Below are 68,982 nucleotides of genomic sequence, written 5' to 3' on the forward strand. Positions count from 1 at the left end.
CAAGAACAGTGACCCGTGCTCTCTCGCATTCGCTTGAACTTCGACTTTCGCAATGCCTAAAGAAGATCCAACCAGCCCATCGCGCCTCTGGACCCCGCCTTCGGAGCGACGACGTGGAGTTCGCCCACTTCGCCAAGCCGCCGCCTCGCCGCAACCAGAGGCACAGCAACAGCAAGTGCTTCGTCTACGCCCTCGCCCCGATCGTCATCCTCCGCGCCGCCTTCCTCGGGTTCGCCCTCCCCGTCCGCGTCAAGAGCGCCGAGCTCAGGCTTCGCCGCGTCGACGTCAAGTCCCTCGACTACTTCACCGCGGCCTCCTTCTCAGCTCCCTCGACCGCGTTGCCGGTTGGGAGGCCGTCCTCCGGAACACCAACGTCGGAGGGTTCGAGTTCTCGAACGGCACGGCTGTGAGCGTGATCTACGGAGGGGCAGCGCTGGGCGGGGGAAGATCGAAGGAGGGAGAGTGGGAGCGAGGGAGAGGCCGAGAGCGACGGTGAAGATGGAGGTGAGGTCGAGCGAGCTTGCGGCAGACGTCGACGGGAGCAGGAGCCTTGCCAGCGACATCGGCTCAAAATAGCACAAGCACGAGCGCCGGAGAGAGAGGGAACCTGAAAATTTACGGAAGAAAGTAGAGGGTCTGTCGTCCTTTTGCTGCAGCTACAGGAGCGAAAAAATTTCAAAATGGCGCCTCACGTCCTGCTCGGTCAATCCGGATTGTGGGCCCCGCGAAGACACGTGTCGCCTTCTTACTGCCTTCTTGTTTGCCACGCTGGAGCACCAGACGTACCTAATATTTTCTAGTTCATTTCCCCCCATCTGTCCGTCACTTTCCCTCCCCTCAAAATAGGTACCCATAGACCCCCACTTTTTTAATTACTTTTGAGTTTGTCAGAAACCCTAGCTCCTTTACTCCTCCTCCTCCCTCCTCGCCGCTCGCCGCACGACCTCCTTCCTCGCCGCTAGCCGCTCCTCGCCGCACGACCGCCTTCCTCTCCTCTTCCTCTCACCTTTGGTCCTTTCTCCCTCGCAGCTGCAGCCTCGTCGGATCCATCGCAGCATCACAGGGTCGGCCCTCGCCTCAGTCTATGCTCGGCCGTCTCTCGCCGTCGCTCACGGTCTGCTCCCTCCCGGACACGCTTGTCGAAACGTGTCGGGCAAAGGTTGACCACGTGTCGGAAAACCCGACACACGTTGACCGCGTGTCCGACCATGTCCGAGTTTGTCCGTGCTTCATAGAATAGAACCAATTATGACTTCATCATGAAAGCTCGAGAAAAAAGCTTTGCGCTATCTTGGGAGTTAGATCACCGATCACATTTCTAGGTGGCTATAAAATGATCTGAGTAAGTGTCGTTAAAAAACTTCGTACCATCTTTTTTATATTTGAGAGAAATATCCGCATTTTCTTGTTTTTCCATATTGATATTTCCTCACTCTTCCTTGCAGGAACTTTTCCCCGTCCTCTCCTCGCTGATAGTACTCAAATGGACAACTACCGCCTAGATAAAGTTCATAAATTTGAGGAGTTTGTTGATCAACGTCTGAAACCAGATCTTGTTCGTGCCATATCCGAGCGGTATCCACTCTATTCTACTTAGCAGTTTCTTCTTTGATTAGTGCGGGGGAAAACAGTATATGTCAAGTTGTCATATATCATCTGGAAGTTGGAATTGAACCCCTGCATAGCTCTTTAGATTCCTGAGATTGATTTTGGCTTAATTTTGTTAGATTTATCTGGGTTATGGTTTATGAGTAAATTGTCTAGAGGGGCTCTTCTAACACAAAATGGTGGTATATTATCAAGTTGAAGCGTGCCATGCACTAGTAAGTTGAACAGTGGATCGGTGCAATTATTTAGCTAATGCGTGGCTGACTTGGCCCTTGTTTTTATACAGGGATAAGGTTTTCGAACAACAGAAGACTTTGTATCCTTTTTTAAGCTAATAGATTCCTTATCCTTATACGGAATGATTTGTTTACTTATTATCTGGAATAATCCATTGTCATACACACTTGATTTACTTACAATTTTGATTATCTCCTTTCTTTTAGTAGTGTTTCAGGAGCATTCACCAGTTTGAATTTGCAACTTTATGCTTTGATAGTCCTTTGATTTTCTTGACATTGTATTACTTTTAGCTCAGATTTACGAAAGAATATTGAGAATCTTCAGAAGAATAGTGTAACTAGTCTTAGGACATTGGTCAACCTTGGTTCTGAGGCATACATGCAGGCGGAGGTGTAAGTCCTCTCTCTCTTTCTCTGATTATTCCCTGGAACCTTTGAATATTCTACCTCGCAATACTGGTAGGAGACAAGTCTTGGGCTAGTCCATCTTGTCTTGCTTTTTAGTGAAGTTACTGCTTGACGAGCAGCGACATATTCATACTCGATATGCTTGTTCTTTTCTGGTTATGTTAATGATGGTAAGTTATGTGAATAAAGGGTGCTTGTGCAAGCTGTGCTGAGGCTTGAATTATGTTAAAATTAGTACCAGGACACTAAACTTGTTTAGCTTTAGTTCTCATGTAATTGTATTTGGAGTGGGTGAAAAAGGCATGAAACTGAGTACTTGTTATGTGAAAATAGGCGGTGTAGAGTCTGTTCTTCTGATGCTGGTTTCATTTTTCTGGTTTGTGGTGGCTTTTGAGGTTTAATTCAGTAATGCCACACATTTGCAGGCCAGATATGCAACGCATGTTTGTAGATGTTGGACTAGGATTTCATGTGGAGTTTACATGGTCTGAAGCTTTGAATTACATATCCCTAAGGGAAGAGAAGTTAGCCAGGTTTGCACTTAAACTACTTTGATTTCAAAGTCTGCCACTCTGGAGATAGGGACTTCTCTTTCTTATCTCCTTTTTCTTACACAGTTAATTTTGTCTCATCTTGCAGGCAAATAGAAGAGTACACCCATCATATTGCATCAATTAAGGCACAGATAAAGATGGTATATATTACGAGAAAATATGTTTATGCTTTTGCATCTTTGCTTAACAGATTGAATATGCTTGTACATCATTTCTAGTTGAAATTTGGTACCTTTAGAGTAAATAAATGTGGACAATACACAATACTAGGAGTACTCTTTTGTCTTGGCTAGACAATGCTAGGGGTTCCTCGTCTCTGCAAACTTCCTTTCCTTTTCCTTTTGCCAAAGAAGATGAAAATGGCACTTGTCTTATTGTCTTAGGCTATGCAGAGCTTATAATCCTTACACTATACTCCCCTGCTTGGGGAACACCCATCTCCAAACTAATGCGTTGCAATGATGACTCGATTTGTTTGTTTCTTGATATAAAAAGTTTAGACTTGTCCATACATAATGTCAAGATTGACACTCACTAGATTGATTGGAACATAAATCTTTTGGAATCCTCATGATTGTCATTTCATTTGGTGGGAGTAAAATAGCTAGATGGTTATTGTGTAGGTATGCGAGGGAATCAGGGAGTTGCTTCAACTTCCTACTGAAGCGACCCTACAGGAGCCCATATTCTGATGCCAAATTAAAATTGTCTAGGTAAGACTCTTATTCTCTATGAATATCTTCAATCTAATGAGAGGAAGATGACAAAATAGGCAGCTAACACATTCTGCTAACTTTTTACATCGAAGATATTATGTTTCTGGGCTTGGGTTTTCCTGTCAAATGGTCTTAACTTCAGTTTTCCTTTACAGCTAGGTACAAAGAACGTGCATGGTTAAGAAATGGCGCCACAAATAATTTACTAGAGATGAATTTCCATGCAACATGTAAATCAAGATTGTAGAGCAGCAATACCTCGTGCTTCTACCCTCTAAATTTAAATTCCAGTGTGTAGGATTGTTGGGGCCATCAGCATATTCGTTCTCTGGCCTTTTTACAGCCCGACTACCTTCACCACTATAAAGAGCGTCCGAGTGAACTTGGAATCTGCCTCACAATTCTATGAGGCATCAATTTAAAGTTTTGGCATTCTTTTATTGTTCTTGGTCACGTCTTTGAATACATTGAGTAGCTATGAGGATCTGATAAATACTACGTTTGTAGCTTTAATTAGTGTAAACTTGTAGCAAGACATTCCCATAGACCACTGGTTGGACTTTCGTGTGGGCCAGAAAGGTTCTGGGCTTTGTGCAGAAGCTGGGCCTTGGGATATTTTTGTGAGCGAATCCGATAAAGCCAGGATGGGACACTGGTGCAGTACACCCCCCTCACACATTCCACGTTGCGTATTATTTGATGTTGCTTTGTACAGACAAATACTGGTGAAAACAGTGGAAATCCATGAATGGCTGGGATGAAAAAAAAACAAGAGGGGTTGGAATGGCATTGTAATGCTGTTGATATGAGGGGTCGTCACTTTGGGGGTTCCATCACCACACAAGGAATCTCACTTGTTTTTCCTTGCTGGTTTTTCCTTGCCGGGGAGAGAGAGAGAGACGCACACACAAACAGACAGACAGATAGAGTGAGATTCCATCCCTGGCGAGGCTGGCTGCCGGCCCGTCGGCCGGTCGCCGGAGGCTGGTGACCGGCCGAAAAAAGAAAAAAGAAAAAATAAAAAAAGAAAAAAGAAAGGAAAAACTGAAAAATAAAATAAAAATGTTTAAAAAATTAAAAGAAACAAAAAGGAATAAAATTTACTAAATGTGTTTTATTCATTTTTTATTCCTGAAACAAACGTTACCAAACGCGCGTTTTTTGTTCAAAAATTGTTTTTCGGAGCAGAAATACTTTTTTTTTATTTCTGTTTCTTGAAAAAAAAAAAATGTAAACGTTACCATTCGCATCCTAACTTTTCAAATGGTGGTTGTTAAAATCAAGTAAAATTCAACTAACCAGACACTGTAAATGGCATTTCTCATTAGAAAAGAGAAATACATATGTAGATATACTCATTAATACTCATTATATTACACACCGATAACATTGGAAACGACCCAATTCGTTTTATGTTGATCGAGCTCCAAAAATAGTACTCAAGTTGCCCTACTCTTGATGTTGTGTCATATGCTCGAGCAGATTTTACCCTCCTAAAAGGATGATTCTCCTAGAATTAATTTCAAAGCACCATCTTTGAACAAAAGTTCTACATTTGAGAAATTTCAAGATGGTGATGAGAGGAGATAAAGAAATAGTTTTCTTGAGAATTAGCTATAGATTAACACCTGATTCAATAATTTACTTCCTACTCTCTTTTATTTTCACATATCTTGATAGTGTCTTTCGCAATCCTTCAATCTAGCTTGTACACTCCAAAGAATTATTTAGGTTTTCACGTTTCTGAGCAAAGAAAATTATCCAAAAAATCTTAAACTTATTATACTTTTGCTAATTCAATCTTAAACTTTTCAATTTTGCCATTTAAGTCATAATTTTTTTTTTTATCTTATGCCAATTTAATCAATCTGACCAATTTTAGCTAGAATCTGATGATGTGAATGTCGGCTATCCTATATGGCATGGCCGTTTCTATCTATGAGTTATAATTAGGCTTAAGTTCAAGATAAGTGAAAGTTACCAAAACAATTATAAATTTATTGTACTTGTGTCAATTTAGTTTAAAAAATTTTAATTGTACCAATTCAGTTATAACCTTTTGACGATTTACTAATGCAATTATTTCAGCTAATTTTGATTGAAAAACACTGATGTGACGGTCTAGTCAATATTAGTTATCCTATGATGTGTGGCCGACACTAACGTAAATAATTTTTTAAAATTTTTATAATTTTGTTATTTATTTATTTTTTTTTTGCTGGTGCCCCACACCCATGGGTAGCAAGAGTCATCGAGAAGAAAAAAAATTGAAAAAAGCTAAAAATTACAAAAATTGTCTACATCAATGTTGATTGTGTCAAGTAGGATACCCAACATTCATATTAGCGATATCCAACCAAAATTGACCAGATAGACTATACTGACAACTAAAGGTTAAAAATTCAGTTTGCTAAATTAAAAGGTTTATGACTCAATTTGCGTTAATATCATATCTTTACAATTTTTTTTGGTAATTTTTCTCTCAAGAGAATACTCATGTTTTGTGTAATTAAGTCAGTCCTATTATGCTCTCGTGAATATCAGTGTATTTGTTTAGATAGTTACTACTCATCAATGCGAACTTACTAGTACTAGGTAAATACATATAGTAAAAACTTATTTTTTTTATTGAGAAACATATTGTAACGGGATACTTAGCAAAAGAGCAATATTGCGTTAAAACGTGACATGATAAATCGTCGGTAGATACTCAAAAATACGTGATTCATATTCAAGTGATAGATATATAGTACGGTTACCATTATAAATCATTCGATAATCCAATCTTTATAACACTTTGTTGCAGCATTCTTAATATAAAAAAAGTTGATACCAATGCAATGATCATCTCTCATTATGAAGTTCTCAACTGTGTCTTCTAGCCTTGAGACCGACTGCTTGCCAAAGCCACTCCACCCATTTCTTCGTCGACTATTATTCTCTCAGGAAGTCAAGAGGACTTTTCACAGTGCAATCACTTTCCCTCCCAAACGTTCCGTCATTTTCTTGGAAGAAGATTCGTTTCTCCTTCCTCTTGAGCCCAACATCCTCTTGAACCAGATTTTGCCAGCGGCTCACGTACAAAATTGCATAAGCTTGCTCTCATGTAGAGAATATCCTGCTGGCTTTCTCTGCATGTGGCTTTCTCTGCATGGGGCCTGGTCTTCTTTCAGCAGGTTGACCAGTGGCTCGTCCGTTGTTCACGGCAGAAAAAGTAAAGCAACGATCTTTTCCGTGGTGTTGCTATGATGGCCGATGGGTCCTTCGAGAGTTGGGTTATTCCGTTGTCCAAGGTGTAAAAATTTGTCGCCTGATCTCTCCTCTTGTGTACCGGTGTGGTGCTTATGGTGCGTTCCTTAGAGGTAATTTATTTCTTGGTCAGTTCATTACAGAGAAATTTAGTTTTTTTTTTTCTTATGTTGTGTTTGGAAATCAAAGTAGTTGATGTATGAGACTCTTAGGAAGCAGAGGGATTCGTATGTTTGTGCCGTGTAACGGTTTGGATTTTCAATGACAGAGAGAAGAAAGAAAGACAGGAGTAAAGTAGCAGTGACTAAACTGGCAACACCCCTCTTTTAATTGAACTGGTAAGAAAGATCCTTGAAGTTATATATACACAATAGCAGCAGGGGCTTTTTTTTATTGAGGTAATTTGAATGGGTTTTCCTTTGCGCAGTGAAGAAGAAGAATGCACTGCCGGCTAATTCGGTATTCACTTCCTCGGATACGGTTAATGTTAGTGATTCTGATATGAAGAGGGAAGGGGTGTGCCGGATGCTGTCCAGGGCAGAAATGAAACAGTAGTTTCTGCAAAAAGTGATCTTGATGTAAACAGTAATTCTTCATCAAGGACACAGGAGGAGGATTTCTGCATGGACAAAGGGATGGAACTGAAGGTGGATCGATCAGAGGCTGTTGTGGAGGCTGGTTACGGTCTTGAAAGTGGAGGACCCTTGAAGATCGATTTGAGCAGGCCAAAATCTATAAACTCAAGCATGGAAGGAGGTCTCAGAGAGAATCCAGCTAATTCGACCCAATATTCTGGCCGGCCGAGTTTGAGGGTTGATGCTGACCAGTGGGACAAGATTGGAGAATGGTTTGAAGGGTTTGCTGGGAACTCCAGCAATGTCGTTGGAACGAGTAGGATTCCCTCACATGCATATGTTGATGACGGCTCGTCAAGTCATCAACCTTGTTCCTACTTTGAGCATAGCAAGCCGGTGAAGAGTAATGTCCACATAAATGGGCTTAATAGAGGGGAGATCTTGGACTTGGATGCTGAGCTCCTGAGAAAGTGGGATGATTTGAAATATCACTTCAGCAGAATTAACGATGTATCCAAGAGAACTGGTGAGACGGTTTTTCTTGATAGGGAGGGTATATCCGAGCCTTTTGATGATAAATTCAAGTATGTCCCTGGTGGAGTCTTGACCCCAGGAAAGCCTATGCTGTTGCACCCTCATTGGATTCATCATCGTCAACAACATTCTATTCCTTCTATTGGTAGCATCGGTCGAGATACACATGACATATGTCCACCTCCTATTTCTAGGAGCGCGGCAATGTTGAGGCCTCACCATCAATTTGAAGAACAATCTTATCGAGGTCACTTGAATAAGTACATGGATTTGAATCGAGATTTCTCTGCAACGGATTCACAAGATTCCTCCCTTGACTGCACCTTGTGCACCTGTTCTCACTGCCGTCACAAACATGAGCAAACTCCTCAATTGGTCCAACCAGCTCCTTTTGGCAGTGAAGGGAGTGTAGAGTACCCTGCGAATTCCATCTCCTATTACCATCGTGATCCCATCCAAATTTGGCCTCGTGGTCATATGGGTGTTCATATTCCCCCTATGAGTTCTCGTTATCCACGGCCCCAAAGAAGATGGCCAACCGAGAGTATTGGTTCAGACACAGATACCGCCGGTTCTCAGCAGAAGATAATTGTGATTTCCAATAGAAGTAAGAAGCATTACCATCCAATATCAGGTGGCGCTCCATTTATAACGTGTTGCAAATGCTCTGAGTTGCTGATACTACCTTCCAATATAAGTGTGGAGAGGCGTAAAAAACCAAATCTGCAATGTGGGTCCTGCTCGACTGAACTCTTGGTTGAAGTTCTGGGCAAAAGGCTTTTCACTTCTAATGCAAGACAGTCATCTTACCTTGACAAGAACGGTTCTAATGAGGTAGTGAAAGAGAAAATAGCTAGTTTGCAACGCTGCTTGGGCATGAAAGGGATAGACTCCTTGGGTGAAGGTAGTGCCATAGACGTTTGCTCTCCTGGTCATGGCAATTCCAGTTTCCACGAGAAATGTGAAGCAAATGAAGAGTCAGGTGACCGGCAAGTGAATATGCAGAAGTACAAGCAGGGCAGTAGTCTAGCTCCATCTTCCCATTATTCTGAGGAAGAAGAAGTTCCAAATGAGGTAAAGCTCGGGAGAGACTTATCCTTTTCTGCAGAGAATCCATCACTACATGAAGAGTGTCCCACACTTCAATGCTTAACATTCACCAAGAATCTCGATAATTCTAGTTCTAAAATATCTGAGGATCAATCTGCAGAAGAAAGTGAAATTAAAGATATACGTCAGGATTTTTCGGTCCAAATAAGTTTCCCAAGACAAAAATCAGTGCAGGATACAGCCACAGAAACTGAGATTGAGTCCTCGTTTAATGACTACCTTAATGCATCTCAAGATTCTTCGGATGCAAGTAAAGAAGCAGATCAATTGAAGACGAAGAAAAGGGACAAGTTTTTCTTTGTGAGCCTCATTAAGGGCATTAGAGATTTCTCAAGATCTAATGAGATTGTGGAGATTGAAAAGCCTACTGTCATCATTAATGGGCACCCTATACCCAACCACCTTGTCAAAAATGCTGAAAAACTTGCTGGGCCTATACTTCCAGGGAATTATTGGTAAGTTGCATGTCGATCTTCATTAACATCGCGTATCTTATCTGGCGAGTAAAGTAGTGAGTGTATGTTACGTGTATCTCTCTAGGTCTTCAGATTGGATGAACAAGTGTTCATTGGTTTGCAATCTATGATTTTGCATGAGGAAAATTTTAATCTACAGGATGCTTGGTGGTGTTGTGGTTTATCTATAGTGGAGATCAGCTAATGCAATATACGATAATAATACTTTGGTATCGAGTATAGCTTGTTGTGGTCTCGTTGACTTATAGAGTCTAAACAAGAGCATCGAGGATATCATCAAGGACAATCCATCATTCTGTGCAGTTGGTCCTCTTTTGCTTGAATGTGGTTAACTGACACTTGATAAGAGGTCGTGTTTCCTTTCCCTTTCGCCAGGTATGATTTCCAAGGTGGGTTTTGGGGTGTGATGGGCGGACCTTGTCTCGGGATAGTTCTGGTGAGACCTATTCTTCCTTGGCTTAGCAATATTTTTTGAACTCGATGCACTAATCAAAGCACGGGAAAAGACAAACTATACTTGTCATTGGCCATATACCATGTTCTCTCATCTGACTTCTAACTATATTTCCCCAGCCATTCATTGAAGAGTTCAATTATCCCATGCTGGCGAACTGCACTGCTGGAAACACGAGAGTCTTTGTGAACGGGAGAGAGCTACATCAGAAAGATCTGGAACTACTTGCCAGCAGAGGACTGCCGACGGTGCCAAATAGGTTCTACAAAATCGAGATTTCAGGAAGAGTATGGGATGAGAAGTCTGGCAAAAAGCTATATAGGCTTGGAAATCTTGCGTCAAAGTAAGTCTTGCAAATGCATATCAGTTTAATGGGCATCTTCTAATAATGAAATCATATTCTTTAGAAAATGGAAATAATTCACTTACAGCACTTTTTAGAACTTATTATTCACTATGCTTTGGAATTGTCTTGGACTCTTGATTAGTGTTGGTTACGAATTCAGTTACCTTAACTAGAAGGGGCCAAAGAAAAAGCCTTTGGCCTGGAGTAGATGTCGCCAAGAAAACTGCAGTCTGCAGTACATCTGTTTACATCTACGTTACTTATCCAACAATACGAAAAAAAAGATAAACATATTACATGTCATTTTTGGTCCTTCTTCAGCAATTGATGCTGCTTATTTTCTTCTTCCATGCTCCTTTTGATTCTCTTTAGATTATCATCCGCTGAAGGGATTAGAGTAATTTAAGGAAATAGATTTAACTTCGTTCTCAACTAAAAGGGTGTGCTAGATACCATTAACTAGTGAATTACCGAGAATCAACAAGAACCATGGTGCTAAACATCCGTTCAGTGTAAACCAACCAGGTGTATTGACCATCTTTCCATGGTCCCTCGAGAAACTATTCTCTGGTTGGTGTGAATTCGATGGTGATCCCGCACGATATCATTTCTTGAAAGCTCCTTATTTGATTGGTTTATAGCTTTTCCCTGAATGGTTCTTTCTCACCAGAGGCCCTCTACTTTTGACCTCTTGGCAGGGTGCAGAAGGCAAAGCATGGATTTGGCATGCGTGATTACAGGCAATGAAAATTCTCTGGATAGTAAATACACCCTGGTGCTTCATGTATATAGATAGGATGCTTTTCTTTTCCCTTTTTTCTCAGGTGAAAGTCAATTATTGTTATAATTATTAGGTGATTGGATCTACCCAAATCGTGCAAATTCATGAGCTCACTAGCTTTGTAAGCTTTTCCCAATTTAAATTCAATGCTACCTGTTGGTATTGTCGATGGATTGCCAAATTTCGAGTACCTCCAGATCGAGAAGCTTCTTTTATCTATGTATTTCGATGTAGTTAGATAGATTTGCACTTTTATTTTTTATTTAGTCTAAATCTCGTGATGGATGCATCTTGACTTTTTATTTAATTAAAAATATCACACAAAATTTTCACAATATACAGATGTTAATACGCAGATTCACATGCAATTTTTTCAAGATTTTCTAAAATTTAAAAAATATTTTAAAATTTTGACGAAAAGTAAAGAAAGAACAAAGAAAGAAAACTCCTGCTTTCAATCGAAAATATATAGGTGTCCGTCTTCTCCTTTTGAAATTCTCTCCCTATTTAAATGATTTTCCTCGAAGATAACTATAACATGTTGATTATAGACAATCTCTATAAAGTCATTTTATATATCATCCGTCGTAATTTGACCCTTGATTACTTCGTCAAGCACAAATTATTGTTTATTCTTTTCAATTAATGATAGATCTGTACAATAATCTTTTGATCTTTTAAATAGTAAGTTAGAGAAATTTATTCAGTTTAACTGAGGCACGAATTAAACAACAAAACACTATATGAAAGATTCTCATTTAATTAAAAGATTTCACAAGTCTAAAGCATATCTAACGAGGCTTAACAAGTGTCTTACGGGCATTATTTAATATCTTTATTATGTTAGGACACTTGTTCATGATAAATTACGGAAATTATGTTTTTTTTTTTTCGTTTCATTAAACATATGTTGTGAAAAACTCAGTGAGATATGGTGTTTTCAACATCAATTTTCTTTATAGGAAATTGCTTTATGGTAATAGTCTTGGGACATCAGTGAGAAGAGAAAAACTCAATCTTCGCACAAAAAGATATTATTAGAAATGAAATGATCTGTCGATAAATAGGACACTTGTTAATGATAAACTCAAATTACTTTATTTCCATTCATTAAACATTTGTTGTGATTATATATGAGATTAGTACATTGGAAGTTCTAAACTTGTCATGAAAGTACAATTTAGTCTTAAAATTTTCAAAAAGTGCAATGAAGTCCTAAAACTTATTACACAAATTCAATAAAATCCTAAAACTTGACAAATTGGCCAAATCAAGTCATCTCATTAATAATACTTTTTGTAAATTTTAGAATTCAATTGTACTTTCATAAGAAATTTTGGGACTTGATTGTATTTATTGAAGGTTTTAGGACTTTGTATTTTCACGGTAAATTTTAAAACTTAAATGTACTTTTTAAAAATTTAAGAACCCAATTGCATTTTCGTATTAAGTTTTAGCACTTCTAATATTTTTATTCATACACACATGTATATACATGGTGTTTTGAAAATGGATTTTCTTTTTAGGAAATTACTTCACGGTAAAAGCCTTGGGACACCGGTTAGAAGAGAAAAACTCCACCTTTGTACGAAAGATACTGTAAGAAATGAAAGTGATCCGTCGACAGACCTGCGTAGCCGAGCGTTACAGTAACCTAGGATCCTGTCGGTCGGTCGCTGGCTCACGTTAAACCTTTCTGGCTTAGGCCGAATGATTCAGCAATCACAGCTGGATTCGCGGGGAGTAATTACTGCTTTGTGCGATCTTGGGTTTTTCTCGAGTTAAGCTGGCTCTTTCCCCATGTGGAGCCCCATCCATCTAAGTACTTAGCCTCGGAAGTAAATGATGTTTTTCTTTATCTCTGCTCGCGAGAGGGGCGGCCAAGAACTCAGACCCCATCCCGGGAGCTAGCAGAAGCGGCGAGAAGGGAAGATGAAGGCGAACTGGAGACTGCCGTCGCGTGGCAAGCACGGTCATCTGGCGGTGAAGCTGGCGGTGTCGATTCTCTTGGTGGGTCTCGCGTTTCGGCTCCTCTACTCGAGATCCGAGGAGCTGCCGCCCGGTGTGGGGAACCCAGTTGCCGAAAGATCGGAGGTGGCACGGCCGGCCGAATCAGATGACGTCTCGCCTCAGTTCGACTCGACGGGCGCGGAGGATGAAAATGCTGGCGACGGTAGCGTTTCTTGCTGCTTTCCTTTTGTGTTCTTTGTCGGTCTGTATCGGTTCTCTTTTCTTGGTTGTGTAATTCCTGAGGAGGAGTTGCTGAATTGAGAGAAGGGAAGGAGGATATAACTTAGAAAGTTGCTTCAATTATCCTCAGGTAATTACAGTGGCTGCGTCGGTCGCGAATATTTTAATTTGTAATGATGAAATGCTTAGTGTCGCGGGCAGTGAAATCTACTTTCTTTTGATTGGTCTTCATTTAGCTGCTTTTTGAAGGGCAATCCTGTCTTGGTCTCATGAAAAGTTCACATTTTTAACTGATTTGGTGTTTCCCCGTGGATCTCGACATTTGTTTCAGATGAATGTGATCTTTTCTCTGGGGATTGGATTCCAGATCGGTCTGGTCCGGTTTATACCAATCAGAGTTGCCCCTTGATCGAGAGTCACCAAAACTGTATGGGGAATGGGAGGCCGGATAATGGGTATATGTACTGGAGGTGGAAACCGAGAAACTGCGAATTGCCACAATTCAATGGGCGGAGGTTTCTCGAGTTAATGAGGAACAAGGCATGGGCGTTGATTGGCGATTCAATTTCTCGTAACCATGTGCAGTCTTTGCTATGCATGCTCTCAACTGTAAGTTTTGGCATTCTTACTCGAAAGTTAGATGTCAGGTTTGCTGCCTGCAGAGATTTTGAAGGGGAGTTGTTTTGATTCTCTAAGGTGCCTTTTTCAGGGAATGAAATTGTTAATCATCTTATTTGTATTATGCTGGTTTCTGGGTTTAATGTTGTGCAGATGTCATCTAAAATTGCGGTGGTTGTGCTTGATTATCAAGTATGATTTTTCATTGATTGGTGGTTGTCTGGTCATTGTCTGTCCAGTTATAGGTCCTGTTATAGGAACTGTGCAACTGCAGTATTTTATGCAAGGGTGTATTCAGTTTTTCTTTCCCTCCTCCTCTCTCTAAACAAAACCATTTATACTTTAACTAGCCCAGGAACTCCAGGATATTGCTTTTCTGGCTTGTGACTTTACCTCTTCCGACAACTGAAGCTAGATAAAGCCGGTTAATAAGCAATAGGCACTAAGGTTGATGTGCCCTCTGCATCATTCAATCATGGTATTTCTGATTCTGTTAAACAGGACTCTGACTAGTGTTAATGGGTCGAAGTTTGTTGGCGTGATGATAAACCAAGATCCTTTAGGACGGACTTTGCGATATTATTCCTGTGCATGAGAGGGTGATTTTGCCTATGAAAGAAAGGTCGATGGAAAAGAGATTGTAGTGTAGATGTTTGTCTCTTTTTATGAGGATGTCATCTACAGATGAGAAAACAGAATGTCCTTGATCATCTACAGACATTCTAGTCTTTTGCTTAAAGAAAAATTGTAGTTGATTTATGTGTCCAAGGATGGAAGCTGAATTAGCATATTGAGGCTTTAAAAATTTGATCCCTTCCTTTTGTTTTTATTCAAAATTAATCTGGTAGGATGATTTCATCTTGGAATGACCTCTCGGTTTCTTTAAATTGCAACTACATACAATTGAAGGTTTTAGTTGGACGGGCAGGCGGAACAGATGAGCAAAGGGTAGTACCTGTTTGTCCTCAGAATGTGCCATAAGTAGATGTTTCTGAATAGATTAGGGATTTGCAGATTATCAGTATCATTCTTTGCTTGTCCTTGGTCCTTGATCCATAACTGCATAATGTGAATGAGTGTGGTAACACCCAAAAGCAGAGACAGGCAAGCTTATTGTGTGTGCTGTCTTTGTGTGCGAGATTATCTTTTGAGATATTTCATCTTGATGTGGGGTGTGTATCGGTGAAAGTTTGCTGTTCTCTGACTTTCGTTCACTATTATGTTATGCTGTTTGAAATTTGTGGACCCATATTGTTGTTTATTATTAAGCTCAGTGAATACATTTTTCAGGTAGAACAACCAATACACGTCTTCCATGATGAAGAATACAAATCGAGAGGGTGGCGCTTCCCCTCCTACAACTTCAACATCTCAGTCATCTGGACTCCGTTCCTCGTAAAAGCAGCAATTTTCGAGGACTTCAATGGCGTCTCCACATCGCCTGTTGAGCTTCATCTGGACAAACTTGATACAAACTGGACTAGTTTGTATCCAAACTTGGATTACATGATAATATCAACGGGGAAGTGGTTTCTCAAGACCGCAATATACTATGAGAATGGTCGAGCCGTGGGCTGCCATAACTGTAAGAAAGAAGACATTTCCGAGAAGGGATTCGAGTTTGCCTACAGGAGGACCCTGCATAACGTGGTGAACTTCATAGCAAAATCTAAGCACAAAGGTCTGATATTTTTTCGCACATCCACACCAGATCATTTTGAGAATGGGGAGTGGCATAATGGTGGGACCTGTCGAAGAACGGCTCCTGTCAAAGAAGGTGAGATCGAATTGAAGGACCTGAACCGAATTCTCCGTGACATCGAACTCAGCGAGTATGAGAAGGCATCAGCCATAGCTGCTAAAAATGGCGTGAATCTAAAGCTTCTCGACTTCACTAAACTCTTGCTGACGAGGCCCGATGGGCATCCGGGTCCTTACCGGGAGTTTCAACCATTTGCGAAGGACCAGAACGCCAAAGTCCAGAACGACTGCTTGCACTGGTGCTTGCCGGGGCCTATCGACAGTTGGAACGATGTAATAATGGAAATTGTGGCGAGCGCGAGTTGAATCAGAGTAGCAAAACCTGAGATTGAATAGATAAAATTGGTGAGGTTGTAAACGCATGCAACAGGGCGATGCACGCTCCTCAGCAGGAGTTTGCAGTCCGTGTATGTATTGCAATGGTTGTGAATATGCTTACTTCCTTCTTCAGCTCTCCCATTTTGCTCAGGTATTACACAGACCATATGGCCAGTCAAGGTATTAATTAGTCTGAATGTACAAAAGAGAGCATCTTCTCTGAAGTTAAACGGAAACGATGTCGTATTGGCAAAAGGAATGGAATGGAGTTGTATTGTGTTGCGAAAGCAAGCGATCAAACAATAATATATAGATAGAAAAAGAAAATAAATCGGACATCGGATTTACGTAATTCAGTTGTAAAGACCTACGTTCACAGGGAGAGTAGTGACGAATTTCACTATAGATCAAGCGATATAAGGAGATTACATACTCGAATCACTCAAATAATCTCTCAGTGTTTCCCAAGCCCTAATTACACCTAATAACGCATGCAGTGTTTAGCCTCAAAATTCTTCAAGAAATAATTTCTCAATCTCATAAAAGAATTACACGCAAATCTTATCACAAGATTTAATTGACTTAAACACTGAATCTTCTTGAATGTAATTCACGGATAAGAACGATAAAGAAAATCCATCCCAAGCACTCGACGACAAGACAACGTTTTAAGACCAATTCTTCATGATCAACCTCCATCCACGAACAAGCCTTGAGAATTGATATATAATCCACCCCTAGAGAAGTCCACGTGCGAGGGAAACCGAATCGGGTAGGATCGGTTAACCCAATCAAAAGTTGGACTTTCATTTGCAGTTATCTTGTCGATTTTAACCAAAATATATTTCTGTATATTTTAAACAAAATTCAAGCCCAAGTCAAAGTCGGGCTTTCCTATTTTAGCAGCCAAACTCTCCAACGCAGATTCGAAATTTTGGGAAGTTGATCTTTGGATGCTCTTTGCTTAATTTCGAACGTCTACAAAATATCCAATTCAGAATATTCGAAATTTCTCATCGGGCTCAAACTCGAGATATATTCTAACAACTCCACCTTGGCTCGATGTTTGAGCCAAGTTGCAATCGCTTCGCAAAAAATCAAACTCTACCGCTACTTTCTCATAGCCCCGATGTGCTTAATCGCCACAGATATTATCCAAGTCCAAGCTTCACTTGAACTTCGCCATAATTGAGGACCTCATCAGAATACCAACTCCACATACACCTTTAACTGCTCCGCAGGGATTTTCCGACACAACCTCCTTGACCGCAGATAAAGCAAACCCATTGTTGCATTCATATTTGTCAGGAAATCGAATACATACCTTGTTAGTTCAAGCAATTACGCAACCATTGGCTCTATAGGCTCTATCTTGCTACAAGTACCATCAGTGTCAATTACTTTACTAGTACTCATACTCGTTACCTCAGGAGTTTCTGGTTGCAATTTCACCTAAAGCTGAACATCGTTCAAATCCGTTTGAATATTGCTATAATCACTCTTAGCCAGAAGTACTTGAGACTCGTCAAACGGAACTTCTCTGCTGATAATAGGTGACTTTAACTCCGGGCACCACAATCGATAACCCCTCTCATCTCGTGCATAGCCTAAGAATATGTACTTTCTTACCTTTTCGTCGTCGAGCTTACCATCATTCGCTCAAATATAACATGGGCAACCAAATATTCTAAGAATAGAATAATCAGCAACATTACTTGACCACATTTCTTCGGAAGTCCCATATCCAATCGTAGTCGATGGGGATCTATTCATTAGGTAGCACGCCATACTTAGCACATCCGCTATGAATCTCCTAACCATATCAGCACTAGAGAGCATTTTATGAGTCGTCTCCAGCAACATTTTGCTCATCAATTCCACAACATATTGTGGTTTATCAGTATTAGTGCAATGTTTTACTATACCTTCATTCGTGCAGAATTCATTTAATAGTTTCGAGCAAAACTTCATGCTACCGTCAGTCCGCACATGCTTGATCATCTTACTAGTCTTCTTTTCGATTAAAGCTATCAACTACTTGATCCTGACAATAACATCAAACTTGTGCCTAAGCACAAATACCCACCTAAGCACAAATACCCACGTCTTCATTGAGTAGTCATCAATAACTGTTGGCATATATCTAGCACTCTTCCTTGAAGGAAACCGTGACAACCTACAAACATTCAAGTGGATTAACTCTGTAATTTCCATGGTTTTTTTTTACAGTCGTAGTGAATTGTACTTTCCGCCATTAATTTAAATCATAGCACATGCATACATTTAGTTCGTTAGGAACATAACCACATAGCAGATTTCTTTCAATTAAAACTTTTAGGCTTCTCTAGTTAATGTGCCCCAAACGCATATGCCACAATTTAAACTCTTAAACAGATGCATCTGACATCTCCGCAGTAAAATTTGTCACTATCTCACCTTGAAAGCTCATACATGCCATTGTGTTTTATTCCTTTCATTATTATTGAAGTACCTCGAATAATTTTCAGAATTCCACATTCTGAAATATATCGATACCCAGCTGAATCCATGGCACTTAAGGAAATTAAGTTCTTCTTCAATTCTTGAACGTGCCTCACTCCAGTCAATGTCTTCATGATATCATCATGCATTCTGATTTTAACATTTGCATTTAGTGTTGTTCCCTAACTATACTTTACTACCATTTATGCACTAATAAGTAGTAAAATGATTTCTATTTAGTGTAACATGAAAAGAACAACCATAATCTATAATCCATCCATTAAACAATAAATAATTAGTGATAGACAAGACATAATTAGCATTATCCGCTACAACTGCAATATTATATGTAGAATCAACTTTAATTCCCTTACCTTTATAATTCTTCAACTTAAGGCAATTTCTTTTAAGACGCCCCCTCTTGCCACAGCTCCAATAGATAACATCATCAGTCCTAGATTGACTACGTATGTTCATATAAGTACTATTACTCACACGTGTTTTAGATCTTCCTCTATTTTCACCTACTAAAGTAGCATATACAAATTCACCGGATTCTCTTTTATGGATGTCCTTGCTTAGAATCAAATCTCGAACCCCATCAAATGTCAAACTTGTTGATGCATAGGAATTACTAATGGTAGTAACAATAGTATTCCAACTATCAGGCAATGAGGATAATAGAATCAAAGCACATACCTCATCTTCAAAGTCTATCTCCACTGAACTCAATTGACTAACAATCATATTGAATTCATTGATATGATATGTAACTGACGCACCTTCGCTCATTTTCAAATTAAACAGACGTTGTATCAAATAGACTTTGTTGATCGTAGAGAGCTTCTCATACATATCTAATAGGGCTCAGCAGTGGTCTTCTCTTTCACGATGTTAAACGTGACGTTACGAGCCAATATCAGCTGAATTATACCCATAGCTTGTCTATCTAGCAAATCCCAATCAACTTGCTTCATCGATTCTGGTTTCTCCCCATATAAGAGCAAGTGCACTTTCATCTAGTAAACATAATCTTCAATCTGTATCTTCTAGAAATCAAAATCATTTCCATCAAATCTGTCAATTCTTACTTTTACTCCTTTTGTCGCCATTGATTCGCTTCAACTTGGCTCTGATACCAATTATTGCAAAAACAAGCGATCAAACAATAATATATAGACAAGAAGAAAATAAACCGGACATCAGATTTACGTGATTCAGTCGTAAAGACCTACATTCATGGGGAGAGCAACGACGAATTTCATTATAGATCAAGTGATATAGGGAGATTACACACTTAAGTCACTCAAATACTCTCTTGGTGTTTCCCAAACCCCAATTACACTCAATAATGCACACAATGTTTAGTCTCGAAATTACTCAAGAAATAATTTCTTAATCTCACGAAGGAATTACACGCAAATTTTATCACAATATTTAATTGGCTCGAACACTAAATATTTTTGGATGTAATTCATGGATAAGAATGACAAAGAAAATCCCTCCCAAGCACTCGACGATGAGACGACGCTTCAAGACCAATTCTTCATGATCAACCTCCACCCATGAGAACAAGCCTTGGGAATTGATATATAATCCACCACTAGAGAAGTCCATGCGTGAGGGAAATCGAATCAGCTAGGATTTGGTCAACCCAAGCAAAAGTTGGACTTTCCTTTGCAATTATCTTGCCGATTTTAACCAAAATATATCTCTATATATTTTAAACAAAATCCAAGTCCAAGTCAAAGTTGGACTTTCCTATTTTAGCGGCTAAACTCGCCAACGCAGATTTGAAATTTTGGGAAGTTGATCTTCGGATGTTCTTTGCTTGATTTTGAACGTCCGCAAATATGAAACGACACGACCAACTTCCTACCTTGATAAGAGGTTATAGGAAAATATAATATATCTATTATCTTGACAGTTACAATTGCATTGACTTTATTACCAATTACTCAACTTTACTGATTTCATTGAATACATCATCTTGATAGGTACATCAATCCAATCACCTTGATAGTTACATGTTGGTGTTTATGACCTTGTTAACTAGTGAAGGTTCTTGTTAAAAACTTGCTATGTTTACAATCAGGGACATTACTGGCAAGTTGTTGATTCCCTTCAAATTGCCCATTGTTTTGTCTAATGGTGAGTTTTGTTTTGATTAAAGTCCGATGTTATCGACTAAGTTTGTTGCTTGTCGATGATAATTGAAATTTGGCCACTTTTTGGATGTCACCAATATATGAAATTAATTCCCCCTTTTAACTGCACTCATTAGAGTTCTTTTTAAAGCCGAAGCTCAGAAGGAAAATTGTTCTCTGTTTTCTTGAAAGAAAAAAATTAACTTATTGGCAAAAATAACAGTTTTCAGCATAAATAGAAATTTGACCAGGTGTTCAGTGGTGGCGTCTTCCAAAGTAAAAAATTTCACTTTCACTTGACAATTAGACTACGCTTCCATTCAAATCAAAAGTTTTAAAGACATTCAACTTTTATTTTTATCTTGCATACTTATAAAAAGTAAAAAATAATATTCTCATTCAGATTTCTCTCATTTCGCAAAAAATGAATAATTTAAAAAGCATTTTTCTAAAATCAATGACTTGTATCGTTCCAAATAATTAGTTAAATGATACACAAATTTACTTAAACAAAAATCTCCACTGAATTTCACTTTTCGAGATATAAAAAGTCAAACCCTATTTTTTTCCTTTCTTTCCCACGTCTAATGGGCGATCCGATCAGACTAAAGGCATAAAATCAAAGATAACATACAGTCATTATTATGTAAAGGTTTCTTTATATCATATCGCTGTTGCATTACCCTATCAAATACTTTTGAAAATAAAATAAAATAAAAATAAAACAGCTTTCGTCCCACCATCATAATTATTATTATCACCATCATTATTGTTATATGTGCACACGTTCCTAATAGATCGAGACTCCATCTCCCTCAGTCTCGATGAGTCTCGATCCATTTCTCCCTCTTTTTAAAAAAAAATAAAATATCGCAGAGCACAAATTCAAATTCCTCTCGCTCTCTCGCACCGACCGCACGCTAGAACCCCCACGTCACGCGCGTCCAGCTCTGCTGCTCCTTGCTTATAACTTCTCCCTCGCTCCTCCTCCTCGACGGACTCGATCCTTCGTACCAGAAGTTCACCCAATGGCGAGCCCTCCTGCGCCCCGCCGCGACGCTGACGCCGGAGCCGCCTTCGTCCTCGAGTCCAAAGGTAAAAACCCACCGCTCCACTGCGGCGGCCGTCGAATGCAACGCAGGCCAAGTGTTCGTTCGTCCGTCCGTCCGTTTTCGTTGCCTTTTTCGGATCGAGGAGAGACTTTTTCTTCCAGCCTCGATGTTGCCTTACGTGCTGTGGTCGACAGGGAAGTGGTGGCACGCGGGGTTCCACCTGACGACGGCGATCGTGGGGCCGACGATGCTGACGCTGCCGTACGCGTTCCGGGGGCTGGGGTGGGGGCTGGGCTGCCTCTGCCTCACGGCCATGGGGGTCGTCACCTTCTACTCCTACTCCCTCATGTCGCAGGTGCTGGAGCAGTGCGAGAAGGAGGGCTGCCGCCACATCCGCTTCCGTGAGCTCGCCGCCGACGTCCTTGGTGAGTTTATCTACCTAACCTCCCCCCACACGTCATCATTGATCTGTCCGCCGCTGTTGGCGCCGGATAAGTTCGACTGGTTCGTCCGAGGCTGCCGCGAGAAGACAACAATCTCGACGCCCTAGTCTCCTTGCGTGTTTTTACCGATAATGCCGATCGCGCTTTATAGCGCAAAGTCGGTTTCTAAGATTTGGGTTTGGATTCGGTCCTTAGTAGGTAGTGGTTTTTTAGAGCGTGTTTGGTAACGATTTCGTTCCCGGGAATAGATTTTGATCAGAAATAATTCTTTTTTATTCTGTTTCCGGGAATAATTTTTAAGCATTTTAAGTTGTTTGGTAACAGTCCAAAATTTCGATTTTGAAATAAAATTGCGTTTGGTACGCGTCTTTATTAATTATGTTCCAAATCAATTTCTTTTAATTTTTAAATAATTTTTTTATTATTTTCCTTTTTGTTCTTTTTTTTTCCTTTTTATCCTATTCTTTTCTTCTTCTTCTTTGTGGTGTCGTCGGTTTGAGCCGGCGGGTGAGGCCCGAGGCTAGACGACCCGTCGGGATGGCCAGTTTTGATTCTAGACGGATGGGTCGAAAACACAAGACCTCACCTAGCTTACAAGGGGTGAGTGTCGTCGGCCCTCGTCTAGAGGCTGCGAGCTCGCCCAATTTGGTGAGGCTTGAGCCTCATCGGCGGAGGCGAGCTCAGTGGCTTGAGGCTCATCGGCCCGGCCTTGCTAGGGTTGGGTGACGGGTGAAGAAGAAGCAAAAAGAAAAAAAGAAGAAAATAAAAAAAAAAAAATTCAAAATTTTTATTTTTATTTTAGAAATGTTTTCCAAATTTTAATTTAAAAAAAAAAAAAAAATTCAAATTCAATTTTTTAAAATATATTTTTATAAGAATAATTGTTTGTAAATCAAGCATCAAATCTAAACTTTGGTAGATTCGAAAACGTTTCGGGTCGTTTCAAAGGAAAATCATTTTTTGAATTTAAGCTTTGCCATGAAAAGGTTTTGTTGACTTGGAAAACGTTCTCCGTTGACTCATTTTCTTGAGTGACCCAAACATCGAAAAATGAGGAAAACGTTTTCTGAAAATATATTTCGCGAAACAAACGCACCCTTAGATTTATTCCCGGAACAATAATCAATTTTTTTTTTTTTTATTCTTGATTTTGTTTCAAATCTAATTCCGGGAACAAAAAAAATAGAAATTTGTTCTTAGGAACAAGAATTTTACCAAACGCGATTTTGTTCTCAAATTGCTCTCGGGAACAAAAAATTATAATCGACCTTTGTTTGGATGGTTACCAAACATGGCCTTAGTCCATCAAAAGTATCTCTCCATTCAATTTTAGTTTTTATTAATTATGAGCGAATCATCACGCATTTTTTGCTTAGTTATAATTTCAAAATACTTTAAAAAAATTATAAAATTTACTATAAGATTGGCGATACAATAGTTAAGGATGCGTTTGATAACGTTTCTATTAAAAAATTGTTAAGAAACAAAAATAGAAAAATTCCCCCGAAACAAAAATAGTTTTTCTATTTTTGTTCTAGAGAACAATTTTTGAATAGAAGAAGATGTTTGTAAACTTGTTCCTAGAATAGAAAAAGAGCGAGGAACACGTTTGATAAATTTGTATAATTTTTTAATATTTTAAATATTTTTATTTTTTATTTTATTTTTTTGTTTTTCTTCCTTTTGGTGAGTCGCCAACCTCGGCCATGGCCGGCGACCAGCTGACGAGGGCCGGCGGCCTTGCCCAACCACGGCGAGGCTCGACCTCGCCAGGGGCCAACGACCCTCCAGCGAGGTCGCTAGCCCTCGACGGCCGGTCCGACCATGGCCATGGCTAATGGTTGTTGTTCCAAATTTGTCGATGACAAAAAATAGCGGCCAAAGAAACAAGAATTGTGTTCATGCACAAAAGAAAAGAACACAAACAAATAGGGCCTAATTTTCTTGTTCCTTTGTGAATGTTACAAAAAAAAAAAAAAAGAGCATAACTAGATCCAAATTTTTTAAAAAAATTAGATTTCACAGAATTTTCTTTCGATATATTGAGAATCGGGTTTTTTTTTTCTTATTTGTTTAATTTTTAGCAAGTCTTTACACCAATCAATATATGAAGATGGTATCGGGGTCTACTAAACTTTAATTTTTTTTTTTTACAAGCTGAATCTAACTCATCTTATTTAAATTGTAGGATATAAGTTCGATTCTCAAAGATTCTCGAAATTTATTTCCTCACGCATAATACATCACCATGATTACACATAAAAAATCTGGAAAATCGTGACCGTACCGTTGCTTCATATTCAGATTTCCAATATGGATTCTGTGAATCATAACCAGTGAAAATAATTATGGATGTTTCGCGGAAGGTATAAGTAGTTTCAATTGTTCGGGCATATGGAGGAAACATTCTAGTAAAATGGTCGTCGTGGACAAGAAAAGATGGGACCATTGGGCGGTGCTGGGCCGCAAATACTAAAAATGTCCGCACGGATTGTTCAGACACGTTGGCCAGCCGCTGGACTTTGGTAGTTGGCGGCTACTTTTCTTTTCTCTGTTCCTTTTGTAATTTTGGTTTATATTTCGTAATGCTTGCGTCATGTTTTCTTGGAGCTTGGTGGCCCAAGGCCCATGGCTATAATGGGTAGAGCGGCCAGGCCGTCGATTCTTCTTCTTCGGTCGACAAGAGAGGTTTTAGTAGGGTCTAATTTGATAAGTTAATTCAGTGCATCTTCTAGTCATTCGGATGATGGATCCTTTACCATATGGATAAAAATTCTCGCGGGTAAATTTCTTTTTACTTGCGAAAATAATGCTGATGCTACCGTTCTAATTGTGCAGATCTTATGGTCTTGGCTTCTGTCATTTTATAGGATCGGGATTGATGTTTTATTTTGTGATATTCATACAAATCACCATCAACACTGGGATCGGAATCGGAGCGATTCTGCTGGCCGGAGAATGCCTTCAGGTATATCTTCTGTCCACTTCAGTGTTTGATGCAGTTTTGTGACGTTTTTGCGATTTGCACTAGCCTATTAGGCATGCCCATGAAAAATTACTAAAAAAATCTTAAATTTATTACAATTGTACTGATTCAGTTTTAAATTTATTATTTTGGTTAATTGAGTTATAAAATTTTGCAATTATGTCAATTCAATCCTTCCGGCAAAATTTGACCGATTGGTGAACAATTTTTAATATTTTTTTTTCTATTTTTATTTTTATTAATTTTTAATCTTTTCTTTTTTTCTCACCTCCCTCCTTTTGGTGATTGGCTAGAGGTGAGGGGATTGACGAGGGCTTGCCTCCCCAATGGCTAGGTAGCCCTCGCTTGCAGCAACGCAGACTGAGCTCACCCTTGGTTAGGCTTGGCTAGTTCCGAAAGAAGGAGGGAGGAGAGGGAAAAAGAAAAAAGAACAAATTAAATATTGAAAAAAAATTGAAAAAATAAAATAATATGAAAAAAATTGTTTGTTGGCACCTACCAGAGATCACGTCAATGTCGCCCAATCAAATTTGGTAGGATGGACTGAATTAACACAATTGTAAAATGTTTAGGATTCAATTGGCTAAAAAAATAAGTGTATGATTGCAATATATTTAAGACTTTTTTGGTAATTTTCCTTGAACTTGACTTATAAGCTAGCTAATCATATTGGCATTTCTCATTGACTATCTTGGATTTCAAAGTTTTAACTAAAGATTTCATTAACTCTTCCCTCAGCATCGGCGAAGTATATTAGCTTGGCTTCACAATAGGAATTGGAACTCCCCGGAAGCATTCAAGAAGCCTGTGGCGGTTTAAAGTACGCATAACAAATAGGACAGGAAATGGCTTTTTAGGAAAGATAATCTAATCAAGTTAAAACTTTGAAGCGCTTTGAACTATGTCCGTAAGCAATATATCGGCGTAAATGCCGCTCTCCGTGAGTCTCCCGGAAAACAAATTAATGCAGGAACATTTCTTGATTTAGATGTATTCACTGTCTGCTGTATATATTTCCTTTCTTGTATCAACCCGGAGGCAGAAGGATTTATTTTTATACAACTTTCTTTTTTCTGTTTGGACTGTACAAGATCGTGTACTCAAGCCTTTCTCCTAATGGGTCCCTTAAACTGTACGACTTCATAGCAATGGTGACGGTGGTCATGATAGTTATCTCCCAGCTCCCGACCTTCCACTCTCTCAGGCACATTAATCTGGGTTCAATGTTTCTCAGCTTGGGATACACCTTCCCTGTAGTTGGTGCTTGTGTTCATGCAGGTATTAAATCCATGTTTTTCGTGCTTTAATTGAACTGTATACGTTTCGGCTTCTTGTTAATAAAATGTTTCTTAGCCGCTCAAAACAAAAACTAGTGACATCGATGCTTGATTGGTAATTGAATAAATGTCATCTATGGACATAGAACACCTTTTTGATATCACAAAACCTCTACTTGGACCAGTTTAACCCGTGAAAAAAACTGAAAGAAGATTGATTTCTGAGATGGGTACAAGAAGTTAATGTTGAATCATGAAACTGCATTTCTAGGCATCTTCAGCTGACGCTGCCAGTCTCATGGCTTGTTGGAGGATTCCTGTGGAGCTTTCATCTACTTGCATGCTTCCTTCGAGGTCCAATTAGAAAGTTTGTTATCGGAGCTTTTGTGGAGAGAAGAAACTAGAATTTGACTATCCAGCCTTCCCTGTAGAGAGCAGTGGCTAGTCTAATTTTCGGTTTAATGTCAAAGTTCAAACTAGAAATCAGTCTTACAGCTTTTCACATTTCCTATTTCATTTTGAACCCGTAAGAATCTGTCATTTATGTTCTTCATGTAGGTCATATTTTGTACAGGCAAGAGTTAGCTATGGCAATAATGAACTGTAACCTTCTCCACATAGAAATCATATAATCGGCAGCATTATTCCTAAAGCAGACTATTCTTTTTCCATCCTGGCCATCTAACCAACTTCTACATCTTGCAGGTTTATCAAAGAATGCCCCTCCAAGAGACTATTCCTTGGAATCTTCAGAGTCAGCAAGGATTTTTAGTGCTTTCACTTCCATATCCATTATAGCTGCCAATTTTGGGAATGGGATACTGCCTGAAATACAAGTAAACCTCAACTTCTGTTTCATCTTTTGAAATCACCGTAAGTATGCTTGCATAGAAAGTTCAAATTCTGGGCTAAGCAGCATCGAGTACTAGAAAGACATGTTGACGATTAGCAATATCTTGTAATGTAGGTTCATATCCTTAGCTGTTAGAAACTTGAACTCTGCTCTGAATTGTTGTGCTTCATCGCAGGCAACTCTGGCTCCACCTGTGACTGGAAAGATGGTTAAAGGCCTTCTCATGTGTTATACAGCGATTTTTGTCACATATTATTCTGCTGCTGTGTCTGGATACTGGGCTTTTGGCAACAAATCGAACTCAAACATACTGAAAAGCCTAATGCCAGATAACGGACCTGCTTTAGCTCCGACTTGGGTTCTAGGCCTCGGCGTGGTTTTTGTCCTCCTACACAGCTCTTTGCCATTGGCCTGGTAATCACACTAGTAGTAGTAGTAGTGTACTCATTTAATTGGAATTTCTAAACTCATCTCCAAGGGCATGGAAACAGGTCTACTCCCAAGTGGCATATGAGGTCATGGAAAGCCAATCGGCTGATGTGAAGCAAGGAATATTCTCCCTGCGCAATCTCATTCCAAGGATAATTCTTCGGACTTTGTACGTGGTGTTTTGCGGGTTCATGGCGGCCATGCTTCCCTTCTTTGGGGACATGAACGCTGTTATGGGAGCTATTGCCTTCATCCCTCTAGATTTCGTTCTTCCAATGGTTCTCTACAACATCACATTCAAGCCGACGAAATCATCCTTAACCTACTTGATCAACATCTTGATCATCATCGTCTTCACTGGTGCAGGGCTAATGGGCGCATTTTCTTCTATAAGGAAGTTAATTCTTGATGCCAACCAGTTCAAGCTCTTTAGTAGTAACGTGGTAGGTTAGGATACAGGAAAATAAACTCCGCAGTTCCTATGTACTTGCACCTAATAGTTACAGGAGAAAGTTAAAAAGTTTTTGAAGGGAAGAAAAAGGAACATTCAAGGGGGTGATTGGTTAGTCATGAATACTAGAACTGTCCTCTGCTTTGTGCCAACGATAGGAGGTGGGATATTTCTAGGCATCGTCATCTGGAAGAGTAGACAAGTTGAAAACCCAAGCTTCAATCCAACATACAAAGAGGCATTTCTTTCTGTCCTCTGCTCTCTCAAAGAAATGTGGTCTCGATAGATTCTGCAATATAAACACATGCTAACCTGCGACGGCACCTGACATCATGCACAGCACCTTTCCTTTTGACTGGTTGTTCCGTACTTCATTATAATCGGTGCAACTATACGAGCAAACGCATAGTAAGCAATCCCCCTTTCGGCCAGTTCTTCCCAGCAACGACTTATAATCATGGATCATACGTAAATGACGTCCTAAAAATGATAATTGGTGTTGGCAACATCTTTACCATCGAGAGAAAAGGCTTTGAACAACGGAAGCTAAAAGGTTTCTTGTTCCTAACTACCATTGGAAGAACGTGAGAGAATGAAAAGCATGCCGACAGCATCGGGCTGAAGAAAACAGAATGTCCTTGATCATCTACAGACATTCTAGTCTTTTGCTTAAAGAAAAATTGTAGTTGATTTATGTGTCCGAGGATGGAAGCTGAATTAGCATATTGAGGCTTTTGAAATTTGATCACTTCCTTTTGTTTTTATTCAAAATTAATCTGGTAGGATGATTTCATCTTGGAATGACCTCTCAGTTTCTTTAAATTGTGACTACATACAATTGAAGGTTTTAGTTGGACGGGCGGGCGGAACAGATGAGCAAAGGGTAGTACCTGTTTGTCCTCAGAATGTGCCATAAGTAGATGTTTCTGAATAGATTAGGGATTTGCAGATTATCAGTATCATTCTTTGCTTGTCCTTGGTTCCCGATCCATGACTGCATAATGTGAATTGAGTGTGGTAACACCCAAAAGCAGAGACAGGCAAGCTTATTGAGTGCGCTGTCTTTGTGTGCAAGATTATCTTTTGAGATATTTCATCTTGATGTGGGGTGTGTATCAGTGAAAGTTCGCTGTTCTCTGACTTTTGTTCACTATAATGTTATGCAGTTTGAAATTCGTGGACCCATTTTGTTGTTTATTATTAAGCTCAGTGAATACATTTTTCAGATAGAACAACCAATACACGTTTTCCACGATGAAGAATACAAATCGAGAGGGTGGCACTTACCCCTCCTACAACTTCAACATCTCAGTCATCTGGACTCCGTTCCTCATAAAAGCAGCGATTTTCGAGGACTTCAATGGCGTCTCCACATCGGCAGTTGAACTTCATCTGGACAAGCTTTATACAAACTGGACTAGTTTGTATCCAAACTTGGATTACATGATAATATCAACGGGGAAGTGGTTTCTCAAGACCGCAATATACTATGAGAATGGCCGAGCCGTGGGCTGCCATAACTGTAAGAAAGAAGAGATTTCCGAGAAGGGATTCGAGTTTGCCTACAGGAAGACCCTGCATAACGTGGTGAACTTCATAGCAAAATCTAAGCACAAAGGTCTGATATTTTTTCGCACATCCACACCAGATTATTTTGAGAATGGGGACTGGCATAACGGTGGGACCTGTCGAAGAACGGCTCCTGTCAAAGAAGGTGAGATCGAATTGAAGGACCTGAACCGAATTCTCCGTGATATCGAACTCAGCGAGTATGAGAAGGCATCAGCCGCCATAGCTGCTAAAAACGGCGTGAATCTAAAGCTTCTCGACTTCACTAAACTCTTGCTGACGAGGCCCGATGGGCATCCGGGTCCTTACCGGGAGTTTCAACCATTTGCGAAGGACCAGAACGCCAAAGTCCAGAACGACTGCTTGCACTGGTGCTTGCCTGGGCCTATCGACACTTGGAACGATGTGATAATGGAAATTGTGGCGAATGCGAGTTGAATCAGAGTAGCAAAACCCGAGTTTTAATAGATAGAATTGGTGAGGTTGTAAACGCATGCAACAGGGCGATGCACGCTCCTCAGAAGGAGTTTGCAGTCTGGATTTATTGCTGATGGTTTTTTTTATACGTTTGATGGACCTACTTAAGTCTGTCCGCCCATGTTGGGCCAAAACCCGGCCCGTAAATGAAGGACCCATAGAAGAGTGCAATTATTGTAAAATAAAGAATTATAAAAAAAAATGGGGATATGAGCGGTTACCTTATCTGAACAATTAAGTTATCTGATTAGATTTTTCCCCAGGATGGTTCTCTTTACGAACGGAATCAGGGCTTCGAAGAATTTCTTATAAAAGTGCGACAATGGTGTTTAATTTATGCAAATTCAAGATATGTCCGACTACGTGATATACTTTTTGATCGATGTAACATGTTTTCTGGACACGTTTTCTGCGTTTTCATTTTTCCAGTATTTGAGTATCGAATTGTTATTTTGGGAATCTGTTTCCCTACAGTTGCAATGGTTGTGAATATGCTCTACTTCCTTCTTCAGCTCTCCCATTTTGCTCAGGTAGTACACGGACCATTACTGCCCAGTCAAGGTATTAATTAGTCTGATTGTACAAAAGAGAGCATCTTCTCTGAAGTCAAACAGAAACGATGTTGTATTGGCAAAAGGAATGGAATGGAGTTGTATTCCACCATGCGGTTTATCTGATTGCACTACTTGAGATCGAGCTCCACTAGACTCAATTGGTTCGACCGAGATACTGACTACGGATCACTTCTAATGTCCCATGGTATCGATTGCGTGACGACGCCGATCTTCTGATCCGGAACCGTTTCTTGGAGAAATCCAAAAAGGGTGTTCCATCGTGGTCGTCACTGCGCGTCCTTTCCCTTCTGCACCCGGACGGACCAAGCGATGTACACCTCCACACCTGAAAGTTAGGTCTCCCCTAGCTGTCCAAGAAGGACCATTCAAAAAAGGTGAAACGGACCTTTTCCTTTATTCTCCATGGTAAGGAACAGACAGAGACACGACTTAAGAAGCAGATTAACACGATAAAAAGCGAAGAGAATCAGTTCGTGGGGGATATTATGATAAACGAGATCATGCCATAAAAAAGAGGAAGTGGGGTTCCATTGGATATGCCGTCCAAAATGCTGCGTCCTTCCTCTTCCAGAATTCCACCCGTTCCGTTTAAAAAAGGGGAATCTGCGAGGTGTCCCCACGTTCCATCCTCGTATATGTCGCGGTTAAAAATAGAAAAGCTGTCTCCCTCCATGTTAGCGCGTCCTAACCCGGCAAGGTGCGTGTCGTTTCGTGTTGGCGCATGTCGACCACCAAGCTCGTGCGTGTGAGCTTTAGGACTTTTATCATAGTCAGGACGCAATCAAACACTCCAGTCACGCCACTCCATCCTCCCGGTTTCGTGCCCGCAACAACGACAATTATTAACTCACTCTTTGCTTCCTACAATAAGCAGAATAAAATGGCGTAAAGAATTTAAAATACGGTGCTAAAATAATCGTTGTTAGCAATGTAAATCGTACAAAAAGTAAAGATAAAAGATAAGTTTACTCAAGAAAACGTCGAGTTCTATAATTGACACTTGGGGTGCTTATAACACATACCACTCGGTGGTTACCGAAATTCTAATTGAATTTAAATCCACGAGCAACTTCCTACTCTAATGAGAGGTTATAGGAAAATATAATATATATATTATCTTGACGGCTACGGTTGCATTGACTCTATTATCGATTACTCGAGTTTGCTGATTTCATTGACTATATCATCGCGATGGGTACATCAATCCAATCACCTTGATAGTTACATGTTGGTGTTCATGACCTCGCCGACTAATGAAGGCTCTTGTTAATAACGCAATTGAGGACATTATTGGCAAGTTGTTGATTCCCTTCAAATTATTCATTGTTTTGCTGACTTTTGTTTTGATTAAACTCTGTTGTTATCCATTAAGTTCGTTGCTTGTCAATGATAATTGAAACTTGGCCGCTTTTTTGGATGTCAACAATATATGAAATTAATTCCCCCTTTTAACTGCATTTTTAATGCCGAAGCTCAGAAGGAAAATTGTCTTCTGTTTTCTAGAAAGAAAAAAACTTAACTTATTGGCGAAAATAACAATTTTCAGCTTGAATAGAAATCTTGATCAGGTGTTCGGTGGTGTCGTCTTCCACAGTAAGAAAATTTCCCTTTCACTTGACAATGAAACTATGCTTCCATTCAAATCGAAAGTTTTAAAAACATTCGACCTTTATTTTTATCTTGCGTTCTTATAAAAACTAAAAGAGCAATATTCTCATTCAGATTTCTCCCATTTAAAAAATAAATAAATGATTTGAAAAGCATTTTTTCCAGAATTGGTGACTTGTATCTTTCGAAATAATTAGTCAAACGATGCGCCAATTACCTAAACAAACCAATCCACCGAATTTCACTTTTCGAGATATAAAAAGTCAAACCCTATTTTTTTTTCCTTTCTTTCCCAAGTCTAATAGCGATCCGATCAGACCGGAGGCATAAAATCAAAGATAAAATAAAGTCATTATTAATGAGAATCATTATTAATGAAAGGCTTTCTTTATATCAAATCGCTCTCTTACTACCCTATCAAATACTTTTGAAAATAAAATAAAATAAAATTAAACAGCTTTCGTCCCACCATCATAATTATTATTATCATCATCATTATTATATGTGAACACGTTCTTAATAGATCGAGACTCCATCTCCTCAGTCTCGATCCATTTCTCCTTCTTTTTAAAAAAATAAATAATTTTTTTTTAAAAATAAAGTAAAAATATCACCGAGCACAAATTCCTCTCGCTCTCTCGCACCAAACGCACGCTAGCCTCAACTCCAGCTTCCGGGGGCCTCTAAATCGCGCCGGGGGCGCACGCCGCTTAACCTGCGCACGCCCCCACGTCACGCGCATCAAGCTCTGCTGCTCCTTTGCTTATAACTTTTTCCCCCCTCCTCCTCCTCGACCGGTTCGGTCCTTCGTACCAGAAGTTCACCCAATGGCGAGCCCTCCCGCGCCCCGCCGCGACGCCGACGCCGGCGCCGCCTTCGTCCTCGAGTCCAAAGGTAAAAACCCACCGCTCCACTCCGGCGGCCGTCGAATGCAACGCCGGCGAAGTGCTGCTCGCCTGTTCGTTCGTTCGTTCGTTCGTTCGTTTTCGTTTCCTTTTTCGGATCGAGGAGAGACTTTTTCTTCAAGCCTCGATTTTGCCTTCCGTGCTGGGGTCGACAGGGGAGTGGTGGCACGCGGGGTTCCACCTGACGACGGCGATCGTGGGGCCGACGATACTGACGCTGCCGTACGCGTTCCGGGGGCTGGGGTGGGGGCTGGGCTGCCTCTGCCTCACGGCCATGGGGGTCGTCACCTTCTACTCCTACTCCCTCATGTCGCAGGTGCTGGAGCAGTGCGAGAAGGAGGGCCGCCGCCACATCCGCTTCCGCGAGCTCGCCGCCGACGTCCTAGGTGAGTTTTACCTACCTAATCTCCCCCTGCACGTCATCATCGATCCGTCCGCCGCCGTTCGCGCCGGATAAGTTCGACCGGTTCGTCCCGAGGCCGCCGCGAGAAGACGACAATCTCGACGCGTTGGTCCTCTTGCGTGTTTTCACCGATAATGCCGATCGCGCTTTACGGCGCAATCTCGGTTTTAAGATTCGTTCCTAGAGGCTTTTCAGTTTATCAAAAGTTCCTCTCCATTCATTTTATTTTATTTTTCTATTAATGAATTATGAGCGAATCATCACGCATTTTTCGCTGAAAATTTCAAAATACTTGAAAAATTTATAAAATTTACCATGTGATGAGACCTTTTTCATGATTTTTTTTTAAATTTATGCAGTATTTAAGATTGGAGATAAAGTAGTTGATCTTCTTATTCCTTTGTGAATGTTATCCTTTAAGTCCCCCCCAGGGCCCCAACAAAAAAGAGCATAACTAGATCCAAAAAATTTAAAGAAGTTAGAACTCACAGATTTTTTTTTTTTTTTTTGGATATATTGAAATCACGTTTTCTTTCTTATTCGTTTAATTTTTAGCAAGTCTTTACACCAATCAATATATGGCAATGGAATCAGGGTCTACTAAATTTTAATTTTTTTTACAAGCTGAATCTAACTCATCTTATTTAAATTATAGGATATAAGTTGGATTCTCAAAAATTCTGGGAATCTCCATGTTTATTTTTTCCTCACGTATCCCAAATCTGGAAAATCGTGACCGTACCGTTGCTCCATATTCAGATTTCTAATATAGATTCTGTGAATCATAACAAGTGAAAATAATTATTGATGTTTCGCGGATGGTGTAAGTAGGTTCTATTTTTCGGGCATATGGAGGAAACATTCTGGTAAAATGGTCGTCGTGGACAAGGAAAAATGGGACCGTTAGCAATGGGCGGTAGACAGAATCATTCGGATTTTTTTATCATTCGGTGGCTGCGCTGGCAAATGGACGACCATTGGAATGCGGGTCGGCGTTATGATCAGCCGTGAATACTAAAAACGCCCGCACGGATTGTGTACACGCGTTGGCCAGCGGCTGGACTTTGGTAGTTGGCGGCTACTTTTCTTTTCTCTGTTCCTTTTGTAATTTTGGTTTATAATTTCGTAATGCTTGCGTCATATTTTCTTGGAGCTTGGTGGCCCAAGGCCCACGGCTATAATGGGTAGAATGGCCAGTCCGTCGATTCTTCTTCTTGGGTCGACAAGAGAGATTTTAGTTGGGTCTAATTTGATAAGTTAATTCAGTGCGTCTTTCAGTCATTCGGATGATGGATCCTTTACCATATGGATAAAAATTCTCGTGGGTAAGTTTCTTTTTACTTACGAAAATGATGCAGTCGCTACCGTTCTAATGTGTGCAAATTTTATGGTCTTGGCTTATGTTGTTTTATAGGATCGGGATGGATGTTTTATTTTGTGATATTCATACAAACTGCCATCAACACCGGGATTGGAATCGGAGCTATTCTACTGGCAGGAGAATGCCTTCAGGTATGTCTTCTTTCTAATTCAGTGTGTGATGCAGTTTCATGATGCTTTTGCGATTTGCACTAGCTTCGTTAGGCATTACCTATGGAAAATTATCAAAAAAATACTAAACCTATTATAATTGTTTCAATTTAATTTTAAACTTATTTTTTGGTCAATTAAGTTCTTAATTTTTGTAATTATGTCAATTCAGTTCATCCGGTCAAATTTGGCCCGTTAGTGGATAATTTTTAATATTATTTTTTTCCAATTTTTTATTAATTTTTTAATCTTTTCTTATTTTCATTTTTCCTTTTTTTTTTCTCCTTCCCTCCTTTAGTGACTGGCTAGAGGTGAGGGGATCGATGAGGGGTTGCCTCCCCAATGGCTAGGCAGCCCTTGCCCGGCGACAGTGGGGTGAGCTCGCCCTCGGTTTGGCTTGGCGAGTCACTGAAAGAAGGAGGGAGGAGAGGGAAAAAAAAAAAGAGAGAAAAAAAATTGGAAAAAATAAAATAATATTAAAAAATTGTTTGTTGGTACCTACTAGAGATCATGTCAACATTAGTCAGTCAAATTTGGCTGAATCGATTAAATTAGTACAATTGTAAAAGGTTTAGGATTCAATTGGCTAAAAAAATAAGTTTAAAACCGAATTGACACAATTAAATATGTTTAAGATTTTTTTGGTAATTTTCCCTGGGCATGACTTATAAGCTAGCTAATTAGATCGACATTTCTCATTGACTATCTTAGATTTCGAAGTTTTAACTCAAGAATTCATTAACTCTTCCCTCGGCGTCGGCGAAGTATATTAGCTTGGCTTCACAATAGGAATTGGAACTCCCCGGAAGCATTCAAGAAGCCTGTGGCGGTTTAAAGTACGCATAACAAATAGGACAGCAAATGGTTCTTTAGGAAAGATAATCTAATCAAGTTAAAACTTTGAAGCACTTTGAACTATGTCCGTAAGCAATATATCGGCGTAAATGCCGCTCTCCGTGAGTCTCCCGGAAAACAAATTAATGCAGGAACATTTCTTGATTTAGATGTATTCACTGTCTGCTGTATTTATTTCCTTTCTTGTATCAACTCGGAGACAGAAGGATTTATTTTTATACAACTTTCTTTTTTCTGCTTGGACTGTACAAGATCGTGTACTCAAACCTTTCTCCTAATGGGTCCCTTAAACTGTACCACTTCATAGCAATGGTGACGGTGGTCATGATAGTTATCTCCCAGCTCCCGACCTTCCACTCTCTCAGGCACATTAATCTGGGTTCAATGTTTCTCAGCTTGGGATACACCTTCCTTGTAGTTGGTGCTTGTGTTCATGCAGGTATTAAATCCATGTTTTTCGCGCTTTAATTGAACTGTATACGTTTCGGCTTCTTGTTAATAAAATGTTTCTTAGCCGCTCAAAACAAAAACTAGTGACATCGATGCTTGATTGGTAATTGAATAAATGTCATCTATGGACATAGAACACCTTTTTGATATCACAAAACCTCTAACTTGAACCAGTTTAACCCGTGAAAAAAAACTGAAAGAAGATTGATTTCTGAGATGGGTACAAGAAGTTACTGTTGAATCATGAAACTGCATTTCTAGGCATCTTCAGCTGACACTGCCAGTCTCATGGCGTGTTGGAGGATTCTTGTGGAGCTTTCATTTACTTGCATGCTTCCTTCGAGGTCGAATTAGAAAGTCTGTTATCGGAGCTCTTGTGGAGAGAAGAAACTAGAACTTGACTATCCAGCCTTCTCTGTAGAGAGCAGTGGCCAGTCGAATTTTCAGTTTTATGTCAAAGACCAAACTGGAAATTAGTCTTACAGCTTTTCACATTTCCTATTTCACTCTGAACCCCTAAAAATTTGTCATTTTTGTTCTTCATGGAGGTCGAATTTTGTACTGGCAAGAGTTAGCTTTTGCAATAATGAATTCTGTAACCTTTTCGGCATAGAAATAACATAATTGGCAGCAATAATCCTAAAGCATACTATTCTTTTTCCATCGTGGCCATCTAATTGACTTCCACATCTTGCAGGTTTATCAAAGAATGCCCCTCCAAGAGACTATTCCTTGGAATCTTCAGAGTCAGCAAGGATTTTTAGTGCTTTCACTTCCATATCCATTATAGCTGCCATTTTTGGGAACGGGATACTGCCTGAAATACAAGTAAATCTCAACTTCTGTTTCATCTTTTAAAATCACCGTAAGTATGCTTGCTTAGAAAGTTCTAATTCCGGGCTAAGAATCATCGAGTACTAGAAAGACATGTTGACGATTAGTATTACCTAGCAACGTAGGTTCATATCCATCAGCTGTTAGAAACGTGAACTCTGCTCTGAACTGTTATGCTTCATTGCAGGCAACTCTAGCTCCACCTGTGACTGGGAAGATGGTTAAAGGCCTTCTCATGTGTTATACAGTGATTTTTGTCACATTCTATTCTGCTGCTGTGTCTGGATACTGGGTTTTTGGCAACAAATCGAACTCAAATATACTCAAAAGCCTAATGCCAGATAACGGACCTGCTTTAGCTCCGACTTGGGTTCTAGGCCTTGGCGTGGTTTTTGTCCTCCTACAGCTCTTCGCCATTGGCCTGGTAAACAAACTAGCAGTAGTAGTAGAGTACTCATTCGATTTGAATTTCTAAACTGATCTCCAAGGGCATGGAAACAGGTCTACTCTCAAGTGGCATACGAGATCATGGAAAGCCAATCAGCTGATGTGAAGCGAGGAATATTCTCCCGCGCAACCTCATTCCTAGGATAATTCTTCGGACTTTGTACATGGTGTTTTGCGGGTTCATGGCGGCCATGCTACCCTTCTTCGGGGACATCAACGCCATTGTGGGAGCCATTGGCTTCATTCCTCTAGATTTCGTTCTTCCGATGGTTCTCTACAACATCACATTCAAGCCAACGAAATCATCCTTAACCTACTTGATCAACATCTCGATCATCATTGTCTTCACCGGTGCAGGGCTAATGGGCACATTTTCTTCTATAAGGAAGTTAATTCTTGATGCCAACCAGTTCAAGCTCTTCAGTAGTAACGTGGTAGACTAGGGTACAGGAAAATAAACTCTGCGGTTCCGATGTACTTGCACCTAATAGTTACGCGAGAAAGAACTTTTTGAAGGGGCGAAAAAGGAACATTCAAGGGGATGATCGATTAATCATGAATACGAGAGTCGTCCTCTGCTTCGTGCCAGTGTAGACAAGTTGATATTCCAAGCTTCAATTCAGCATACAAAGAGGCATTTCTTTCTGTCCTCTGATCTCTCAAAGACATGTGGTCTTGATCGATTCTGCAATATAGACACATGCTAACCGGCGATGGTGTCTGACATCGTGCACAGCACCTTCTGGTTTGACTGGTTGTTTCGTACTTCATTAAAATCGGCACAGCTATATGAGCAAACGCATAGCGAGCAATTCCCCTTTCAGCCGGTTCTTCCTCACAGCAACTACTTATAATCATGGATCGTACAAAAATGACGTCCTAAAAATGATAATTGATGTTCGGCAACATCCTTACCAGCAAGAGAAAAGGCTTTGAACAACGTAATCTAAAAGGTTTATTGTTCCTAACTACCATTGGAAGAATGTGAGAGAATGAAAAGCATGCCGACAGCATTCAGCTGAAGAAAAGGGTTATCAAGCTCATCAAAGAAGATGGAAACGTTCAGGCATGTTTAAGACCAATATTAGCGAGACAGACGGAGATCACGTTCTTGACAGGTAATGACAAAATTTCCACTTGACTTTCGTTCTTTTCCATTCAGAATAATGAATGGACCAGCCGGCGGGGCATGGACAAGTTACTTGTCGAAATAGTTTGAAGTGCGCGCAAAGCATGCGGTATGATTCCTCCTCAATTCATGGGATTTGCGTAAGGCTGTCACCAGTCGTCCTTCCTGCGCTCTATCATTAATCATTATGGCTGTAGTTGTAGTTTCGGTGTCTGATCGGTCCTTTCATCTATACGGTTAGACAGACGCCATCAGACGCTTCCAAGAGAAAACTAATCGAGTAAAACAAATGCTTCGTTCGGACCGTCCAGTGCTCGTCGCGACCTTCATCAATAAGCCGAAGTCATATCCGAAATTCTTCCAAGTTTTATCTAGTTTATTCAGCATTTGACTTTTCCATCACTCATTCACCTAGCGATTGCTTAAGTTTCAAATTAGAAATCTGATCGTTTTCATGCAGCGGGACTTGGACAGAAAACCAAAAATGGAGAGAGGTTATAACACTAATATTTAAGCATAACGAGCTGTCTTCTGTGATACATCAAAGACACAATCACTGCGGTAGTTGCGAGTCACAACTACTGCAAAATAACTATATAAATTGCTCATAAATTTGTAATTTCATTACAAGAAGTACCGGGTAACATTAGTAACTTACGAACAAAATAACTATTTCTACTATGAATTCCTTGTAGATTAGTAATTCCATTACTATCTTTTTATTTACATCGCATAGATTTAGTTATAAGTAGAAAATTATTTACAAAGAGAGACTTAACGGAGCACTATGATATTGACGATGCAAGTCGTTAAAACCGTTTGATAATCGGTAACTTAACTAACAGGCAACTAGTTAAATGAATTACCAAAACACGATTTAGAACTCCCAGCCAATGTTACATATCTACCATCAACCAAGAGTAGATTACTTCATTTTTCTCGAACTGACAATTTGAGTATTTCGGATGCATGAATTCTGGGGACATTGCTAATTTTTGTGGCTACTCGAAATATATGTGAGAAGTATGCATGAAACACAAGCCTTTTCTCTTATGCTTCCAAAGATAAATGTGACATTTTCAACATATGCTAATTAAACTTAATCCAAGCAAGAAAGTTGATGGTTGAGCAAATTGGGATTCCCGCCCATGCATTTCAACTTCTATGCGGACTAATTCTTGAAGTGGAAATTTAAGTTTGTCGATCGGATAAATTGAAATACTGTACTAATCTTATGGGCAGGCTAGCAGATGTCACATGAACCGTACTTGGTATATGACTTACATATAAGATATTTGCTCTGAGTTGTATAGGAATCAAATATAAATCACACGTTTGATCCATACACATAAATCCCTACACCGATTAATATCTCATAGGATTGATCTTTAATAATTTTAACTCTTTAACAAAAAGTAATAATAGTGGGGAAAAATTACAAATTCACCCATAATTATATTGTATGGGTGTCAATTCAGTCCTAAAAATAAAATCTTAAACATCTTGTGAGAAATTTCAATATAGTTCTTCTAGCCACTCACTAATGGAATCTTTGATTTGGTGATCCGTGTAAAGCGTCATTTCCGAAAAAGTCAATAACGTTAGTAATTTTGGTGACAAGTGGCTGGAATAATAAAATTGGAAATTGCAAAAAGTTTAGGATTGCACTAGCAAAATTTATAAATTTAGGACTGAATTGATTTGTTTGGGATCGGATTGGTAATTACCCAATATTTTGAGTGTAAAAATGAAAAATCATAAGCAAGGCAAGGTCAAAAAGTTACGTAAGACCGGACACAACTTAGTCTTATGCCAAATTAGACGTTGAACAGCACATGGACATTTGTTAAGAGTAATCACGAAGAAAAAAGGAATTATAAAATAATCAAAAGTCTTTGTCAAGGACTTCTGGTACTTAAATGATATTTGCCTCGAAAACCGGTAGTCTTTTTTTATTTTTTTATTTTTTTGTATGATTATAATGTCCATTAATCAATAACTTCCAATTTCACAAAGTACCATGTTCATGTTGTAAAACAGCTACGTCTCAAATATGAAATTATTTGAAATTTCGTCGTGCTGGGAAACGAACCTGAACTCAATTCTTTTTTATCCTAAAAAACGGGTATCTCATTTCTAATTTTTTTTTGGTGAAATCTTTTATTTTATAAACACATGTCTTGCATTGACTGTGATCATGAAGATGATATTTCCCTCAAAGGACGAACCCATTCATCTGTACCATCCGTGTGTGTAGGGTCAACAAAATAAAAATCCACTAATTCTGGAGATTTTTAAATTTATATGAATATATATTTGTTGGGGGGTTGAATGGTCTTTCTCTACAGAGGCTTGCTTAACGAGAGCAAAAGCAAAAATCAAACGAACCTTCCGCGTTCCCATTCCATCGGATTTTATTTAATTTGACTAGTCAGCAGTAGGCTGCTGTCTTGCTTCTCGCTTGCCACGACTGTGTCATCTTCGTACCGATGAAAATGATTAGACACCCGCTTCAACCCCATAATAGCCAAAATTGCATAAATAAATCATTAATTAATTTATTATATTAAGACCATCGTGTTGAGATTAATTAGGGGTGCATGACTAAAGAGTTAAATATTTACGTGGGCACATTCGTTTCGAATGCATACGCACGGTGAAAAAAAGAATTTTATTTCTTTAGTATAAATATACAATTGAGTCATAAGACTTTTAAATGATGCAATTAAATTTTAAAACCTATCGAGTTGGTGCAATAGAGTTCTTTTATTAACTCCCTCCAACTTGACAATTGGAAAATGTTAAGATTCGGATTCAATAGCATTTTTGTGATAAATTTTATCATTTGATTGCACATTTTGAAAGTTTTAACACTTGATTATGCTTTTGTAATGAGTTTTAGGAGTTTCAATACTTTAGTCATTTTTTCTATCAATACTAAAATAGGTTTAAGGTTTTTCTATCAAGGATGGATACAATAAGTATTGCGGAAAACAAGCGATCGATTAATAAAATAAACAAAATAATAAAATAAATTAGACACTAGATTTACGTGGTTACATCCACAAAGTGAATAATAATGAATTTTACTATAAATCAAGTAATACACGGAGATTATAACCATACTTGAGTCATTCAAACAATCTTAGTGATTTCCAAGTCTCAATTACGTCTAATAATGCACATAGTGTTTAGCCACAAAATTCTTCGCAAAATAATCTCTTAATCTCACGAATAAATTCACAAATCTTACCGCAATATTTCATGACTACAAATACTAATCTTTCTTGGATATAATTTACAAATAAATTTTGCTGAACCCATTGCCAAGCACCCAGCACCTATGGACATCATGCACAAATTGTGCGTCCCATGGGGTGTAATTCACAAGTAGAAACTCCTTTTCGATGCACTTCACAAATAACATCCCCTTGTTATGTATGTGTAAGAATCATATCTAAAATAATAAATATTTTTTAAGGAAATCTTCTCAAACTAAGAAAACCATTTAATTATGAAATCTATTAAAAATGAGAAACTACTTGAATTATGAAATTATTATTTTCGAATTCAAACTTGAGACACACACACACACACACACATATATATATATATATATATATATATATTGGCTTTGGGGCGAGTCAAGTGGCATTGATTTGGGGAGAGCGTGTCAACGTCCTTCTTCGGGAACAAACCAGGACAACCTGGCAAACGGACAACCCTCTGTGGTTCCAGAGGAACGAGCGTATCATGAATTGAAGAGAAAAAAAGAAAAGAAAAGAGAAGGACAATAATATATCAATTGAAAGTAATTAAAACGGTCCTTTGTCTTTTTTTTTTTTTTTTTTCTTTTCGGCAGGGGGATGGAAAATAGACATACTAAACTGGAAAGAACATACATATAAAAAAAATCGGGTCGTGCTCAATATTCCATTATCGTAATTATAATAACGCCGTTTGTGGAAAAAAATAAATTAAATTACCAAAAAAGATGAGAAAGACAATTCTGCCTCAGCCGCCTCTCACTAAATGCACAGCGCCAACCCAAACTGCCAGGACCGACAGAGAAAGAGAAAGAGAGAGAGAGAGTGAGGGGCAGAAAAGGAAAAAAGAAAAAGGAAGAAGGAGTTAATGTGGAGGGACATGGGGTGGACGTGAGGGTTGAAAAGGCTCCTCTTCCTCCTCCTCCTCCTTCTTCTCCTCCTTCTTCTTCAGTCTTCGTCTGCTACCTCCTACGCGTCTGATCCGTCGCCAACCATCTCTCTCTCTCTCTCTCTATAAAACCTTCTGCCTCCTGTTCTGACACGCCGCCTTCAATCATACCTCTCTGTGGACGCCGAACCAGTCGACGGAAGGAGTACGGATCGATCAGGGAAGATGGAGAAATCGCTGGAATCGTCCAAGCAGAAGCGCCTCGACCGGCCGAGCTCCGCGGTGTGGGACTGCGGGAGCGCCCTCTACGACTCCTTCGAGCTCAAGTCCTTCGAGCGCCAGCTCGGCTCCGCCATCTCCGCCCGCACCCTCTCCATGCCCCACCTCCCCGACCGCCGCGCCCTCCCCGCTCCTCCTCTCCCGCAGCCGCAGCCGCAGCCGCGACCGGCGGCGGCGGCGAAGAAGCGGTCCGGGATCTCGCGGTCGATCCAGAGGCTGCTGCGGTCGGTCTTCAAGCCGAAGCCGAGCCCGACCGCGGCGTTCGGCGCCGGCGATCGGTACTCCCGCGTCGCCGGGGAGAAAGACGGGTTCTACGTCGTGTACGACAAGTCCGGCGCGCTCACCACGATCCCGGAGGCCCCGGAGGTGGAGTACCTCGGGAAGCTGTCGCCGGAGATGGATCGGTTCGTGAGGAAGACCGCGTCGGAGAGGTTCGCCCCCAGTTCCATCGGCATCTCCTGCGCCTGAAAACCGGGGGACACGAGTAGGTCTGTGCATAAAAGTCGTCAGTTGTCATTGTCAGGTTTTAGTTCTTCGCCAAATAATCGCAGATCCATATGATCATTTTGTATAGTTTTTGCTCCATACTCGCGACATGTCATGAAACCACGTCCTTTCCTCTTTTGAGGGGGAGACAAGAGGTTAGAATTTAGGAAACCTCCATTGATGATACTATAATACTGCCAATGCTTGAGATGGATTAACAACGCGTCGACATCATCGTATCGCATGATGACACGATGGGATCGTTGAACAGACGAAACGGAGGAGATCGTGCATGGCCGGCGAATGATTTTTACGCGTGGTGATCACGCACGGCGGACGGGTTCCTTAGAATTCCGTCTTCGTTTGGATAAGCCTCTGCCCGAAATTGGTTTCCGGCTGGCTCGGGGTGACGTGTCTTCCTTTTTTGTCGTACACTAAGGTTTCGAGGTTGAAAAGTCCTCGCGGAATTGACCAAACCGAAGCTTTAGGGGGTGTACGAAGCTTCAATTCAATGGAGGACGACGACGACTTTTACCTAATCAAGTCTTGTCCCCTTCCGTTCTGTTTCCCACTCGTCCGATTACTATATACATGTCGTGTTTTTTTTTTTTTCCTATGTTTTCGTTCATTCTCTATTGCAGCCTAAGTTTAGTATTTGGGGGAGTACATGATTAACTTCAGTTTAGGAAAAATCCAAACGTCGGATCTTCCGAATTAGGTGGTGGCTACTGACGCAAATGCCAAGGGAAATTTCGCAGCAATTAGACTTAAGTTTCCTGGTGAACGTACTGTTTCTTCTTTCTTTCTTTCCTCCTTTATTTTTGGGGATGAGTGACGTCCTGGTATATACATCGATACTAAACTAAGGACAGAAAGAAAAGAGGGTTGGACAGCTTTCTTGAGAGGCAAGTTTGATGAGGGACAGACATGGCAATAAGCGGTCATAGCCCTTCGTCACGTTCGTAACAACCGGCTCTTCTTTATTTCCTCTTCTTCCTTATCGTGGCACTCACTTTGATCCTCAAGCTTCAGTTTTTATTCAATTGGGTTCCAGCTGATTTCATCCTACAGTGAGGTCCTATTGACATTTGACTGATAATTGATCGGCCCAGTGGATCTAAAATTTGTCACTTGTTGATGTGGTTGTTGACTTGTACGATAACATTAGCAAATTCTTTTCAAAAAAGTAAAAAAAAAAAAAAAAACAACAACAACAGAGAGAGAGAGAGAGAGAGAGAGATCAAGAGAGGAGTGGCAACCGACCTTCGACAGCGTAGGTCTTGACGAGAGCAACCGTGGAGAGGGCCACGAACCTTCGCATTGGACTGGGGAAGTGCAAATGCCCATCGCTCGATGGCAGTGGTGCGTCGTGGCTCCACCGCTGCGTGATGATGATTACCCTCGCTGATGGTAGTGCGAGGATCAATTGCTAGCATCAAGAAGTCGGCAAGGGCCGTTGATCTTATCTTAGCAGTCGAAGGAGCACCACTCGGTGCGTTCTACTTTAAGTTGGATTATAACGTATAATGCTGACAAGACTACATTAATTTGAAAGACGATATTGGTTCAAGTTTAAAATTATGACAGGGAAGTTTAACAAAATTACAAGAATCAAATTGAATTGGTTGCCATACGATAGATTTATAAGTTTTTGAATAATTTTCCAATTTATTACTTTTTAAATAGAAAAAAGGCACCAAAAGTTCAATATGTCCATTTAATGAGACCGCATCCAAAGGGAATTTTCTATCGAAATAGCTCGCAAGCTAAGTATATTGTTTCTCTTTTTGTTACGTGATAGATGTCACTAGCAAAAAGAAAATGCAAATATCAATCATCGCAGAATTCAAATATATACATAATAACAAAACAATGAGTCATAGAAATATTCGAGATTTTCTTTTATTTAAATTCAATCAACTCAATTGAGTACATTAGTTACTTAAGCTAAAAAAGAATCAAGTTGAATTGAAATAACTTATGACTCGAACTTGAGTAGCTCATGAACAATATTTTTTATAATCGAGTTGGACTTAAAAATAATTTTTCTAAGATTCGAGTTTTTCTTATTTCATTTTCCATTTTCACTCCAGTCGGGTAATCCAGACACTACCGACATACATTTGAGCGAAAATGACTTCCATGAACATAAAGGCCATGACGTGAGAATCCAATATATTTTTTTTTCAAGAAAAATTAGGCGATAAAATGAAAAATAGGCAATACAATTTTAAGGATATATACTATGATGTTATTATTCACCAGAGAAAAACCCGACAAAAGCCCTAGACACTAGACGGAGGTTTTAGTTCAGGCGGGCTCAGCTCATATCAATCGAGGGCGACGATGGAGAAGTCGCTGCTGAAGCTGGACAAGGGCACGACCTGCACCTCGTGGAACTACTCCGGCGACCGGCTGGCCTCCGGCTCCGTCGACGGGACGCTCGCCGTCTTCGACTCGCGCCACCCGGCTTCCTCCTCCTTCGCCTGCACTTCCAGAACCAAGGTTTTCCCCCATTTTTCTTTTGTTAGTCTTTTGTTCTAGTGATTGTATTTGGACGGCGCGAGCCGTCGATTCTAGAGAAATGGTGGGGCGAAGTGAATTTGCTCGCTGGGTCGATTGGGGTCGCTTGGTGATGGCCCTGAATTTTAGCATTTCGAGCAATGCGAGGCGATTGGAAGGAAAAAAACTTGGGCTTTTTAGTTTGTGTTGACTGATAAAGGAGCAGCCGAGTCGGCAATCTAGGCTGCTTGTAGTTCTGTTGGCGACTGGAAAATGTGATGTTCAAGCTAGAGGACAATGGGTCTGTCTCAAATTGTTAGCTGAATTCGAGTTGACTCTTCCGACTTGGTCGAAAAATTAGACCAGATTCGCAGTTCACAAGTGGGCTTTCATCAGGGGATAGTGTATCCCAGAATGAATTGCTGATGATGTATAGGGAACGTGCTTTCTGTTAACAAAAGCGTGAACTTTTCCCTGTAGGTGCATGAGGGGAGTATTGTGAAGATAGTCTGGGTTCCTCCAGAATATGGCGACGCGGTGGCTTGCGTATGCGAGGATGGAACTTTCTCGTTATGGGAAGAGCTTGTTGAAGGTAAACCCTGGGCTTTGTTGTTCTCTTTAACTTACCAGCAGGGTGGAAGGAATAGCAATGTGCTCTGGTCTGTGATAGGTGAAAATTGTGTAGGCTTAAATGTATTTTTAACTTAGTTACCACTTTCGTCCTGATGGAATTCAAAAGTCTCATGTGTGGTGGTTAGATACAGTAGGATGAGACGATGATCTCGTGAAGATTACAAAAGAACCTCAATACCACTCGTCCTTATCTTGTGTAGATTCTGTACCCCTCCAGTGGAAACTTTGTGAGCGCTTTAAAAGCGGTTCAGCTAAGGTGTTGGATGTCCAATTCGGTGTTTCTCCTTCAAGTTTGAAAATGGTGAGCCATATTTCATTTTCTTTTAATTTTTTGAGTTGTTGTCTAACTTTATGGATCGCCTGAAATTTTATTGGTGTGACGTCTAGAATTAGTTATTTGGTGCATTATGCTATTACAATGGGAATTCCTATTTTTCAGTTGCAAGTTTTGACACTGTCTACCTATTCAGGTGGGTATTATATGTTTTTTTTTTGGGTGAAAAGATGGGTATTATATGTTCTACCTAAGGGAAAAATAAAAAAGAAAGGGAGAATTATGAGCAGTTGTTTGATGATTTCACAGGTTGTTGCTTCCTCGAATGGGTATGTGAAAGTCTATGAACTGATGAATCCCATGGAGCTGAAGAATTGGCAACTTCAGGTGATCACGTCATCTAATTGTGCTTAACACACGACACTTGGCAGCTCATCTGTTGGTATACTGTCGATTGTATCTACTATCAAGCGTTCTCTCAGTTGGAACCAACTTTTTTCCCCTTTTCTGGGCCATCAGATTTTTTTCCCTTGAGGTTCTTCCTTTCAATACTTGACAAGGTTTTGCCAGTTCTTATGGCGGCTTCTTCTTTTAGATATCTTGATTGCATCTCATGAGGTAATATATGAAGGTATAATAGGTCAGAAATTAGACTCAAAAGGCTATAAAGTTTCAAGGAGGATCTTTGGCCTGGGTTTTTGGATTTGGGTAATATATAAAGGTAGAATAGGTCAGAATTATTGCTAAAAAATGTGAACTGTGAAATTACATTTATTCCAGGACAGAGTGGAAATAGAAAGAGGGTTTGTTTCTGGAATACACTTAATATAGCTTATCCTTTGTGATATCACTACGTACAGTATTATCTTTTCCAGTCAAAAAGCAACTTCGTTCTTTCTTTAGTATTATTAACTTCACTCGTGTCACTGGGATTTGAACTGATGTGTGTTGAGGCTATGTTGTGTGCTGATGCATGCTCCCACTGGTGACATATGTGGTCTTCACTCTTATTAATGTTGCTTAAATTTGCATCCGTCTTTCCATAGTTCAGTGCAATCATTTAATTGATGGATGTCGGCATTTCTCTCATTTGTTGGATGTGTTTCATAGTTCAAGAACCTCAATCCTTTTTTTTTTTTTTTTTTTTTTTTTCAGGCCGAATTCCAGAATGTTATCGATCTGGTTTCCCCATCTTCGAAGGCCTTGTGCTCATCAGCATCAATTTCTTGGAATCCACTAAGAGGTGAAGGCCAGGGATCAAGCTTTATCTTGGGTTTTAGTTCAGATAGTCCGCAACTTACTTCCTCCAAGGCAGGTTTCATTCTATTCATTCAATTCCTATGTGTACCATCAAAAGGTACAGCTTGCTTTAGTAGCGTTTCCTATGGAATCCATGGTTTCACATTGTGCATGCTTGCTTTGTGACCGGCTGTGTCAGATGCTCACGGATGCATTTCTAAATATAGAACTTGTTTGTGCTCCCATTTGTCTATGTTGAGCTTCTCATCCAGCTAGATTTTGGAAAAAAATATTATTTAATTTCTAAATGTAAAATACTGTAAATATTATGTGAATGAAGATAGTTAGTATTACTGATGAACACGACGTTATTGCAATAACTGATTTTCTCCTGTAATGGTATTCCAAGGTTATCCTAGATATCCATTGCAACCGTTGGCGCGGCTGCCTCTTCTGAAATATGTGACTTCTTTGGGATTCAGTGTCCTCTGGCTGGCTCTTCCTTTTTGTCCCTTTGCTTTCCAGTTGTGATAACCCTCATCATTACAGAAGTACAGCCCTATGTTTGTCTTGGTGAAATTTTTTTTACCTACTTAATATTGATGGGATTCAGTTTATTCATACGGGAGGAATTTATCACTTGTTAATGTGTGTTGAAGTTGGCTTAGATCGTTAGGATGAAGATATTGTGCCAAAAAAATTCTTTATGTTGGTGGAAATTCATGTACATGAGTAAGAGATTTAGGATGCTGCTGTAAAATTACATATTACACTTTCCTTTCTAATTTTCAGGTGTGGGAATATGATCAGGCCCATCAAAGGTGGCTCCCAGTAGCAGAGTTGGCTTTGCCTGACGACAAGGGTGATTGGGTTTATGGTGTTGCATGGGCACCTAACATTGGAAGGTATATGTGGTTGGTTTTCTGGCGTTAGTGTTTGCCCTATGATGTTAGACAGGATGTGAGTGATTCATATTATCTTGGCAATTTTGACTGTCCTGTGGAATAATAATCTATGTAGTAGATAACTGAATATGAAGAAATTGAATTTGTTGAGATCCCGAATCAGCTACAAGGTGCCTTCTTCACTGCAAATACAATGAAATTCTTTTTCAGGCCTTATGAGGTGATAGCTGTGGCAACTGAGAAAGGAATTTCAATCTGGCATCTTAGCCTGAATGTTGAGGTGGATGGAAGGCTCTCGGTGGAAAAGGTTGCATCTCTTTCTGGTCATGAAGGCGAGGTAGACACTCCCAGTCTATTGTCTTCAGATCTATGTGTCAAGTGTGAATGGGGGGCTATGTTGTTATAATTGGTCAATGGTTAGGAGTTATTATATAAAGTAAGAATACTGCGTGGATTATCGTTAAATTGGTGAAGAAGCTGGGGTCTTGCTAAAATGATCGCATCTTGCTGAGGTGTCTAGAAGTAGGAACTACTTATTACTCGAGTGCCTCGCGTAACTTTGTTTTGCCTTAGCATTTTTGTAAGACAAGTTGGATATGGTTGTTGGAAAATCATGTGTTGATTTTTCTTGAGTAGGTGTGGCAAATGGAATGGGACATGAGCGGAATGACCTTGGCAACAACCGCGAGTGATGGCTCAGTGAAACTGTGGCAATCTAACTTGAAGGGTTCATGGCAGGAACAAGCTACATTTGTGACTACTTAACTGCACTGATCCTTTTGAGGTCTGTTTTGTTTGTCACAGTAATTGGAAATCATATCTTGTAATGAAGAAATTTTTGCAGAAAGCAAAGTTAGTTTGGCTAGCTCATTAACGAAATTTTTGGTGGCTGATCTCAATTTCTTTCGACTCCATCCAATTGAAATTTGTTAATTTTCATGAGTAGTTGATCATCTGTTCACCCAACTTGCCAGAACCAGAACTCAATCCACTCATTCTTAGTTGGGACCAAATCTGTCTTCAAGAACTACAGGAGAAAAAGATGTTGAATCATTTCTGATTTGTTCGTACGACAAGAACTAATCAGTGACTTAAACAGAAATCCAAACTTGACAGGTAATACGCAGAAAAAGATGTTGAAAGAAGTATTTAAAGAACGGATGGACATGAGCATTAAAACACGGCAGCAGAACATGAAGCATCTCACAATCCTGGCCTCTAGATATCGAGTCACGTTTCTCTTAGAAAATGGGGTCACCCGGATTTTGACAACGACGTGCATGCACCGATCCAAAATCTAATGGATAGAAAAAGGAAAGTAGACGACTCCTCGGCCCTTTTACAGAGAGTTAGAATGGGCATGCACTGTTGGACCGACTACTGACGATACGACATACTTTCTGTACTGAAAACGACAATTGGGAATTTCGAAATGGCTCTTGTCGACTCAGCAAGTCAGCATCATGTTCGTTCATCAGGACCGGGGGGATCGAACCACCTGCAATATAAGCCATTATTTATATGGTAATTAGTCATGTTCTTGGCTCCATCCGTTGAAGCGACAAGAGGGGCACTGATTAGCCCAGCCTAGATGCATGTGAATGGAATCCGTTGTCCAGTCATTTACAAAAAAGAAAATATGACTATAGCATGACCCGTTACCAATGCAGCAGATAAAAAACTTATCTTATTCTGCTAATGATTAAGCCCAACTTTAAGGGCTTATAGTAATTGCCACCTCTTCGTGTAATGATATTTAGACGTTAGTCCCACTCTTATCTAACAGTCTTGGATTTTTAGAACATTGGTTATGGTCTTGTTAAGTTTTACAGCAGGAACTCAACAAGAAGATAATTATCAAAGAAAGCTCATTCACTATACTCTCATGTAAGCTCTTGCTTGTGTATATAAAAGCGTTTGGCATATTCTATGGGCAACTCTTCAAGTTAGTTGCTAATATATCACCACCTGCATTACTTTGCAAAAGCTTGTTTTTCTTGAATTTCTCCGCCTGGGCCTCAAAAAAAGTTACTGCAGAATAATTTACTATTTTGCCTTGCAAGTACTGTCAACGTGGAAGTTCAAAATGCCAAGGACATTTTTGTTTTTGTTCCTTTTTCTATTTTCCTATTGAAGGTATGTCTCAGAACTTCTTTTAACACTGCTCTTGTTGTTATTCTGGTTGGAAGAGAGCGTTGTAGAATCTACTGGCAATACTGACATGGTGACAACTGGGACAAAATGGGGAACATGGAATGATAGAACATCTGAACGAGCCAAGAGGGCTCTTTCAAACTTGTCGACCTTTAATCTACATTAGCAAAGAGTGTCCTAAAATGCATGGCACGAATGTTACTGAACCTAGAGAGAAGCTCCATCCTGCAATAAAACAAGTTGGTTTTAATTAAGATCCTTTCAATCTAGAGAGCGATGAAACCAAGTCATCAACTTTACTATCCAATGAAGATGGGAAATCCACATGAACATGTTATATCCACTACAAGACTGGTCCAAACCTCTACAAAGTCAGTCTAAGTAAGGAAGCTTTCAAAGATGATAGTTGAGAAAATGGTTTGCATGGAGGAGAGCCGATCTGAGGAACCTGTTGTTGTGAACATTCAAAAGAAGAGTAGCTCCTGAAGTAAAATCTTCAAGTCTTGGAGTTGAAGTCGTTCCTTTTCTCCGCATACGCCTCTTCATGCCTCATGATCCAAAACCTCTCTATTTCTTCCGCTTTGCGACCCAGGACCCGACCCGCTATCAAATCCCACCTGCACTCATATGACGCATTGTCATATGTCACGACTATATCTCCTTCTCTCACAGAATAATTTGCTCATTAAAGGAAAACTCAGTCACTAGCTTTGACTTGTTCGATCACGTGAGAATAAAACTCCCCATGACACGAGATGAACCTACTCAGGATATAATACCCCCTCCCAAGGTAATTGGAGATGGTAAACTAGATTAAAGATACTTATAAGTGATTTATCAAAGGTAATTAATTCATTTGAAAAGTGATATATAATTACACTTTTTAATCTCTCATTGATATCAAGTGGAGTCGATTCGAAATGATCAACTTTATGACTGGAGTTCCTTCTCTCTTTCATATGTTCACACTGTATCACTTTCAGCCACCTATATGTAGAGTAATGCCCGAATACAAAAAGTCAATTTATCGAAACATGTTGCAATAGATTGTCCGTGGATATTTGAATGACTCATTGATTCTCATACCGCCACACAAATCAAAATTAATCAGTCTCTGTTCGTATGAAAGAATGGAAGAAGCTCATCTTTTACCAACTCCAGACAACAATTTGGAATGCTTTATGGTACATCAGTGTACCATGCGTCTTTTTTATTACATTTTGCTGATATAACAACACATCATAGAGGCAAAAAGTTAAAAATCTCATGGTATGGCGTTTTTACAGTATATAACATAACACCATGCAATTGTATGGTCCATTATTGTACAACAGAAGTGTCCACTTTGTTCACGAGTTAATTCTAACGATAAAATGGCATTGGCATAATCCCCACAAACAATCTAGACATGGGTGACAATGGGCATGAACAGAAAAGTGCAGCTAACGCATGTGTCCTTGAGCTGTAAAACGACCAAAATTGGCAAAAAATTTAATGCAAGGTCAAACTAGAGCCATGTTCAGACAATAGGTGCCTGTTTTGACCTCCATTGGCCCCACATTACTAATTAGGACCCACTCGGACCTTTTCAATAGTGAAATACTCGTAATAGATGTACTGATAGAATGATGATCTCCCAGCATAAAGACGCTGCAAATATATATATAACCGTACCAAACTGGTTATTTTCTGTAACGGAATAATTTTTTTTTCCCACTCTTGGTCCCTTTATTTAATTTAACCTTTCGATATGATGCTGTTGCGCAGCGTGCCTTTCTTGTAATTATTCCTCTGCCTTTCCTGTTCATCATCACTCTCTCTCTCTCTCTCTCTCTCTCTCTCGGGTCACCAGAAGATTCTTTTACTTGTGCATCTTTGGGTTAAAAAGTCAGAAAAAGAAGCAAAATAAAGTGTGTAGCAAGGCTAGGAAAGTGCATGCTTTCTTCAATATTCATTCCTAGAGGACCACAAGAAGGGTTACCATGGCTGAGCATGAGCCTCCTTAGAACAGTCCTTTTGGTGTCTGGAGAAGTTCCTAAACGACCTGATATGATACATGCTAATAAATAAAGAAGTACAGTTATCTTCTTCTGGAACCCCTTTCAAACCAGTGATCTTTATGATGTGATCATCTATGCACATGCGCACGCTCACGCAGACACGCACACGGGAGCTTGTGGTTGTAATTAACCATGCAAACCAGTAAAAAGATTAGCATGATATTGGGCTTGAGAATTCGATAATTACCTGTCTCCGACTAGTCTGTACATTCTGTAAATGAGATCTTCTTCTTGCTCCGTCAGTGTGATGACATCCCATTCGATGCTACTCACTTCTGCAAATTAAACCACAATACATACTGCGTTAAGAGAATGATACGGCTGATTATGATCCTTACTCTCAAAGTAAGAGAAGCCAATAAATTTGTTAAAGGAAACCCAAAATAAATTTCTGAAAAGGTGAGCATTGAATGAGCTGTTATGTTTTATATTTGTTTGTGTAGATAAATCAAGAAGAAGCAGATGAGCAGAGTTTGATGGTAGTGGAAGAAGGATACCTTCCGAGTCGGTGCTTGAAGTTGATGACTTCTTTGCTTTCTTGCGTGCGCGTTCATCCATTTCTTCTTCTCATACCAGAGAGAGAGAGAGAGAGAGAGAGAGAGAGAGAGAGAGTTTAGGTGAAGGATTTTGAATCAACTCAAGTAACTGGTTTAGAGAAGAAAGAAAAAGAAAAGGAAAAAGAGTTGACTTGACACAAGAGGGGAAGAAACTGGAAACAGAATGTGTAAGCTTCGCAGATATTACCGACTCCAAGAAACGATGAAACAGAAGACAAAAGAGAAGAAGATGGGGCTTATATGAAATGTTCGGTGCTAAAGGGGCAACTCTCGCTTGAAATGAAGGGGCTCAACAAAGAAGCAAGCCTCCACAAAGTAGTGTCCTATATGTACATGCCAGCGAGAGAGATCGAAAATAGTTCGTGCAACACATCACGATAAGAAGGCAAGAAATAAGACAAGGGAAAAAGGGGAGAAATGTGGAAAAATTTGAACAAGAAGCCCCCAAATTTGAAGACTAGTTTTTGGGGAAGGTAATGATTATCATGCAAAGTCTTGCATGGAATGGCCGGTGCAAGAGACCAGACACGCAGGATGTCGGGGGGAGAGAGAGAGAGAGTGTGTGTGTTGACTTGTAGTTATGTCATTTCACCATTTGTCACTCATGGGAAACACAACTAGCTTCACCTAGCTCTTACTCTAGTCGAGAAGTCTCTCACTCACTGACGGATAGATTCATGCATCAATTAGATGTATCGGTGCGGTTGTCCTTTGCCATGTCGATAATTTCATGGGACTTACATTTCCACGAATAACTTCCTACGTGCATCGATAAAAATGCAGACATCTTTGATATTTTTCGAGAGATTATAACAATTTATATCGTCGTGCCTCATATTATTTTGTGAGTTTAAGGCTAGTAAATTATCGCGAAGCGAGGATTGCACAAAACCCCTTTGAAGGATATAATCAAGCACCTTGCGGGTGTTGATTATGTTGCTAATGAATAGTAATTTAAGCAACGCCACACGTACCTGGTACCCAGAGATTTCACTAAAGATCTCACTTGCTTCAACACCGATTCTGGTAAGATTTTTCAGTACGTTTAGCATTCCTCTTGGTATTTTAGTAAAAGATGTCTGTATCGTTCACGTGGCAAAGTAGTACGCCGTGATGGGCAGTCCTGAGATGGTGGGCCTACCGGAAAGCGCACATTCTGCGATTGAGGATGAAACCAAGCGGCAGATTGCGCCGATCTAGGGCCCCATTTCCTTCCTCATATTCCTGTCTTTTTCATCAGGTCATTCGCCATTGCCTCCTAATCTCATGTGATCCAACAACTATGTGAGGTGTGCACTCGCGAAGGCACTTTTAGAGTCCCTGAACTTCAGTAGGTGTTCGGTTTGTAGTCCTCATTATTTTGTTTTGTGACGTTTGTGGTCTCCTCGTTTAGTTATGTCTACATGTCTTGTTGCGGCCGGACTGTTGCTCGAATTATAGGGGTGACTAGTGGTCCAAGGTGAAATCAGGTGTCGTCCGGACCCGGCCTTTTCAGTTTTGTTCCCAGCCGGTTCCTGGCGAATTGATTTGGGTCCGAGTTTACAAAACTTGAAATTGGCTAGGGAGGTTTGATCTTCATTTTGGCTTTGAACCTAGCTTGGTTGGAGCGGCTCTAGCGATTCAAGGATAGTTCCAAGGTTGGGGGCATGAACAAGTTCTAGTTTGTGGTATATCGGTTGAAGGAAAAATTGTCCAACAAATTCTAAACTTATTGCCTTTTTATCAATTTAATAATAAATCTTTTAATTGTGTCAATTGAGTCAATCCGACTAATTTCAATCGGAAATTGTTGATGTGGATACAGTTATCCTACTTGGTATGGCGGTGCCAATGTCGACATTTTTAATAATATTTTAATAATTTGTTAATTTTTTTATTACTTTTTTTGGTTTTGGAGCGAGGGCAAGCAACCCTCGCCATGGTCGTGAGGGCCCCACAACAATTGCGACACCCTCGTTGAGGGCTTGGGTGAGGGCGAGGGTGAGGGCCACCACGCCCTTGCTTGGTACTCGTGAGGGTCACCTGTCCTTACTACCAAAAAAAAAAAAAAAAAAAAAGAAAAAAATTAAAAAAAAATTAAAAAAATTAAAAAATATTCATATTAGCACCAGTCATGTTATATATGACAACCGGCGTTTATATCAACGATTTTCAACCATAATTGGCTAGATGGATTCAATTGGTAAAATATGAAATATGTTTAGGAATCAATTGGCATAATTAAAAGATTTAGGATAGAATTGAGAAAAGTATAATAAGTTTAGGATATTATGGACAATTTTCCCATCAATTGAAACCCTCTAGAAAAATAGGCCTTCTCTTGACAGAGGTTCTGGGGCCATGAACGCAGGTGATTAGCTTATTGAGTCGTATACTAGTTCACGGATCTATGGTATTTCATTTGCATGGAGAATTATATCAGAGGGAATCTTGCAGACACTTGCAAATGCACGAGAATTCGTGGACAAAATATTTCAGTTCTTCAGGTAAACATTTCTGGGTCCGAGAGAAGATGTCAGGCGGAATATCTTCCATTCCGAAACAGGCCTCAAAATCTAATTTTACTCTTTCGTGAGGTCTGAATCTCGGCCATGCACTACGCTTGTCATTCCCCAAGCATACAGAGTCCATTAGAGATCTCGCAACTTTGCAGTAACTCCGAAAAAGGACTCAATCGGGCGCGTTCTGAATTCTGATCATCCTACAATTTACACGTCGTGAATGCTTCTTTTGTCAAAGGCTATGTAGCATTGTGTTCCAAAACAAACTATTGGAAGGCTGGACAGAATCCAACCCGTTTCAGAAGAGCTCTATTTACTCTTTCTCAGGTTAATGAAAAGAGTTGTTCTGCGCACACTCCCGATTGGATTCGTGATAGTGACTCGCACGCAATTTCTGATCATCCAAAAACATATCATTTAGATGGAGATGGGCGAACTATTATCATTTGGAAATCATATTCCACCAAATACATTGGAATTTTTTCAATGGTCCGTTGAGAATAAAGCTTGGAATTTCACTTTGTGGAGACAGAATCGATGCTGTCTTGTCCCATCCTGCAAAAGCGAATCAAAGAGTAAGATAACAAAAGTGAGAGGATTCCACTCAACCCTATGCCTATAAATTGCTCTTCAAGACTGCCTGGTAGTGCCAAGCAAGCACAAAGAAAAGCCTGAGAGAACTACACAAAAGCCCTCTTGCTTCAGTTGCCATGGCCTCGGTCCAGTGCTTCAGGGATGCCGAGGAAACCTACTACCAACAGAGCAACCATGGCCATCACATGGATCTTGCAATGAACCACAGCCACACCCAGTGTTATGGCCAGAGTGAGAAACACCATCCATCGGGCCATGGCTACCTGGCTCAAGGCCATGGTCACAACAGTGGCTACCTGGCTCAAGGCCATGGTCACAACAGTGGCTACCTGGCTCAAGGCCATGGTCACAACAGTGGCTTCCTGGCTCAAGGCCATGGTCACAACAGTGGCTACCTGGCTCACGGCCATGGTCACAACAGTGGGCATGCCATGGCCAAACCCCATACTCCCTGCATGGGCCAAAACAATGGCCGTTTCCTTGGCCAACATGCCCAGACTCACTGCATTACTCAAGGTCATGGCCCAGAGCACTCTTCTTTCCATGGGAAGTCTAAGATGAAGGGCGAATACGAGAAGAAAGAGAAGATCTTAATCAGGAGGAAATCCAAGGGATACAGATCTGGTGATGACAGCTGCAGCAGCGAGAGCGAGAGCGACGACGACCACTGCTGAAAGGTGAAGATATAAAAGGTAGATTTCAAATAAATTAAGGATCAACAAATATGCTTATAAAGATTATAATCACTCTTCACGGGGTTGTGATCCGTTGAGCATTCAAATGATAATTCCATTATAGGGAACATCTGTTCATATTATCTTAACAAATGCAAAATAAAGGACAAAAGCTAGACAAAACTCCAACATATCAAATTTCGCTAAGATAAATATCCTGAAAAAGGAAAAGCTGCTTGTATCCTTACTTATGTTGTCTAATATATTAATACTCGACATCTTTTATATACCAATGCAAAGTGGATCAAATGCCTTAAAGGAAGATATCAATATTAGTTTATGAGACACTCATACTCATTGTAACAAGAACAAGGCGACCAAAATTTCTGCTCCATATGGTCTCATTGCTATCTAAGCCTCAAATGTATCAAGTTCCCACTCTAACAACTTACTTCTGTGTTTTGCAGGCTTAAGGGAAGCAGCTGCTAGACATCATATCATGAGAAAGTTCCCTGTCATCCTATCCTAAATAAATATGGATAATAAAGTGACGTGACTTATTAAAGACACTTGATGCAAATCTTGCACCTATATGGTGTCTTGTACTATGAATGCTAATGAATAACTTTGCTTCCCAAATCTCTCTTTCTTCCTCTGCTTCACGTCCCTTGATCATTTATTCAATCAGGTAAAAAAAGCAATCTCATTCAAATAATTATTGAGCCGTGATTGGCTTCGCAGGACTAAAAGCACCACCGATAAAGAAATTGACAAACAAATCCGAGGGATATTTCTACAACACTGCTAATCCATCACTATTTATTTATCGTCGTCGTGGTCATACCATTATTTTATTGTTCTACATGGATGAAATAGTCCTCATGGTGATTCCTTGAAATTACTAAACCATCTTGTGCAGGCATTTAGTCTAGTGTATTCAATGAAAGACCTTGGCACTCTTTATTATTTCTTGGGCATTGAAGTTAATATCTTCATCGTGGACTCTTTCTCTTACAAAGAAAATATGCCTTGGATCTTAAAGTCAATCATTTGCTACTCTAATATCTACCACGTAACCACCACTCAAAAATGGTGATAAGTCAAACATCAATCCATCCCATTTTTAAAGCATTGTAGGCGCTCTTCGGTACCTTACCCTCACTTGTTTGGATCTCTCACTTGAGGTCAACATAGTTTGCTAACATATATATGCCCCAACATCTGCTTTCTATCATATGGTAAGACATATTTTGTGATATGTTTGTAGTACTTCACACTTTAAGCTTCTTTGTCTTGTAATTTTGTTCATTTCTTTGGCTTTGCCAATGCAAATTGAGCTAGGTGCAAACTTACCCAACACTCTACCACTAATTATTGTACTTTTTTTTGGCTCAAATTGTAGTGCATAGTGTGCCAAGAAATAATTTACTATGGCTAGCTCCATATCTGAAGCTGACTACTGGACTCTCGCTTTAGCAGTTGTCAAACTTACTTGGATTTATACATATTGTGTGACATTGGGATCTACCAATGTCAACCTTCATTACTTTTCTTGGACAACATGTTGGCATTACATCTCACAACTAATCCAATTTTTCATGCTTGGACAAAGCACATTGAGATCGATTGTCATTTTGTTCGGGACAAGGTTGCTCTTGGAACTATTGTAACTTGCAATGTTCCATCTTCCTCACAAGTTGCTGATATTTTCGTCAAACCATTGACTTGAGATAAGTCAGTCGATTTTTATCAATCAAACTTGGTTTCTGATCCTATCCATTGACTGGTTTGAAGGGGAACACTGAAGTAACGAATCAAAAAGCACAAAATTAGAATGGTTGCAGTGCAGAATCTTCTCCAAATTAGCATGAAGATGCTGCATCAAGCAAAGTATTTATGAGTTGATCATTTGGAGATCTTTTTTGATTTATTTTTTATTCAATTTTTATGTAAATCATATTGTTATATTCTATATTTAACTTCCATCATAATTATATGTAGGGATATCTTTATTTATATTGTATAACATATCAATGAAAAGCAATGCTTCATCAACTCAATTATTTGTTTTCTTTACAAACTATAGGAAGGCCAAGTAAAACACTATTTTATCAACCAAAGAAAAAGAAAGAAAATAGTAGTAACACTTGACAAAATCCAACCCATTTCAAAAGAGCTCTAATTACTATTTCTCAGTTTCATATAAAAAGTTGTTTTGGGAACACTCCAAATTGGATTCGTGATGGTGATTTGCACGTAATTTTTGATCAAGCAAAATATCCAAGAGTTGATCATTTGGAGATCTTTTTTTGATTTTTGATTATTTAATTTTCATGTAAATCCTTACCATTTTTTTTTTAATGTGAATCAAATTGTTATCTATTTCTACCAAAATGTTGACACCTAAAATTACCCTTGGTATCACGTGTTAGCCATGAGGGAATAATAAGAGTGAAACACCCCATTTTGCTCATGAAGTTGGGGATAACCATCATTCACGAAGGGGACTTAAGTTGGGTGTTGATGGAATTCTAGACACAAGTTTAGGATTCGATGGCAAGGAAGTTATTTGCCATGTGTCAGGCTATGAGAATATTGCGTCAGATTTGGAGTTCAAGTAAAATTAGCATTGGAATCCAGGCAAGAAAAATCACTGTCTAAAGTGCGTATAAAAATAGGGAGCTGTTATTTACTTGATGAGCAAGCTGCGCGGGCATCATCGACAAGTTAGGAAGCAATTGCTTATGGATAAGGGTGCCAAGAAGAATTGGAAAATGTAGAGAATGCTAAGAGTAGCATCCAAAGAGAAGTAACTAACTAATGGCTACTTGTTCATCCTATAAATACCTCAACTAGTCCAATGAGAAGCCCCCTGAACAACACAATAACTATCTTTACTTTATCTTTACTTTTTTGCATTTAGCTGTAGTTTTTCAAGATTCCGTTATTGATTAAATTGCAGCGTGTCTCTATCTGGTCCAGCATTGTTGATTAAATTTCGATGTTATTCCACAAGCCTAGTGGCGTTGATTAAATTTTGACATCGTATTTCCTATCCAAGAGTATTGTTGTTGATTAGATTCCAGCTTTACACCTAAAACAAGCTGTGTTGTAGATTAAATTTCAGCATAATTTGAGTTCAAAGCATAGGCCATCTAGCTACTTGTATTCAAATTACATCATTGATTAGATTCTGGTGTGATTTGTGCTTAGAAGCAGTTAGCCTTTGAGCCATCCAAGTATCAATTGTTAGGGCTATATATACAAGTTGAGAATAAAATTTTCCCTTGCGTTTGACATTCTTTGTCCAAGCTCAACACAGAACTCGAGTCTCTTATAATAAAACAAGAACGTAGCATTTGGTGAAAGATCTTTCATGGGAATCAAAACCGGTGAAATATCTTTTTGGCACGCTTGGTGGGACCTTTATGTTGAGTTGAGAGAGTGTTATGCCAAGAACCTGAAGTTGAATCAACTTAAATAGTGCTACTAACGAGCAACTACTAATGACTAAGAACAATGTACGAGCTAAATCATCATTACCCCAGCTTCCTCATAATGAAACAACAAAGTAAATCCAAGAGGAAGGTGTTGATGTTTCGAGACAACGTATGGAAGATAGAAGACATGTAGATCTCCTGCCAATCATGCTCGTCACCATGAGGAGAAAAATCGAAGAGATCCAAAATGAGTTGTTGATTATATGGTCAAACAAATGACGAATATCGTTAGGCCTTTAATCATCAAAACTTATCATGAATGTGCCCAAGGACAGCATGGAGTCTTAATAGGACCAGTTCAACCTCAAATGGGGTAAGTCCCTATTTCAACTGGATACGTTCCTGTATTGTCGGCTTTTCAAGTAACATTGGGTAATGTAGGACAAGCTGTGTCGACTTGGCCCCCTTTTAGGATCTTATAAAGGGGAGAAGTTCTGTCGACTGCACAGGTTGATGGGTTTGTTAATTTGCATGTTCCTACCCCTGGTTGTGTTCGTTCCACCAATGACTCAACATAATGCATCACTCGAGAATGCTATTGGGGGTGGGTTTAACTCAACCAAATCCCACTATGGTACCTCAGACAAATGCGGCCAGTCATAATGGAGATTCTAGGAGTTGTAATGACTCTAGTTATGGGGCATGATCAATTCCAGTAGTTGAACATTCAACAAATGCCCCTAATGAGGGCTCTTAATGTTCAGTAGCAAGTTTATAATATTCGGCCCCATTCGCTTCCCGATGCTCAACATCAAATGTTGTGGCAACCTTTTCCTCCTGCTCAATGAATATCCCTAGCCCACAAATAAACCCAACACCTGTAGTTGTTGACGCTTGATTTTTAGTCAATGCATCATTAAAAGGTAAAAAATCGAAATTTAGGTTTCTGATCGCGATGGAGCCCTATCTCTCGACTAAAAAGTGTCATTTTTCATTTTTTTTCTTTTGCATTGTCGTTTTAAAGCAATTTTTAGCTCATTTTCAAGAAAATCCCGAAAAGTCAAATGGTTGACTTTCGGGTTGGCTTTTTATCAACCATTTGACCAAAAGTCAATCCCAAGTCAAAAATTGACTTTTTATCCCAAAAAAATTCACTTAAAATTCACTTAATTTTAATTTCATTTTTGTCAAATCAATTTCTTTAAAATTCAAAGATTTGACCAAAAAATCGACATTTTAGGAAAAGTCAACTAAATGATTGACTTTTAGTCAAACCTTTGATAAAAAAAAAAATGCACAAATGCATTTATTTTAATGCCAATTTGACTTATGTGTCAAAAATTTCACAAAATTCAATTAAGAACCTTGATTTCTGAATTTTTCAGTTTTAGGTTCTAAATCGACTAAAAAATAAAATTACTTTTATTCTAGTCATAATTAGGTTTAGTTCTTTCTTTGACATTTGGTTTAAGGACTATCCAAAATCTTCTTGAGCATTCAATTTTGTGATTTATTGAGTCAAAATACGAATTGTCGTTTTGAGTTTAATTATGGGACCAAAATCGATCATTTATAACTTATGAACGGACGATTATTTCTCACTCATTTCCTTAAGATAAGTCCAAATTCGAGATTGATTTTATGAAATGCACACAAGAACTCATCATTTTGAAGAATTTTATCCTCTTAGGCATTAGAAAATCAAGCAATGAAGCTTCAATGACAAAATTCGAATTGACCCATTCATGGCTATGGTTTAATTTCATGAATCTAGGTCCAATTTTAATATTAGGCTTAGATTCTTTTTTGACCTAAGTTCGAGCACTTCAATTCAAGGTCAATTTGAATATGATAAGTGACCTATCAAGTAAGGGATAGGCATGGGAATGGCTTGAAAGAAGCCAAATTACCTTGCACAGTAGTGAGGAGAATATACTTCAAAGCCCAGATATAATCGGCCCTTCAAAGACAACCATAATGGAAGATCTACTGGAGACAATGCATGAACCTAGAAATCTTGAAAGTGGTTAGACTATTGAGATTAAAAAGGTAATAATGCTCTTGTTTTCATAAGGGAAAAAAAATCAATAAATTCATGGTCAACTTCCAAGATGACTTTAAAAAAATGAAGAAAAGGAGAGATGTTCAAAGGAACCCTCTTGGGTAGGCAGGTCAAAAGTCAATAGCCTATATGAGGCCTCCTAGATATTGCGCCTAGAAGAGGGTAATGATGAAGATTATGAGAACTCAAATAAAAAAATAAAAATTCAAGATAAAGGGCCATTCATGCTTGTAAAACCTAGAAGAGACTAGATATGGTGCCACTCTCTTCAGCCTTTATTACTAGTGAAGCATGGGCAAACCCTCTACATAGAAAAGCTAGAATCATTGGAGCAAGAGCAATGCGTCTACCGTGTGTAAGATTTACGGCTATTTAGAGATAGTCCTTATTAGCTTTAAGTGTGGGACAATAAATATGTATCTCGAAGGCCAATATAATAAGAAGGTGATACGTTCCTTTTTGTCAACATGACCAGTTGCTCTACCAAACTGTTTAAGGAACTTACTGTGTGCAAGAACTCCATTTAGGATTATAAAAAAGATGTCAACTATGGGTAACTACTCAACAAAGCAACCAACCAATTGAAAGCCTACTATGGCACACATGTCTAGAAGAGTGATGGCTATGGGTCCCCAAGGAAAAAAGAAACAATTAGTCGAAGGGGATCGGAAGTTCACTACAAACTCCACCAGTCTCCAGTTTATGTCATAAGAAGACATGCTAATTGCAAGTGCCTTCTTAATCCTAACGCCTATCCAAAGGAGTAGAGTTGGTTCATCATCTTTTAGTTGGAGGTTCTATTCATGAAAATTTGCCTCGAATGAGGGAAACCCGTAAAATTGAGGAGAAGTTGAAGACTAGATATCTTGGAAAGAGTGATGTTAAAAGGCCAAAGTCTCATGTTTGGTGGGAAAGCAAGTCTTGAGTGGAGGAGGGACTTTGTTATGGTCAATGAGATTGGGACCCAACAAAAAATAGCTGGTCATACCTTCAATGGCATTTAACAAACTAAAGCGACAATCTTTTGCATGTTCCCCTATTTTTAGAGCAACTAAATTGCTGAGGTAGCTTGATTAGTCATAGTCAAAGGCTTTCTTTGGTGCCATGGAGGATTATGAAGTAGAGACTAAAGGGAAATGAGAAGGAAAATCTAGAAATAGGGCAAGAAGACGAAGTATAGAAATGGGATCCCAAAGGAGATACTAATAGAAGACGGTGCCTTGAATAAAAAGGGGAAAATAATTACCTGACATGTTAAGATAATACTGGGGATGAAAATTCGTATTGGGAAAAAGATGTTAGAAGAAATAAATGTATGATTGCCTTGGAAAACTACCCATAGACGAGGTATTTCTTTAAAAGAAATAAATTTAAAGGGGCATATGTTAACACCTAAAATTACCCTTGATATCATGTGCTGACTACAAGGGGATAATAAGAGTGAAATGCCTTGTTTTGCTCGTGAAGTTATGGATAACCAGCATTTGTGAAGGGGACTTGAGCTAGGTGTCGATAGAATTCTAGACACAAGTTTAGGAGTTGATGGTAGGAAAATTATTTGCCATGTGTCAGGTTATATGAATCTTGCGTCAGATTTGGAGTTCAAGTTCAGCATTAGAATCAAGGCAAGAGAAATTGTTGTGCATAGTGCGCATAAAATAGGGAGTTGTTATTTACTTGATAAGTAGGCTGCACGAGTGTAGTCAACAAGTTAGGAAGCAATTGCTTATGGATAAGGGTACCAAGAAGAAATGGAAAACATGGAGAATACTAAGAGTAGCTGTAACATCCTAAATTTTACCGACCCTATAAGTGTAATCGGATTGTTAAGGGCTTGTATTATTTCTAAAGCGGGCCAGAAGACAAGCCTGATGGGCCGTGAGAAAAGTGTGGGCTTAAGTAGTTAACGGGCCACAAAGATATTGAGTATGGGCTTGATCGGCCAAAGGATAGGATATGGACTTGGGCTTGGCTTGGAGCGGGCCAAGAGTCGAGTTCATTAGAATGGTAAATTAAGTCTAGTGGGCTGTAAATTGTCGTAAGATGAGCCCGGTGGGCCAGAGACGGTAATTTAGGCACGAGTGCTTTAATTTTCGATTAAGTTTATAGAATACCATTATGAGGAATTTGATTAGAAATTTTATATAAAACCTATAAGTAATTGTAATTCTATTGTCGACCACTAACTTTAGTAATTTCTCGTGATAAATTCTTATTAGTAGATTAGTGCTAAGATGTTAACACATCATTTTGATTCGTGCGAACTCATAGATTTGTATAGTTAAGAGGGAATTGAAATTTTGTGGATTCGAAATGAAACTAAGTAAAAGACATTAGAAACTAATAACCAACTAACAACACGGATTAGAAGTTAATTGTTTTCGAACACCATATGTCAACCATGAAGAATGAGGCGTGCATGGAAGCCCTAACACCTGTTTCCTTCCTTCGGTTTTTCTCCAACCTGAAGTTGTAGAGGAAACATAATGATTAATATTGCTAATGATTACTTCTCCTTGGGATTAAAAACAAAATGCTACACACACTCACAGCTTCACCTTCCTCATAATTCACGCCACTCTCTCTCTCTTCAAAAAACAGAATCGAAAGCTCTCTTTCTCTTCTCCTTTCTCTTGCGGCTTAAGTAGAAGTGAAGCCTAGTAGCTCCGGCGACTTTTGCTTCTTCTTGCGTGAGTTTGAAAGCAGATTCTTGGAGAGCATCGAACCACCAGCGAAGCCAAGTAACCGATAAGGAAATGACGAGTTCCTAAGCTAGAAATTATCCGCTGTTTTGTCGAGGGAACTTGCGGAACTTGCTGAATGGCGGAGGATTAAGTGTGATGATGCTATTTTGGGTTGAAATAGGCTAGATGATGTTGGAGAAAACTTCTTTGATATTTTGAAGTTGACAAAACTGTCCAACGGGTTGATTGAAAGAATTCATTTAGAAAGTGCCAATGGTCGAGAAGGCATGTAGGACTATTTAAGGAGATGTCTTTAGTCATTCGATAGAGTGTGTGAAAGAGAAATTCCAAAGTTTGAAACTTCCCAATCGCTTGTTATTGATAGGGCTAGTAAGAGCACCTAGGTGCAAAAAGAAGTATTGCAAGACTTAACAATTTAATTCGTCTTTTAAGGATAATAGACTGAAGATAAAACATACTATAAACATGTATATAAAGCTACGAGTTAAAATAAAGAGATTAGAGAAAGAGAATTGAGATACAAGGTTTATAGTAGTTTGGCTTAGACCAAGCCTACGTCCACTCTTTTGCACTGATAGCCCATTGGCTGGATTCCACTAAGAACCAAAAGAGATTTTACAGTCTCACGTCTTTGAATCCACAGTGTAGAGACTCTACTACACTTTCTCAAGATCCCACAAGTATTTAATCTCTTTTTTGAGTACAACTTAAGCTCAACGATTAAATCAGCAAAGAACTAAGAGTTTCAGACTTTGGAATTTTTCTTTCACGCACACGCTAGAATAATTTGAGCGTCTTCCTTATATACTCCTTCATGCCATTATAACTGTTGGTACCTTCCAAAGGAGTTCTTCCAATCTACTTGTTGGATAGAATCAATTAGGGAAATCTTGAGTTATTTAAGGAATGTGATAATGGCCCACCAATCCTGCTTGCCCATACAATCAGGATCTAGGTTTCCATAAGTAGAATCTTCTAAGCATACTTTACCATTCAATAGATCAAATTATCCGAATTGATTTCAAAAAGAACAATTGATCATGAGATGCTATCTCTAGCCGTGAGATCTTCTTCAACCGTACAAACCAAATCCTTAAAGATATACTCGCATCTGGATAAGTCTTATTCAATGGATAAATCTTTTCTTTGTTAGTCTGGAAGCTATTAGTGAGGGTAGATTTTAAATCTTGAGTCTGGAGGTCTTCAGACTTTGACGACAGAGTCCGCAAGTCTTCAGATTAGATCGACGGAAACGTTTTGTCAACTTCAAAACGAATAAAATTTTTTTCTCCAACAATCTCTCCCTTTATGGTGACAAAACTTTCCTGTAGATTTGAACACTTTTTTCTTGCAAAACAACACTTAAGCTAAACAAAATATCTTCATAAAAGATGAATAGATTGGAATATAGATAGTCACGTCTCTACAACCACAAAAAATATGTTAGTCTTGCAAATTAATCATGCAAAACAACTATCCAACCATAATCATTAACATAGCCTAAGTTATTGTAAGCATTCATCAAAAGATCAAATCAAATCAAACAACGTTCAGTCCAACATCAAAAAGTCCAACGTCAAAAAGTCCAACCAACCAAATAAAAGATGTCCAAGCCAAAGTACTAACCAAATCTGCACATACTTTCTGCCCCTTTTTGTCAGCAGCAAAAGGTGGAGAACAAATAAAAAGAGTTGTTTGAAAATAAAGATAATCAAGGCTGTTTGGGAAGGCGAACAAGCTGGAAATCTCCCATTGAATTCACTATCTTTTCAAGCTTCCCAATGGTCTCCTTCAGTTCTGGAAGTCTTCACCCTTCACATGATCTTGCAGTTAAGTCTTTAGGGCATTTGATTGATCTTGCAAAGTCGTTGAAGTGGCCATAAAAGCGTTCTTTAGATCCTGCATCTCATACCCCATATCATATTGTTGTTTCCTTACATCTAAAAGAATCTCTAGCAGTCTTGAAAAGTCTGTTATTTGAGCTGTTGCAGTACTAGGTTCAGCTGAGTTGATTCCGGGAGTTTTGAGAATTGAGGGATCTGTAGTAGATTGTCCACCATGACTATGAGTGGATGCTTCTGGATAATGAGAGGCATACGCATCCTCTGGGTCTGTTGCAGAACGACTCACATCACTAGTAAAGATAGGTGAAGAAAAACCTTGATGTCCAACAGCTCCCCCTGTTTGTTTGCCTTCAGGTGGAGTAGGAAAGATTTCTTTTTGCTCAATTTTAGCTTTAGAGTGATGCGCATCAGCAGTTCCAGTCCCTGCCATATTAGATTCACTGGACAAGGAAACGGTCAAGGTTGGCTCAAAAGAGTCTTCTTGACCTTGGTCTCTCTCTTCTTCTCTGTCTTCTTCTTCCTCTTCTCTTCTCTCTTCTTCTGTCCTCTTCTATTCTTCATCCTCCTTCTCTATCTTTTCTCTCTCTTTTTCTCCTTCGTCGGGCTCTTCTCTTGTTTCTTGAAAGTTGACAAAACTCTTTAAGTTTCGTAAGGCTGAAAGAGTCATTTCATCCTCATCCTCTTCGTCCTGCAAGATGAGAGTTTTCTTCTTCTTTACTGGAGCATCCATGGGCTCCTTGCCTTTCCTTTTGGTTGCAGTAGAGTTTTGTTTTGCTTTGACGGGAGACTTCTCCTTCATACGCTCCAACACCTTGTTAAGTTTTTTCAAACGCATTTTTGTGACCATTTTAAGTCCAATCACTATTGGAGAAATGTTTGTCAAACATAATAGAGCAGGGATGTGGATTTTAAAATGTCTAAAAAGGCGCGTGATAAGAGCAGAATAAGAGAGTTGTCCCTTATCCTTCACCATTGTTCTGTACATGTGGAACATGATGGTGTGAAGCAGAGAGAAATTGTACCTAATGTTGATGGCATGCATCAATTTTGCTTCAGACCGAGACACATCAATCTTGGATG

General features: G+C 39.5%; 10 protein-coding genes across 12 annotated transcripts; 9 read left to right on the top strand and 1 right to left on the bottom strand.

Moving 5' to 3' along the window:
• The first annotated feature begins 896 nt into the window (after nt 1-896).
• On the top strand, nt 897-4,062 carry LOC104441636 (protein UXT homolog). Its single transcript, XM_010054798.3, has 8 exons — nt 897-1,342; nt 1,446-1,575; nt 1,895-1,924; nt 2,139-2,240; nt 2,681-2,788; nt 2,895-2,949; nt 3,433-3,522; nt 3,681-4,062. Exons 2-7 carry the CDS (start codon nt 1,484-1,486, stop codon nt 3,499-3,501), a joined length of 456 nt encoding a protein of 151 aa, XP_010053100.2. The 5' UTR covers nt 897-1,342; nt 1,446-1,483; the 3' UTR covers nt 3,502-3,522; nt 3,681-4,062.
• Nucleotides 4,063-6,196: 2,134 nt separating this feature from the next.
• Nucleotides 6,197-11,234, top strand: LOC104441637. The gene is made up of 6 exons (XM_010054799.3): nt 6,197-6,887; nt 7,043-7,112; nt 7,202-9,448; nt 9,845-9,905; nt 10,043-10,266; nt 10,968-11,234. The coding sequence occupies exons 3-6, from the start codon at nt 7,398-7,400 to the stop codon at nt 11,014-11,016; spliced, it is 2,385 nt and encodes a 794-aa protein (XP_010053101.2). The 5' UTR covers nt 6,197-6,887; nt 7,043-7,112; nt 7,202-7,397; the 3' UTR covers nt 11,017-11,234.
• Nucleotides 11,235-12,709: 1,475 nt separating this feature from the next.
• LOC104441639 (protein trichome birefringence-like 23) lies at nt 12,710-16,192 on the top strand. Its single transcript, XM_010054802.3, has 3 exons — nt 12,710-13,223; nt 13,572-13,849; nt 15,149-16,192. Exons 1-3 carry the CDS (start codon nt 12,983-12,985, stop codon nt 15,923-15,925), a joined length of 1,296 nt encoding a protein of 431 aa, XP_010053104.2. The 5' UTR covers nt 12,710-12,982; the 3' UTR covers nt 15,926-16,192.
• Nucleotides 16,193-21,580: 5,388 nt separating this feature from the next.
• Nucleotides 21,581-28,305, top strand: LOC104441638 (probable GABA transporter 2). Its single transcript, XM_010054801.3, is given in 8 exon segments — nt 21,581-21,660; nt 21,812-22,042; nt 24,931-25,028; nt 26,138-26,324; nt 27,029-27,159; nt 27,352-27,567; nt 27,570-27,590; nt 27,668-28,305. Coding segments are annotated over 8 exon segments (1,341 nt in total). The 5' UTR covers nt 21,581-21,593; the 3' UTR covers nt 28,058-28,305.
• A 770-nt stretch (nt 28,306-29,075) lies between these two features.
• On the top strand, nt 29,076-30,284 carry LOC104443095 (protein trichome birefringence-like 24). The gene is given in 2 exon segments (XM_039311272.1): nt 29,076-29,339; nt 29,341-30,284. Coding segments are annotated over 2 exon segments (846 nt in total). The 5' UTR covers nt 29,076-29,216; the 3' UTR covers nt 30,064-30,284.
• A 2,645-nt stretch (nt 30,285-32,929) lies between these two features.
• LOC104441640 (probable GABA transporter 2) lies at nt 32,930-38,373 on the top strand. Its single transcript, XM_010054803.3, is given in 8 exon segments — nt 32,930-33,179; nt 33,346-33,576; nt 35,008-35,105; nt 36,231-36,417; nt 37,126-37,256; nt 37,450-37,686; nt 37,764-37,830; nt 37,833-38,373. Coding segments are annotated over 8 exon segments (1,338 nt in total). The 5' UTR covers nt 32,930-33,112; the 3' UTR covers nt 38,153-38,373.
• A 4,544-nt stretch (nt 38,374-42,917) lies between these two features.
• Nucleotides 42,918-44,297, top strand: LOC104441641. Its single transcript, XM_010054804.3, has one exon. It carries the CDS (start codon nt 43,219-43,221, stop codon nt 43,738-43,740), a length of 522 nt encoding a protein of 173 aa, XP_010053106.2. The 5' UTR covers nt 42,918-43,218; the 3' UTR covers nt 43,741-44,297.
• Nucleotides 44,298-46,023: 1,726 nt separating this feature from the next.
• Nucleotides 46,024-50,223, top strand: LOC104441642 (protein SEH1). Its single transcript, XM_010054806.2, has 8 exons — nt 46,024-46,263; nt 46,741-46,852; nt 47,094-47,194; nt 47,477-47,554; nt 48,323-48,478; nt 49,199-49,311; nt 49,522-49,648; nt 49,948-50,223. Exons 1-8 carry the CDS (start codon nt 46,105-46,107, stop codon nt 50,074-50,076), a joined length of 975 nt encoding a protein of 324 aa, XP_010053108.2. The 5' UTR covers nt 46,024-46,104; the 3' UTR covers nt 50,077-50,223.
• A 110-nt stretch (nt 50,224-50,333) lies between these two features.
• On the bottom strand, nt 50,334-54,558 carry LOC104441643 (transcription factor TRY-like). 2 transcript variants are annotated; one of them, XM_010054808.3, is made up of 4 exons: nt 54,023-54,558; nt 53,713-53,800; nt 51,914-52,082; nt 50,334-50,809 (listed from the first exon to the last, which is right to left on the bottom strand). In XM_010054808.3, the coding sequence occupies exons 1-3, from the start codon at nt 54,081-54,083 to the stop codon at nt 51,962-51,964; spliced, it is 270 nt and encodes an 89-aa protein (XP_010053110.2). In that variant the 5' UTR covers nt 54,084-54,558; the 3' UTR covers nt 50,334-50,809; nt 51,914-51,961. The 2 variants fall into 2 exon arrangements, with proteins under 2 accessions (XP_010053110.2, XP_018727771.2); XM_018872226.2 differs by lacking the exon at nt 50,334-50,809 and having other exon boundaries at nt 51,551-52,082; nt 54,023-54,557.
• Nucleotides 54,559-57,237: 2,679 nt separating this feature from the next.
• LOC104441644 (zinc transporter 7) lies at nt 57,238-58,499 on the top strand. 2 transcript variants are annotated; one of them, XM_010054810.3, is made up of 2 exons: nt 57,238-57,869; nt 58,319-58,499. In XM_010054810.3, the coding sequence occupies exon 1, from the start codon at nt 57,294-57,296 to the stop codon at nt 57,849-57,851; it is 558 nt and encodes a 185-aa protein (XP_010053112.2). In that variant the 5' UTR covers nt 57,238-57,293; the 3' UTR covers nt 57,852-57,869; nt 58,319-58,499. The 2 variants fall into 2 exon arrangements, with proteins under 2 accessions (XP_010053112.2, XP_010053113.2); XM_010054811.3 differs by having other exon boundaries at nt 57,238-57,854.
• The last annotated feature ends 10,483 nt before the right edge of the window (nt 58,500-68,982 follow it).

This window comes from Eucalyptus grandis, chromosome 4, assembly GCF_016545825.1.
Source record: "Eucalyptus grandis isolate ANBG69807.140 chromosome 4, ASM1654582v1, whole genome shotgun sequence".
Classification (NCBI taxonomy): domain Eukaryota; kingdom Viridiplantae; phylum Streptophyta; class Magnoliopsida; order Myrtales; family Myrtaceae; genus Eucalyptus; species Eucalyptus grandis.

What these genes read in the sequence shown, in the direction of transcription:
- LOC104441641 (XM_010054804.3), top strand. Translation starts at nt 43,219, where the DNA reads ATGGAGAAATCGCTGGAATCGTCCAAGCAGAAGCGCCTCGACCGGCCG.
- LOC104441636 (XM_010054798.3), top strand. Translation starts at nt 1,484, where the DNA reads ATGGACAACTACCGCCTAGATAAAGTTCATAAATTTGAGGAGTTTGTT. An exon ending in GCATACATGCAGGCGGAGGT is followed by an intron (nt 2,241 to 2,680) that starts GTAAGTCCTCTC and finishes ACACATTTGCAG; the next exon opens with GCCAGATATGCAACGCATGT. An exon ending in TTAAGGCACAGATAAAGATG is followed by an intron (nt 2,950 to 3,432) that starts GTATATATTACG and finishes GTTATTGTGTAG; the next exon opens with GTATGCGAGGGAATCAGGGA.
- LOC104441644 (XM_010054810.3), top strand. Translation starts at nt 57,294, where the DNA reads ATGGCCTCGGTCCAGTGCTTCAGGGATGCCGAGGAAACCTACTACCAA.
- LOC104441637 (XM_010054799.3), top strand. Translation starts at nt 7,398, where the DNA reads ATGGACAAAGGGATGGAACTGAAGGTGGATCGATCAGAGGCTGTTGTG. An exon ending in ATACTTCCAGGGAATTATTG is followed by an intron (nt 9,449 to 9,844) that starts GTAAGTTGCATG and finishes CCCTTTCGCCAG; the next exon opens with GTATGATTTCCAAGGTGGGT. An exon ending in CTTGTCTCGGGATAGTTCTG is followed by an intron (nt 9,906 to 10,042) that starts GTGAGACCTATT and finishes ATATTTCCCCAG; the next exon opens with CCATTCATTGAAGAGTTCAA.
- LOC104441642 (XM_010054806.2), top strand. Translation starts at nt 46,105, where the DNA reads ATGGAGAAGTCGCTGCTGAAGCTGGACAAGGGCACGACCTGCACCTCG. An exon ending in CTCCTTCAAGTTTGAAAATG is followed by an intron (nt 47,195 to 47,476) that starts GTGAGCCATATT and finishes ATGATTTCACAG; the next exon opens with GTTGTTGCTTCCTCGAATGG. An exon ending in TGAAGAATTGGCAACTTCAG is followed by an intron (nt 47,555 to 48,322) that starts GTGATCACGTCA and finishes TTTTTTTTTCAG; the next exon opens with GCCGAATTCCAGAATGTTAT.
- LOC104441639 (XM_010054802.3), top strand. Translation starts at nt 12,983, where the DNA reads ATGAAGGCGAACTGGAGACTGCCGTCGCGTGGCAAGCACGGTCATCTG. An exon ending in GGATGAAAATGCTGGCGACG is followed by an intron (nt 13,224 to 13,571) that starts GTAGCGTTTCTT and finishes CATTTGTTTCAG; the next exon opens with ATGAATGTGATCTTTTCTCT. An exon ending in TGCTATGCATGCTCTCAACT is followed by an intron (nt 13,850 to 15,148) that starts GTAAGTTTTGGC and finishes TACATTTTTCAG; the next exon opens with GTAGAACAACCAATACACGT.
- LOC104441643 (XM_010054808.3), bottom strand. Translation starts at nt 54,083, where the DNA reads ATGGATGAACGCGCACGCAAGAAAGCAAAGAAGTCATCAACTTCAAGC. An exon ending in TTCAAGCACCGACTCGGAAG is followed by an intron (nt 53,801 to 54,022) that starts GTATCCTTCTTC and finishes TTTAATTTGCAG; the next exon opens with AAGTGAGTAGCATCGAATGG. An exon ending in TACAGACTAGTCGGAGACAG is followed by an intron (nt 52,083 to 53,712) that starts GTAATTATCGAA and finishes ATATGAGTGCAG; the next exon opens with GTGGGATTTGATAGCGGGTC.